The 72,089-nt window shown below is 39.1% G+C and overlaps 3 protein-coding genes across 4 annotated transcripts; 2 read left to right on the top strand and 1 right to left on the bottom strand.

Annotated features, from left to right (window-relative positions):
* The first annotated feature begins 28,169 nt into the window (after positions 1 to 28,169).
* On the top strand, positions 28,170 to 54,992 carry glyctk (glycerate kinase). Of its 2 annotated transcripts, none has more exons than XM_052140914.1 (7): positions 28,170 to 28,641; positions 29,021 to 29,116; positions 34,686 to 35,096; positions 40,109 to 40,260; positions 40,520 to 40,695; positions 42,188 to 45,236; positions 53,081 to 54,992. In XM_052140914.1, exons 3-6 carry the CDS (start codon positions 34,732 to 34,734, stop codon positions 43,073 to 43,075), a joined length of 1,581 nt encoding a protein of 526 aa, XP_051996874.1. In that variant the 5' UTR covers positions 28,170 to 28,641; positions 29,021 to 29,116; positions 34,686 to 34,731; the 3' UTR covers positions 43,076 to 45,236; positions 53,081 to 54,992. The 2 variants fall into 2 exon arrangements, with proteins under 2 accessions (XP_051996874.1, XP_051996873.1); XM_052140913.1 differs by having other exon boundaries at positions 28,921 to 29,116.
* Positions 54,993 to 55,501: 509 nt separating this feature from the next.
* Positions 55,502 to 56,110, bottom strand: LOC127654013 (T-cell leukemia translocation-altered gene protein homolog). Its single transcript, XM_052140927.1, has 2 exons — positions 55,733 to 56,110; positions 55,502 to 55,560 (listed from the first exon to the last, which is right to left on the bottom strand). Exons 1-2 carry the CDS (start codon positions 55,941 to 55,943, stop codon positions 55,502 to 55,504), a joined length of 270 nt encoding a protein of 89 aa, XP_051996887.1. The 5' UTR covers positions 55,944 to 56,110.
* An 11,776-nt stretch (positions 56,111 to 67,886) lies between these two features.
* Positions 67,887 to 71,612, top strand: si:ch73-361p23.3 (tumor necrosis factor receptor superfamily member 4). The gene is made up of 7 exons (XM_052140920.1): positions 67,887 to 68,004; positions 68,108 to 68,218; positions 68,515 to 68,646; positions 68,740 to 68,812; positions 70,087 to 70,271; positions 70,371 to 70,475; positions 70,693 to 71,612. The coding sequence occupies exons 1-7, from the start codon at positions 67,917 to 67,919 to the stop codon at positions 70,752 to 70,754; spliced, it is 756 nt and encodes a 251-aa protein (XP_051996880.1). The 5' UTR covers positions 67,887 to 67,916; the 3' UTR covers positions 70,755 to 71,612.
* Positions 71,613 to 72,089: the final 477 nt, after the last annotated feature.

Here is a 72,089-nt window from a genome sequence, read left to right as displayed (position 1 = left end):
ATAGTGAGTTCACTAACCCATGTGTCAACATATCCTCTGTTACGATGAAAGGATGAGGATGAAAGTGTGACTCAGGTGTGACTCGGCAGTGGACACTGACTCTTTGGGGTCATCTTAACAAGTGGATTTTTATTCTGTTTCACTCACACTGTGGACCATGACATCCTGCAGTGAGTGCACCTGTCTCACTCTGTCTTCTTTTGCTCTTTCAAACAGTCCATGTGTAGAAAAGATATCAAGGCCTAAATGTACGTGGGGTGTTGGGTATAATTTGATCACAAAGTAATTAGTTACTGTAAAGCAATTTTAAAAACATTTAAACTCTTCTAATCAGATTACTTTTACTGACATTTACTGAAGTACATTACTTAACATGATTATAAAATAATATTACTTGTGTAGAATACCTTTAAAACATGAATTGTGTTCATTATGAGGGAGAAACGTGAGGTACTGACTTGTGTGCGATAATCCAGACTCATCTCACAGTGAAATAGGAAACAGTAGGTTGACTTTTCTTTATCTAAAATCGATCTGTGCTCAGCGAAATTCTAAACACTGCCCCCAGTGGTCAAAGCAGTAAGTGTTGTTGGGTGTATGGGCAGTTGTGAGCATAATTCTCCAGGTGTAATTTTTTTTTTGCAGCTGTACAGGCTGTGATATAATGAAGAGGAATGCATATTTTATAAACTGTACCCCCTCCCCAACTGTATAAACCTAACCATCAGTGGAGTAAAAACTTAAAGTTATAGAGGAAAATGTAACCTCTAAATTGCGGTTGTCACTGATTATGCAAGCGTAATTACTTCCTGGTTTCAATGCGGGTTCCGAACACAGTTCTCCCACACTGCTTATGCCACGCATTTCAGTCGCACCACAAAGGGAAAGTAAGCCTGTGTGATCATGTTGGACAATCAACAAGGAAGAAGTATAGCCAATTTTTATTGAAAAAGGATATTTTAATTTAAAAGTAAAGTAATTAGTAATGGGATTACTTTTCCAGAATGTAATTATAGTAATCTGATTACCATTTTTTAGAAAAGTAATTAATATTTTTTGTAGTGAATTACTTTTGGAGTATGTGGCAGGGCGGAGGCATAATTAGCCTAATACGGGACCGGGTGTGTAGGATCACGACCCGGCCCCGCCCTCCGCCCTGCCACAGAGTAACTTACCCATCACCGATAATGTATATTGCATATATGTTTATTTATTTAGTTCATGACTGTTAGCTTTTGATACCATCTATAGACTGTGCAAATGTACTCTTAAAGGTTGACTAGATTAACTTTAAGCTGATATTCGCAGTCTGCTATATATCCTGTACTAATTACTAACCAAGAATACATGTGTGATGTAACTGTAAGCAGAAAAGAATATAGGATCATTTTAATACTTTGAATCTTTTAGGATTAGTGAGAAATGGGAATGATATAGGTTAAAATACTAATGAGAAGACAAATCTCATGGAAGTCTTCAACAAAAATATTTCAGCATTGCTTATTATCTGTTAAATGTATAATGAACTGTGTGCATTGATTTTGCACTCAAAGAGATGTATCTTAGGGTCTAATTAACGGTGTGTTTTTGTTTCCCAAACAGTGTTCATAGATTAATTAAGCATTTATTTGTACTCTATCCTGAAACATCTAATTTTAACTGAGAGGAAATAAGCATGCCGCTATTGTTGTTGTTTTATACCATATTTATGTTACCAATTTACAAATGTATTTACATTAATTTGATCTATTTATGATGAATTTGATAATTGACTACATTCATTATATATATTTTTGGTACTGGTTTGGCCATTTTGGAGTTTGACAGCTCCCGTGTCCATTCACTTTCATGATATGGTGAAGAGCAGCATGAACATTCTGTCTATCATCTCCTTATAGAACGGCCTGAGGGTCAGTAAATGGTGGCAAAATGTTAATTTTTTGAAGAACTATCCCTTCAAGCATTAAAACATATTATGATAACAATTCTTGTGGAAAGAGATAAAAAAGCTTTACAAATCTATCCATAAATAAGCAAGACATGTTGTTTTAGCATTTTATACCCATAACTGTAAATAATGTGTATTAAGTCAGAATCAAATTTATTGCCAAGTGTTATCTACAATACACTTGTTCTTTCAAATAAAAAGCAAACAAACAAGTTGCTAAGTTTGATTAGCTGTTTCTTCAATTTCCCACAGCCCTGACAGTTGAAGACAGCTCTGATGAGTGGATGCAGCCTGTAAGAGCACAGAAATGATTTGACCGTGGCAGATTCACACATCCTGCTCAGAGGGGATGGTGATGTTCCTGTGGTCTCTGTGGTACAGCTTAATTATGGGAACATCCTTATCGGGTCTCCCCAGACAATAAAACTGTCACAGTATGGAGAAAATCCATCAATCCTCACATCTCACTATCCAGACATCCCTCTTCACCACAAGTAGCTATATCTGCTCCCGCCCTCAATGCTGTATTTATGGGTTAAAGGAGAGCATCAAAGGCAGCCCCACTCCATTACACTTCTGTTGACCTAATTTTGGTGGGAATGGTGAAGCTTTAAAGTTGTCTAAAATATGATGGGAAAATGGGCTCACATAAGCACTTCATATTTCTTTTTCAACATCGCCGGCCCTCTTTTTTCCTTTACCTACTGTGTACTTGTGTCTGCATTGTAAAAAGTGGATAGTTGTCACCTAATGAATCTATTTATACCTGACCTGTTAAAATTACTTTTGTTGGTGTAACCAAATGCAGTCTGATTGATTATAATATTAAATAATGTTTTTTAATTGAATAAAAATAGTTACTGTAAATGTTACCTTATGAAGTAACTTCTTTTAGAGTGAAACAGGATGCTTAAGGAGGGAGGAAAATGTACTGATTGGATCGTGAGAAAGAGAGAATGCAGACTTGTCCATATCTGTGTTGTGCAGTGCATGCTTTAGAGAAGGAAACATTTGCAGTGTTAGAATTCAATGACATCACTGCCAGCATCTTTATGTGTGACCTTGCATCGACTTTGATTCTAGTTTCCCCTCACAGGCCTCATCTCAACCCTGCACCCCAAACACTGACTTAAGCATTAAAAGGATAGAAATATCTATAATAATTTTGGAAAAATGGTTAATCACATAATAATAATCATTTTTAAACTGTATAGGCCCTAAGATAATATTCTTAAGATGCATATGCTCTGTGATATCCACACAATGCAAATGTCAGATGTTGTGTAAGTGCAAATTAGACATTGTGTCATTTTGTAATATTATAATATCTACAAATCTTGATTTGCCAATTAAGCAGTTTGGCTCTGACAGGATGATAGATGGTGAAATAACAAATAATGCCCTGGAATTTTGCAGCTGTGACTTGTTTATTTAAATGGCATCACATTAATTGAGAAACCACAGCTGAATAAATATACAGTATAGTAAAAATATCATTGTTTTGGTACTGGCAGTGCTCAGCAGAATCTGTTCTGCATTATTTACAATCATTTTGAGAGGTCTTCCAGCACAATAACATTTTTAAATACCCATTAAGGACAAAAACTACCTTAAAAAAAGAAGTCCTCATAGAAACCACTGCTTAAAGGGAAACCGTCCCATTCTGAGTTGTTAATCATACAGTACAGTACATATTTTCTGTAATGTAACTCTGCCTGATGAGTGCCCTAGTTCCGCGGCACTAAAAACATCAGTTTTGCAAGCTATTTTGAGCTATCATAAATGATGAAATGAAAATGATGTCACCATTTACTCAAACTCATGCTGTTCCTAACTGGTACTGCTTTCTTTCTTCCATACAACACAAAATGAAATGTGAGACAGAATGACAGCCTCAGTCACGATTCTTTCATTGTATGCGAATGGTGACTGAAACTATCATACACTGCCTAATCTTTTTTGTGTTCCATGGGAAAGAAAGAAAGTCATAGTGGGTGAGTAAATGATGACAGACTTGTAATTTTTGGTTGAACTGTCTCTTTAAAAGCAAAATGTAGGGTGGTACTTTTTTAATGGGAACTGATTGAATTCTCAAATGTTCCATAACAAAAATAATAAAATGGAACAAAGCTGTTGGAGTGGAATGTTAAATAATAAGAGGGATTGGTGACGTAAACTGTAAAAGAAAGTTGGTTCAAAAATAACATGCATTGATGAATCATGCACAAAACAAAACAAAAAAACAGGAATGTGTATTTAAAAAAGTAAATATGGTCATTTTTGATTTCAAATTGACTTAATGCTTGTCTGCTCTTCTCAATCCCTCAATCCCTTTTTCCGAATTCTGGGATTCCAGGACTTTATCCTTTTCCATCTTTGAATAACTCTACAGGATTAACAGTCACAAAACTACAAAGAACTTGAAAAACGTATCTTCTTTCATAAGACTGATTTCTTAATCCATTGTATAAAGTGCTTATGAAAGATTTTTAACTGCCTCTGGGTAAGTGTTTTTACCACTGATCTGCTAGATACTGTATGTAGAGCAATGTACAGTGTGTGTGTGTGTGTGTGTGTGTGTGTGTGTGTGTGTGTGTGTGTGTGTGTGTGTGTGTGTGTGCTGGGGGTTGAGCTCAGGGTTAATCTATGTTTTCTGGCTGATTGTGCACCCCTGGGCTTGTTTCTCTCTCAGCCCAGATAGAGGTCCTTGATAACATAGTAATTCCACTACCACAGCATTGGACCCCTTTGGTGAAGATGATGTTGAATCACTTCATATACACCAGTAACTGCAGGTGAAGAAGTCCTCACTTAAAACAGCTGATCATGCTTTTCCATTAAGCCTAAAATTACCCATAGTTCACATTTTAGATGCAATGCAATGCAATGGTATGATGTTTATTTTATGTCCTTTAAAAACTCTGTTGTTTCAAGGGCTTAATGTGAATCCATTTATTTTATTTAGCCTAAACAGAAGATGAAGTTATCACAGTCAAGTTAAACCAAGAAAATATTCAGAGGTCAGTCATACAAAATTATGCATTCGTGAATTAGTCTAGATTTGTTTATTTTTTTATGGTGTTGAAGGTATATGTGACAAGGAGGAGGGTGGGGCCGGGCTGTGACTTTGCACGCCTGGAACCCAATCGGGCTAATCAGTCGAGGAGAGGTATAAGTGCAATGAGATGCGGCAGTTTGGGAGAGAGAGAGAGCTACAGGCAGCTGCCCTTTTTGCGTTTATGTTTGTGTCTTTGTGTTTAAGTTTATTAAAAACATTACTTTGATGCTTCGTCCGGTACCCACCTCTGTCTTTCCATTGAACCCTGTTACAGTTTAGTTAAATTTATGTCTGCTTGTAACTGCTGTCACAATGTATTCACAATGAAATCAAATATATCATTTGTAATTAAGTGCACACATTGTGGATACTTTTTAGTGTGAAAGAGATGCTCTTAAACATCATTATGCCTTTGTTATCTTTCTGTTTGCCTGAGACATGATTTAGATCCCATTTAATCATTAAAGGGCAGTAAAACTGTCAAGAAGTAGACAGTCTCTGAATAAAAGGTTGCATGTGATTGGTTTCAGACCACAGAGAAGTTTATAGGGCTGATTCACTATCATGTTTCTCAGGATAAGGTTAACTGCCTTTGTTAAAGGTCAGGAAAGGCTCACTTCACTTTCTAAAAAAACAAAAAAAAAATTGGGGTGGACTCACTGCTGAATCCCTCTGACAGATCCCTAAACATGAGAGATTTGAACTTCATCAAGCATCCTTTATCTTAATTACAGGTGGAAACGCAGCTTAAAAAGTCATTCCAATAATACATTTTATAAGTTTTAGAATTTATTTTCTTTTTCGTTTACCTTGAATTTGGCAGACATTTTTAGTAACATTCAAGCACAAGTTTGCATATATCAATAGGGCAGACCATTGTTACAGGTGGAAACGCAGCTTAAAAAGTCATTCCAATAATACATTTTATAAGTTTAGAATTTATTTTCTTTTTCGTTTACCTTGAATTTGGCAGACATTTTTAGTAACATTCAAGCACAAGTTTGCATATATCAATAGGGCAGACCATTGCTAGTTGCCACATGGGGAAATTGCAAGTAACCTACGGAGGAACATTTTACTTCAGTTGTGTTTCGGCCAGACTGATCTCACAGTGAAATCGGAAACAGTAGGTTGACTTTCCTTTAGCTAAAATTGGTCTGTACTTACTTAAACACAAAACACTGCCCCCACTGGCCTACGCAGTAAGTGTTGTTGGGCATATGGTATGGGCATGTGTGAGCTCCATTTTCTGGGGTATAATGTCCACAGAGGGGCGCTAAAAGCGAGTTGTGAAGCAAGTTATTATCAGCTATAAACCTAAATGTTAAGTTAGAAAGAAAAATGCAAACTCACAGTCACGCTCATTACTTATTATGCAAAGGAGATTACTTCCTTGTTTTACCACAGGATTCGAACCCGGGTGCCACGCTGCTGATGCAAAGCACTTGCGGTCATGCCAAAAGCAAAGGTAAAAACACTGGAGCTGATGCAATAATGTCTCAAAGGATATGGCACTTGAGAGTCAGTCGTCATAATGTGGCAGCTAGGTTACAGGAAATCTTGGAAACAACATGCCGACTTGGTGTGATCATGACATGTTGCACTATGATGATTTAACCTGCAGAGCCAGAGCCATGACGTGCTGTTTTCACAGATGACGGGGTCATTGCCTTACCGTATATGTGCTGAAACTTCACCTGGTGCAGAACAAACTGGAATAATATGAAACAATGTAACAGTCCCCTCTATGCAGCCTGAACTTGTTTAGAATGTTTAATCTTTGTGACAACTCTGCTGAAAACAATGTAGACGCAACGCAAAGAATGAAATTGCGCAGGTGTCTCAACATGTGTTTTTGATAATTTGAAGTTCTTTTTAACTTGACATGGTGTTGAAGATATTCCGGTCCTTTGTGAGATGCTGAAGAAAAAGTGAGATGTGGCGCAAATGTCAAAGATGTTTAAACAATGGGAAAACAGAACAGATGTGCACAAAAATACATTCCTTGTGAACGGCCCCTAACTCAACCGTTCACGCGTGTCTGTGGGTGAGAGCGCAAGCACGAAACAAATTCGGTAAGCCTGTTTATTTTTTCATTTAGTACAAACCCTGACCCAAAGTCTTACTTGAAAAATTGACCCGAACCCAGGCCAAAACCTGTTCAGAAGTTCTAGTTCAGAAGAGTTATATGTTAAAACTGAGTGTTTGTTATTGATAATTTTTTATGGAAGCATATGGATTGTGTGTTTTAAGTTTGACCACCTTTGGTGCACAAGTGACAACTGGGTATGTAAATTTTGCATTAATCACATCTTATTTAATGATTTATAGCCCAGAGTGTTTTCCAAATAAGTGTAATATGTGTTATTTGTGACAATATGAGAATTGTATTGTTTTAAACTGTTAAACGCTATAATAAACTTATAGGCGTATCCCACCCACTCAGTATAGGGAAGTCAAAAAACATCACCAAACTCCTTGAGAAAGGAGTGATCCAAGAAAGCTCTAGTGCTTATGCTTCACCTATTGTGCTAGTTAGGAAAACTGATGGCAGTCTCAGGCTTTGTGTTGATTACAGGCAGCTGAAAGCATAGACCAAGCGAGACGCGTTTCCTCTGCCGAGGATCGATTAAAGTTATTTTCTTCCATTGCTAAATCCAGTGGATATCATCAGGTTGCTGCTATTCATGAGTGAGACAGACATAACAATGCATTTACAACTCCATTTGGGATCTTTGAGTATTCCCGGATGCCCTTTGGGCTTTGCAATGGACCTTCAATGTTTCAACAACTTATGCAGGCTTCCATGGGTGATCTAATTTTTCAGATTATGCTAGTATACCTTGATGACACACTAGTGTACTCGCTCACTTTCCCTGAACACTTGCAGAGCCTGGAAGTAGTCTTTAACTGACTAGAAGAAAGAGGTCTCAAGGTTAAGCCTGAAAAGTGTCTTTTTTTTGCAGCAAAAAAGTATCTTTCTTATCTCATTAGATCTCAGCTCCAGGTAGTGGAACTGATCCAGGTAAAGTTGAAGTGGTCAAGCAATGGAAATTTCCCTATACAGTTAAGGAATCATGCTCGTTCTTAGGGTTCTGTAGTTACCACAGAAAGTTCATTGAGGGTTTTTCTAGAATTTCCACCCCCTGCATGATTTGGTGAACTTGCGTATCAAGCAGTTTGGAGCCACAAAGAGAGTTTAGTGCCAATCAGCGTTTAAGCTGCTGAAGGAGAAGTTTAATTCTGTTCCTGTGTTAGGGAATGAAGATTTCATTCTTCCTTTCACACTGGATACGGATGAAAGCAGTGAAGGCCTGGGTGCTGTCTTATACCAGCAGCAGGGTGAGTGTAGAAGAGTCATGGCTTATGCCAGTAGGAGACTTCGTAAAGCAGAAAGGAATTACATAAATTACAGTACCATGAAGCTTGAGCTACAGGCCCTCAATTGGGCTGTCTCTGAAAAAATCTGTGGTTATTTGCTGGGATCCAAGTTTGTGGTCAACATAGATAACAACCTTCTGTGTTCCAGAGGATGCAGAATATGATAACTGTATTGCCATATGCAATATAATAAACAAAGGAACAGCCTTAGAGCCTGACTTAGTGATGGCTGATGAAAAGTGCTGTCGGGCAAGACAGATTTGTGCTTTAGAGTGTATAGTAGAGGAAGGATTTATAGACAATTGGAAAAGTTTTTGGGGTAGACCTGACCTGCTAAAGAGAGACGGACTCCATCCCTCCAGGGAAGGTGCCGCTCTCCTCTCTTGTAATTTGGCTCATAGACTTAATAATGATATTAATTGACTAAATGGGGCTTAGGTCAGGAAGCAGACAAACTGGTTAATCCGAACGTCTGCTAGCTGCCTTGAGACGTCACACAGGTCACATAAACTACAACACATAGAGACTGTATCACCTAGATATCTCATAGAGACTGTGTCTGTTCAACGAACTACGAAACACAATACCCTCACAAAATAATTTAGAAAATTTTTTATTAAGGTCAAACTTGAACAAAACAAACAAATTAAAAATGAACATCATTTAAAAATAGGGCTACTAAACATTAGATCTCTTTCTACCAAAGCACTAATTGTCAATGAAATGATTACAGATCATAGATTGGATGCGCTCTGTTTGACTGAAACCTGGCTTAAACCGGATGAATATATTAGTTTAAATGAATCTACTCCCCCAAGTTATTGTTATAAACATGAGCCTCGTCTGAAGGGTCGAGGAGGAGGTGTTGCTACAATTTACAATGAAGTTTTTGGTGTTACTCAGAGGACAGGATATAAATGTAAGTTTTTGAACTAATAATGCTTAAGGTGACACCGTCAAATACAAATATAAATAAAAATTCTCTGTTGTCCTTTACCCTTGTTACAGTGTATAGATCACCTGGGCCTTATTCAGATTTCCTTAGTGAATTTGCAAATTTTTTATCAGATCTTGTAGTTACTGTAGATAGAGCCTTAATTGTTGGTGACTTCAACATTCACATAGATAATGAAAATGATACTTTGGGATTAGCATTTATCGATATTCTCAACTCTCTTGGAGTCAGACATTATGTAACAGGACCAACTCATCGCCATAATCATACGCTAGATTTAATTCTTTCATATGGAGTTGAAGTTGATAATATAGAAATTCTGCAGCAGAGCGATGACGTCTCGGATCATTACCTCGTCTCTTGCATGCTGCAATCAGCTAATGTTACTCAAGCTACACCACGCTATCGTTCAGGTAGAACTATTCTTTCGACCACTAAAGATAGCTTCACTAATACTCTTCCAGATCTATCTCATATACTCAATAAACCCCAAAGCCCAGAAGAACTTGATGAAATAACAAAAAATTTTAATGCAGTCTTCTCTAGCACCCTTGATGTTGTCGTCCCACTTCGATTAAAGAAAAAAAATTAATAAATAAGCCCTGCACCATGGTACAATTATCACACTCATGCTCTCAAGAGAGCAGCTCGGAAAATGGAGCGCATGTGGAAAAATACAAAATTAGAAGTATTTCAGGGTGCATGGAACGATAGTGTCTGTAGCTACAAACACGCACTCAAAGCTGCCAGGTCAGCATATTTTAGTAAACTCATAGAAAATAACCACAACAATCCTAGATGTTTATTCAGTACTGTGGCTAAATTGGTTAGGAATAAAGCCTCAACCGAACCAGATATTACATCACAGCTCAAGAGTAATGACTTCATGAATTTCTTCACAGATAAAATTGAAATAATCAGAAATAAAATTGGAATTATGCAATCATCTGTCATAGCACCTCAGAAAACAGTGTCGAATAAATTCCCTCATGTGCAACTTCAATCCTTCGCTATCATAGTTCATGAAGAGCTAACAAAACTTATCGAAACATCAAAAGCCACAACTTGTTTGTTAGATCCTATACCAACTAAGCTCTTAAAAGAGGTATCTCCTGTAATATCAGAACCTATTCTTAATATCATTTACTCCTCGCTATGCTTAGGACATGTCCCAAGAAACTTTAAAATGGCAATTATCAAACCGCTAATTAAGAAGCCACAACTTAATCCTGGAGAACTTGCTAATTATAGACCGATTTCAAATCTCCCATTTATGTCAAAAATACTAGAAAAAGTAGTATCCTCCCAAATATGTTCATTTCTACAGAGAAATAGTATATATGAAGAATTTCAATCAGGATTTAGGCCTCATCACAGTACAGAGACTGCACTTATCAGAGTTACAAATTACTTGCTCTTATCATCTGATCGCGGCTGCATTTCTCTTCTAGTGCTTTTAGATCTTAGTGCTGCATTCGACATGATAGATCACGACATTCTCTTGAATAGGCTAGAGAATTATGTTGGAATTTGTGGAGTGGCATTAGCATGGTTTAGGTCATATTTAGCAGACCGCTACCACTTTGTCTATGTAAATGAGGAATTGTCAAACCAAACAAAAGTAAAATATGGAGTGCCACAGGGATCAGTTTTAGGGCCTCTGCATTTCTCCATGTATATGCTTCCCCTGGGAGATCAGGAATCGTGGAATAAGTTTCCACTGCTATGCTGACGATACACAACTTTATATTTCTTCAAAACCTGATGAGATTTCACAATTCTCAAAATTAGCAGAGTGTATTAATGAAATAAAAGATTGGATGGCCAGAAATTTCCTTCTACTCAATTCTGACAAAACAGAGGTTCTAATTATTGGACCAAAAAACTGTAAAAATAAGCCACTAAAATATAATTTGACTCTAGATGGATGTACTGTTACATCATCTTCAACAGCAAAGAACTTAGGTGTTATATTTGATACCAATCTGTCCTTTGAAAATCAAATTACAAATGTTTGTAGAACAGCATTCTTCCACCTAAGAAATATTGCTAAATTAAGGCATATGCTCTCGGTTGCTGATGCCGAAAAACTAATTCATGCGTTCATGACCTCAAGACTAGATTATTGTAATGCATTACTGGGAGGATGTCCAGCAAGATCAATAAATAAACTTCAATTGGTTCAAAATGCAGCAGCCAGAGTGCTGACGAGAACCAAGAAATATGATCATATTAGCCCCATTTTATCATCGTTACATTGGCTACCTGTTAAATTCTGTATTGATTTAAAATTCTGTTAACTACGTACAAAGCTTTGAATGGTCTAGCTCCGCAGTACTTAAGTGATCTTCTACCACGCTATATTCCAACACGTTCATTAAGATCACAAAATTCTGGCCTATTAATAGTTCCTAGAATGTCAAAATCCACTAAAGGAGGAAGATCCTTTTCATATTTGGCTCCTAAACTATGGAATAGTCTCCCAAACACTGTTCGAGATGCAGACACACTCTCTCAGTTTAAGTCTAGACTAAAGACTCATCTATTTAGCCAGGCATACACCTAATTTATCCTCCAACCCACAATTAGGCTGCTTTAGTTGGGTCTGCCGGAACCAGAAACCAGAAACATTGAGCATGATCTCTAACTCTGCAATAAATTAAATGTCATCTACGCTTACATCTTTTTATTTGTTTCCCTGTCTCAACCTCGGGACTCCTATCCTGAGGTCACCAGAACCAGCTGGATCCAGCACCATTCCTGCTTCATGTTGGACTCCACTGCTACATGTCACAGAATGATGATGACTAAATGCAGCCGGTGCCAGCCAAACATCACTTCAATCTATTATGACGGACTTCAGAGGATGAAATGATGCCAACTCCAACCTGCATCACCTCGGTCTATTTATGGACTACAATCTTGAAATGAAATGCTTAGACTAACTATTGCCAACAAAAGCCTTCATCAGCCAATTAACAAGGACAATTGCATCTATGTGAACTTCTGCAATTAATCAAGATGGACTTCAAAGACTTTGGTCATTAATCTTACAGTTCAAACACAATCGATGTTTAATCACTGACCCTTAACACTTAGTTTAATAATTTTAAACCATGATTTTACCTATACATAATTAATATTTACATTACATTCATAATGTTAGCCAGAGGGGAACTGGCCCCCACAGTGAGTCTGGTTTCTTCCAAGGTTATTTTTCGCCATTAATCTACATCTTATGGAGTTTTGTGTTCCTTGCCACAGTCGCCTACAGCTTGCTCACTGGGGTTATTAATACAATTATCATTTAATTATTTTTAAACACTATAAAAATCGTATTTTATCTAAATTACACAATGATGATTAATCGACTTTATAGACATTACAGTTTTATCGTCTGTTAATGCTGATATTCTGTAAAGCTGCTTTGAAACGATGTGTGTTGTGAAAGGCGCTATACAAATAAAATTGACTTGACTTGACTTGAAGGCAGTAACCCTCATGGAAGAACGCTTACTCTGCCGGGTTATACAACAGCTGAACTGAATAATTTCAAATGAGAGATCCCACTCTCAGTTCTTTCAGAACCTTTTGGGAACATAAAGAAAAGCCCACCACTCATGTGAGATCTGGTCTATAAAAGTCTGTTCTGTCACTGATAAAGCAGTGGAAGTGTGTTAGAGAGCTGGATGGCTTGCTTTATCCCACTGTAAATGACCAAAGTGTGGTGAATGTCAACAGCTGCTCTTACCCTCATGTCTAAAAGAACAGGTCCTTGAAAGTGTTCATGACAGTATGGGACATCAGGGTATTGAGCGCACGCTAAACCTGTTGAGGCAGCAATGCATCTGGGTTGGCATGTATAATGATATGAGCAGTAGACCAAAACTGTCAAAGGTGCATTTTAATCAAGATGCCACAGCCAAGGATACATCCTCCTATGAAGCCATTTGTTGCTTCAAGGCCCTTTGAAGTAGTGGCAGTAGATTTTACTGTGCTTGAACCTGCCTCTGATGGCTGTGAGAATGTGTTAATTGTTATGTTTTCACAAAATTCACACAAGCGTTTCAAGCAAGAATCAGAGGGCTGATACCACTGCAAAGATCCTTCTGATAGAGTGGTTCACGAAATATGGTGTGCCTAAACAATTGCATTCGACGTGATTGCTGAGCTGTGTAAACTGTATGGTGTAAAGAGAACCTGCACCACACCCTATCTGCCTCAGGGTAATTCTCAGTGCGAGCGCTTAAACAAAATGCTTCATGATCTATTACGTACAGTTCCCCCTGGAAAGAAAAAGCATTGGCCAGAACACCTTCCTGAGTTGGTTTGTGCTTATAATGTAACACCATATGCAATTACAGGATACTCACCTCATTACTTGCTGTTTGGAATCAACCCTCATCTTCCAGTAGATGCACTGCTAGTTCAAGATTAAACAGAAAGCATGATTGGTTAGTGATTCACCTAGACAGATTGAAAGAAGCTCATGAGAAATCCAGGGAATACGCCAAACACAAGGCTGCTGAAACACTTTCCCCTTTGATTATCAAGGTCTATTGCCCTGTGACTGATGTGGGTCAACAGGAATTCTTGCATCACAAACCTTTGGGTAAAAACAAAATGCAGGATTCATGGGGTTCTACTGTAGAAAGGGCAGTGGCTGCCCATGCATTTTAAGTCTTGGCCTTCAGTGCGATTCATGCCATTAAGAAAACACTGCTTCACAATTAGTAAGACACCGTATGCCTATGAACATTGTACATTACATCAAAGCCAAATAATAATACCAATTTACATTTTTAAAACACATCCATATGCGTAAGCCAAAACCAAGAAAGTCTAACACCAAGAAAAAGCTCTCAAATAATATTTGTGATCTAAATGTTGCTTGCAATCATTTTTGTTTCGTAAGGGTACACGGTTACTTTTCAAAACTTAAACTGACACTGAATGCTTAAGTAGCCTAATTTACACTTAGAAAATTCCTGATGTTGCTATAAAAATGCAAAAAGCACTTACCAATTTACTTGAAGTGAAAATCAGCCCTCGTCTCCTGTTTACATCTCAGGTTTTTAAATCCATAAAGATCTCTTTCTCAATAGCGATAGCGACAGTGACAGCCGACTCATCGGCTAGATCTCGCGCTCTTCGCTTTCAAAATACTTCTTAATAAGTATTTTAAGTGATTACTATCACTTAAAGTGTGCTTTCATCACTCAAGGCCAGCTAGAAGGGCTGGACTGGGACATATCCTAAAGACCGCACCCACCAAGAACAAATAAATCAATCTGATTGGCTGATGAATCTGACAATCTGACTTTAGATGCATATTCACTGCAGTGATGAGGGATTCTGTGGAAATTCTGAAGACCTGACCGGGTGGAGCTCAGACTCGTGCGCTGCTTCGGCTGCGATTTGTGAACCAGTCGTCACGCTTTGCTTGTAATGTTCAAGGAATAAATTCTGATTAGATAAACTATTCGTTGTTTGGTCATTGTTTTTAATAAATTGGCAAAAAGGTGAATGTGAAAAGGTGAAAAATATTTATTTATTAGTCATGTTAGGCCAGCATAGAAGGCTTTGCAGGCCCTGAGAGTTCGCCACTGATAAAGGGTCATAGATGTTCACAGTACTACATCAAAATTTAGCCCCTCATGGGTGGTCCTATAAAGAGAGTCCATAGAGTTCACTTGCACCATTGTGTTAACTCTGTTCCTTAGCCAGAGGTGGCTGAAACCCATTCTCACACGACACCACAATCGAGGGGATAATCTCTTTCTGAGCAGGTTGAGGTTGTGAATTTTGACCCTGATTTTGTTGTTTTAGAAGAGTTTGCATATCCTATTCTGCAAGAGACAGAGAATGTGAACCCTGAAAACCCAGCCACTGAATCTCTTATAGATGAACCTGTACTGATTTCAGGGAACATTGAAAAACAATGTTCGGTACCAAAGAGAGTTGAGCCTAGCAATGACACAGCTCCTAGAGTGTCTGGTCCAGAGAGGGTTGAGCCTGACCTGGCATGGCACCTAGAGTGTCTGAAGCAGAGATGAAAAAGCCTGTACCAGCACCAAGAAGAACTAAAAGAGCCAATGCTGGTGTACACTCAAACGCATTTAATGAGCCAAAATCAGCATGCAATGCTGTTTCACTCAGTCCTGAAGTCTTCTCACAGATGTTAACAAGCCTGGGTAGTGTGTTCTTCAGAGAAGCTGTTAAAGAATTGAAAAATATGTGTTAAGTCATCAGGGACAATGACTTTTAGCAGGGTAGAATGTAGCCAAGTGTAGAAATTTCATGTAATTTAACTCTAGTCATAAATTGGACATGGCCCCTTTAAGAAATCTTTGTGTTGTGTATGTGTGCTGGTTAGAATGTGAAAGCATACAGTGGCAGGGCGGAGGGCGGGGCCGGGTTGTGATTATACACACCCGGTCCCTTATCAGGCTAATTAAGCCTCTGAGAGGGATAAAGGCCGATGACAGACGGTGGTGCGACGAGAGAGAGATAGTTTACGGTCCGTACACATACATTATGCAGGAGAGCTCCCGGTTTTGTCCAACGTTAAATCGTTCTTTACTGAGTATCATATCTGACACAAAATGCTCATAAATTGCAGCATGTGTTCAGAAGGGTTGTATGTGTTCAGAAGGGTTGTATGTTAACTATGTGTTCAGAAGGGTTGTATGTTAAAACTGAGTGTTTATTATGGGTTCTTTTTGAAGGATGCATATGGATTTTAAGTGTAAAATTTGACCATGTTTGGTGCACACATGTGAGAACTGGGTATGTAAATGTAGTATTAATTATATCTTATTTAACAATTTATAGAGTGTTTTCCAAATAAGTGTAATATGTGTTATATGTGAAAATATACTAATTGTATTGTTTTAAACTGTTGTACATGCCTAGGGGTGTAAAGTAACGAATTACAAATACTCACATTGCTGTAATTAACTACTTTTTCCCAAGAATTTAACTTTTTTAGGTAGTTTAAAAATTATATTTTTTACTTTTACTTTACATTTTAAGTGCTGTAACTGTACTTTTACTGTGCTATTTTCTCACCGTCTGTGTTCCCTACTTCCCTGTCCTGATTGTATTTTTATCTAACAACATGATTGGCTAGGGAGAGTCTCCTGACTCCCGTCAAATCAAATCACAAACTTGAAGGGCAGCTGTAGATCTGGCGCCAACCAGTGTTGCCAACTTAGCGACTTTGTTGCTAGATTTAGCGACTTTTCTGTTCCCTTTAGCGACTTCTTTTCTAAAAAGCACCTAGCGACAAATCTAGCAACTTTTTGGACAAATCTTTCCATATTTTCCATAGAAGAGTCACCAGTACTGCTGTGCAAGCGCGAGGTCTTGCTTTCCTGCCGCAGGCATACGTCTCTCTGTGTCTGCTCTGTACAGTGAGTGGCAGATAGAGGAGCAGCACATTCAGTTCACAGCATGGTAGCTGACACAAACGTGAAAGAGCTGCACATGTGCAAACAGAGTTGCCAAGGACCAATCAATAATCTGTATGGTTTGTTCCTCCTTTGTTTTAATTTAAATAATTTAATATGACCATTATTTTTCTTGCTTATAACTCACTGTTACACAGAAGGAGGCTGTGTGCTGTGTGAGAGAAAGAATAAGACATTCTGTCGCTTCTAACTTTCTCCCTGAGTGATAATTTTACATGTAAATATAGCTAAAATCACAGCACAGCCATTGTCTTTAACTTATGTTATAAAATCAGTATATTAGCAGTGCAGAGCAGCAGCTTGGAAACTGCTTGGAAGTGACTACTGGTTAACATGTAGTCTTAATGGGTGGCGTTTCAGTCAATATTTCATACTCGTTCCATTGCCTGACAACAGAAACTGAACAAATATGTACATGAGAACAGCTTTATTAGGAATTCGGCTGTATTAAAATACAGTATGTGAGCACAGAAAATAGGAGAGAAGCAAACAGGCTGACACAAGGCAGAATGCAAATACGACGTGATGACATCATGATTATGCTACTAAATGCATGATGTATACTAGCGACATTTTTAGCAGGCTTTAGCTACTTGTCATGGAAAGTAGTTGACAACACTGGTGCCAACTGTGGAGAATGCCTCAAGCACAGTTTACAGCTGAACATAACCGGCCGCACCTAAAAGAGCTTATCGCAGTGAAAAAGTCCAATTGCTTGACTGTGTCATGTGAGAGCTTGCTCAAGCCAGATATCTACATTAATCCTGCCTCTAATTTGAAGAAACATATCGAGGTCAATTTCATGTTTCTGCTTATTAGATTGTGTGTGTCTATAACAAAGCCTGTAATCTGTCACTGAGATTACTGTGTTAATGTGAGAGATTAATGCAATGTTATCAATAGGTCTGGGCAGTAAAATGATCTAGATGTTTATCGGAAAAAAGCGAGATGTCCTCGATCAAACTTTTGAGTAGTTTTTTTATATTTAGCCTATGTTCTACATTTAGAACAGGAGTGTTCTTTACATCAATCGTGATAGCAAGAGCACCACTGGTTGGTTGATCTAGATGAAATACAAAAGATTGACTTTTTATTTCCTGACGTCTGTAGCTGCGTGCTGTTTGATTGACAGGCGGCTAATATTTTAGCTCTATTGCGGGTTCGCGTCTAAATGATCAAATACACTTTGTAATACTGCCAATGCCCGTCTTGGTGAGGATTTAATGTAAATGTAATCGTTTATGTCTAAAGTGAACTTAAACAGTGGGACAAAAAGCGTATTTGCATTCAAATGTTGGACTTGAAGTGTACATGTAACCGAATTGAGCACTGTCTAGTAGGCTATGTCATTTAAAGGCTATTAATCAAACAACATTATCAAGGAAACAAGAAAACCACTTAATACTTTTGGCCATAACTTGAGAAGCGTAAAGTAAAAGTATTAATGTAATAAAATAAAACAGTGACATTTTTAATAATAATATTTTTTTTAATGAAATATTGACCCTTGATGTAGAGAGTGTTTTAATTGGTATAATAAATTACCAGGAAAGTAGATATGATAAAATAATCATACCAGTCACAAACTTCAGAAAATTGTGCATCAAGCATTAGAATGAGAACACAACTATTTCTTGGCTGAAAAGATCAATGTTGAACATTGTATCTCAAAAGGAGGACAATGTGGACCCCCATGTGCTTCTTAAAAAAAATATTATCTTATAATTTACTCACCCTTAGGCCATCGCTCTATGACTTTCTTTCATCTGATGAACTCAAATTAAGATTTTTAGAAGAATATTTCAGCTCTGTAGGTCCATTCAATGTAAGTGAATGGGTGCCAAAATGTTGGCGCTCCAGAAATCTTATAAAAGCGGCATAAAAGTAACACATACAACTCCAGTGGTTTAATTCATGACTTCAGAATTTATATGATTGGTGTAGGTGAGAAACAGATCAATATTTAAGTTATTTTTCTCTCTGCCAAGTAGGTGGCAATATGCATGAAGAATGTGAATCACCAAAAACACAAGAAAGTGAAAGTTAAAGTGGAGATTGACTGAGCAGGGAGGAGAATTAATTGTAAAATGGAATTAAATATTGATCTGTTTCTCACTACATCTATCATATCGCTTCTGAAGACATGTATTAAACCACTGGAGGCACATGGATTATACTTCTTTGCTAATTTGTGTGATTTGTGGAGCTTCAATATTTTAGCACCGATTCACTTTCATTGTATGGACCAAAAGAGATGAGATACTGTATTCTTCTAAAAATCTTAATTTGTGTTCTGCAGAAGCAAGTCATACACATCCAGGATGGCATGAGGGTGAGTAAATGATTAAAGAATTTTCATTTCTGGGTGAATTATTCCTTTTTAAGAGTGATGTAGCCCCTGTACCAAACAACTTTTCCCATGCCTGCTCTACCTCCTCTATTGTGTAGGACATGACGTGCCAAGTGATCCTGCTTATTTAGCTTTTTTTGCATTCCTCGCATTGTTTGAATGTTTTATGCACAACTATAAAGCTCTGTCGGCATTAAGAGAAATTTAGATCCTACACATAAACTGATTTTAATGTAATTGTTTCATACATTGAAACAATTACATTAAAATGGTTATCAGAGTATTGAAAATATCTTTTACATTTTTTCATTTCTGTTATCATGTCTCCCTTTTATTTTTTGGAATCAGATTCATGCAGTGTTTATCTTAGATAAGTAATTAAAAGATGGCATACAGTGTTCAATAAATGGGGCATAGGTTTTGCAACTCGGTACTCAATACTCACTACTCATGAGTACTTTTAAATGAGCTACTCTTTTACTCTTACTTGAGTAGTTTTTAGGACAGTTACATTTACTCTACTCACACAAAATGTTTTGGGAAGTAACAGTACTTATACTTGAGTATGATTTTTCAGTACTCTTTCCACCCAAAGCCTGGTTAGAAATGCATAAAATGCTTTGAGTGATTTAAGTAAGTGCTTGAGTGCATAAAATGCTGTGAATGTTATAAGTATGTATTAAGGTGATGTATGCTGAAGCATATGGGTAAGCTAATGCTCTCTTTGTGTTCCCCTTCATAGTCGTGTAGTCTTATTGGGACACGCCCTGAGTGTCACATGGTCTGAAGCACTTATACAATCAAGCCAATTTATTGGCTGATGGCACTTAAGCGACAACCCTAGGAAATGCGGAGGCCGCAATGGAATGTTCGGATTGCCCACATTGTAATTCAATGAACGTCAAGATGCTCCATGAAAGGCTCGCCTCCATTGGAAATTCAGTCAAGCCAGGTGCTGTTGCACACCATGTGTTTGCCAGCGCCACACGGCCGTTTGACAAGTGGGAGGCGGCGCGGAATCTGAGGAGATGGGAGTTAAGCAGCAGGCCGGTGTGCACCCGGCACCCGAAATGCAGAAAAGGACAGTGAGTTCTTTTGATGTGTGAGCGGTGCGCTCCTTGTTCCTCAATTAGAAAATTCTGAGGAATGGTGTTTGTGCACCTGCTTTTATAGCGGACAGTTTCATGCCTAAAAGGGCGGGGCTCAAACACCATAGACAATATTAGAATATTAGCGTTATTGTAGAGAGGTTTCAACTAGGTTGTGTGGAAGGACAATTCCCCATAAGTGTTAGCACGCAATGTCTCGTTCTCTTCATAACTGAGACGTTTCTGCAGCAGAAACACTGCTGGTGTAAAAGCACACACATTGTTTACAGCTAAATTGTCATGAAGCACTGCTTCAGTTCGGCTCACGAACTGCTTTGGCATGCAGTGTAAAACAGGCATTACACCCCCTTGAAGGTTGATGGGCCTTTTTATGTTTTGTCAGATTCCTGTGTTTTTTGGTTTTGTTTTGTTTTTTACAAAGAACTTAGAGCATCGACTGTCTGCGATTGTGTGCTCCTTTACAGACCCCTGACACATTGCTCCTAAGAATCCACTTTGGCACCATTACTTTTCTTCAGATGTATAGTCACACGATTTGCTTATGTTTTCCTCTTTTGTAAGTCGCTTTGGATAAAAGCATCTGCCAAATGAATAAATGTAAATGTAGTCCCATCTATGTGTAGCAGGATAGGCAGTTCCCCCCTGCAGATAGCTTCAATGGTTTGTCCCTTACCTTGCGGTTGCCTGCATATTGCTGCCACCTGGCCCACAAGTAATTAGTCTGAATTCATAGGTAATAAATCTCAGACCATTCAAGCTTGCCAGGTTGGTGGCACTCACACTTGTGTGCTCCTTTTACCTGGCCCCTTTTTGAAATTGTGCAGTCTTGTCTCATACTTGCAGTGAACAGAGGTATATGGGTGTATATCTGTGCAGGTGCTTTTGATTAGTCCAACTTGCGTTTGTAACACTAGTCTGTCTTTTGCAGCTGGAGTTGCATGTCTGTTCGTTATTTTCTTGTGTGGTTCTGGCGCTGTAAGTATGGACTTGATACAAGGCATTTGTCGTGGTGAATGAAGCTTCCAGTGCACTAACAATACAACAATAAGACAGAGATGATGATAATAATAATAAAAAAGAATAAAAATAAAAAGCTAATATAAAATATTGTGTATTTCTATATATACTTATAAGATAAAATATATACGTATCTACCAATACAAATCTGTTATATACAGAGTGCAAGGGTATGTAATGGCAGAAGAGGTAGGATATATTGGATAAATATAAATAGACTAAGCTTTGTTTGAACTGTTCATGAGATGAAAAGCCTGAGGGAAAAAACTATTCTTGTGCCTGAAGGTTCTGGTGCTCAGTGCACTGTAGTGCCGGCCAGAAGGCAACGGTTTAAAAAGCTAATGGGGTCCAGAGTGATTATTCCAGCCCGTTCCCTCACTCTGGAAGTGTACAGTTCTTGAAGGGAGGGCAGGGGGAAACCAATAATCCGCTCAGCAGTCTGAACTGTCCTTCGTAGTCTTCTGATGGCCAATTTCATAGCTGAATGAAACCAGACAGTTATTGAAGTGCAGAGGACAGACTCAATAACTGCTGAGTAGAACTGTGTCAGCAGCACCTGTGCAGGTTGAACTTCCTCAGCTGGCGAAGGAATTACAACCACTGCTGGGCCTTTTTTACAATGGAGTCAATCAGGTTATCTCACTTCAGGTCATGTGAGATGGTAGAGCCCTGGATCCTGAATGACTACACTGCTGCCACAGTGCTGTACAGAATGGTGAGTGGGGTCAGTGTTGGAGTGTTCCTCCTAAAGTCCACTATCATCTCTGCTGTTTTGAGCATTTTCACACATTTGACAGCACATCTTCTTTAATGTTGTTACATCTGTACACCAACTTTCATTGATGTGAAAGCATGTTCCACTGTTTTCCCTGTTAACTCTGCAATGTGAATCGCTCCGAACAGCTGAAAGCCCTGTAGATGTAACACGCTATCCGGAATGGCTTCCCTCAGCCAGGTTTCTGTCAAGCACAAGGCAGCAGAGTTTGAAAAGTTCTTTCCTCTGTACCAAATTATCCAAATTTTTCTTTTATCTCTGTCCATCTGTCTCTTTCATTACAAAGACACGTTGATTCTTCTGTTGAATCTATTTATTATGAACACTTTTAGCTCTCACTCCCTATGCTTCAGAGGCCTTTTGAAGGACATTAACTCCTAAAGACCACTGTTGCTGGCCTGTTTGAGAAGGGACAATTGGCAAAGACATAGTGAAAATAATCAGCAGTTTTGAGGTAATAAAGAGAGACAGAAAGTCTATTTTAAATTTGTATTTATTTATTTATTTATTTATTTTTTTGTGATTCCAAGCAAAGGCAGCAAGCTGACAGGAAGCATTACATGTTTTTGCAGTCTTTTTAGAGGCTTCATCTGTTAAATGTGGTAAAGTCAATCGACAAGAGAATAACTTGTAACAACATTAAGGGCTCAACAACATGGGTTCCCCAATGGCTCAGAGCCTATGTGAGAGGGTTTCAGGACAGTTGAGAAAACTGTCACTCGCTCCGTTGGGCTAATGCTGCATTGTTGCTATCTTGTGTTCACTGATCATGTGTTTGTTTTTTTTGCTTTGCAAACTAAAACAATTAGTTTTGTGTGATGTATTGGACATTGTTGTTGTGAATCATGGTAATTAAATGTCACCATGAAACATAATCTATTTGGCTAACATAGATGAGGTTTTCTAGTCTTGGATTTATCAGACAAATCAGTAATATTTTAACTTTATACCATTGTTTTCCAACAAAAGTGGCCAAATTCATAGCTTTCATGGAGTTATATTATAGTTGTATCTATTATTGCAAACGAAAACCTAATGAATTATTTTTTAATGGAATGACAACATTAAATGTAAAATATTAATATTATTAATATTTTTTCTTGTTTTTGTTTTATCTTTATAATGGTGAAAATGATGCATGTTTCTGTATAAATCTTAGTGCAAACATAATGACTATGTTGAGCATATGGTTTTAAAAGTGAATTGACTGCCACTGAATATGATGTATCTCTATATCACAACACAAGATACAATGTATCAAAGAGCTTTGCTTCATGCATATTCTGAATAATATATGAACGTAGATCACAGACAGGGGCCTCAGGATATATAAAGCACAAAAGTAATAAGATGGCCACTCACAAGCCAAATACAGTCATGAGTTAGAGTGATTTCTCTTTGTTTTTCTGTAATGGAATAACAAGAGCGATGGTGCAATAGAGACAATGAATGTGAAGCAGAGTATGATAAAGTATTCCAGGCTGCTAATTCTGTTTCCATCTTCTCCAGTTACTATTATTCCTTATATCGGCTTTAATGAAAAAGTGAGAAGATCTAATTGCACACAGTAAAGTCATTCATCTTAGTCACTTACTGAAAGTGTGAGTTCAGTCACCTCAGAGAGCTAAGTGTGTCCTTTGCACTGATTTCAGATACCCTCTAGTCATGCAAATGATGCTCATTATTGCTGAGTGTTTGTAAATCGCAGTCCCTTTCAGAATGCACTGGAAGACACCTGCCATCTCTTTACTGTCATATCTGTATAATTTTCTTTACAGTTCATCACATTATCATTGCTATACACTCACCCAGATAACAAATGTATGTTCTTACATGAAAATGTACATAAATAGAATGTTATTTAAAGGTTAGTACTACATTTCTGAAAATGTAAAAAAAAGCTGAAAACATCCACACTTATATGTTTTTACTGAAAATGCATACTGTATATGTTTATGTCCCTCATCCACACGAGAACACCATTTTCCTCCATCCAAAACTGAGCATTTCGAAAAATGCTCTCCATACCGTATACTTTGGAATATCATGACATAGGAAACTGAAAATGGATAAGTGTGGATGTGGCCTAAATTTGACAACAAATGTATTAGTTTTCAGAAATCTAGTTTAAAGGACATATACCCACAAAGTTTTACTGAGGCAACGTCCACAATACTCCATTTTAAGTTTTCATAATGTCATTGATTTCCAAAGTATGCGGTACTATAAAGAAAGAAAGTCTTTTTCCACATCCACACATATTTTCATTTGAAAACGCTTTGATTTTTACTATGGTTACGCCTCTTATAAGAACATAATTTTCCTCCACTGAAAACAAAACGTTTTGAAAACACTCTCCATTACTGCATGCTTTGGACAACGATGATGTTAGGAAACTAAAACTGAGTTGATGTGGCCTAAATTTGCCGACAACTTTTTTAGTTTTCAGAAATCTAATTTAAAGAATTTATACAAACAATGTTGTACAAAGGTCACGTCTACAAATAATACTGTATGTTTTTGTTTGAACTCTGTTTCCATTTTCCTAATGTTTCCTAATTTCTAAAGTCTTTGACCACATCCACACTAATACATTTTCAATAGAAAATGCTTTGATTTAGCTATATTTTAATGCCTCTCATCCACACCTTTTCCTCTAAAACTGAGCATTTCGCATTTTCAAAACGCTCTCCATTACAGCACACTTTGGAAAATGATGACGTTTGGAAACTGAATACGATTAGTGAGGACATGGCTTACATTTGCCAATGAATTGAATAATTTTCTGAAATCTAGTTTTCTAATGTAGGACATACACGAAAAAAGCCACATTGACAGTAATATTTTAACTCCATTTTCAGTCTCCTAATGTCATCGTTTTCCAAAGTATGCAGTACTAGACAGAGTTTTTGAAAGTCTTTGGCCATGTCTACACTGACATTTCATAACATTAACTCGTGAAATCGTGTTTGTTATTTAAAAAAAAACTGAACATTGCGGAAAAGCTCTTAATTACCACATATTTTGAAAAACAATGAAATCAGGAAATTGAAAACTGAGTTTTGAAAAGAAAACTGATTAGTGTGTATGTGCCATTTTTGGAGGAGGAAAACGGCATTCCAGTGTGGATGAAAATCTTAAAAATGTAAAAATCAATGCATTTTAAACAAAAGCGTAAAATCTCTTAACACTGAGAACTTTTACAGAATACGAGCAACCATAAAAATCTAACAATCATAAGGATGTTCCATTAACATTATTTTAACAACATTTGTTATTAATCTTTACATAAAAAAACGGTAAGCCAATGCTGTTGGAATGTTCCCAATTAGGTGTGCAGACTAATTAATAATGTAAGTGATCACTAATGGAAAACCTCCAAAGGCCCTGCCCACTGTAGCCAAATTTACTCCCTTTCTAAAATAATGGAGCATACGATTGCCACAAGGACAAGATACAAAAAAGATTGTACTCACAGAGGGTCACTTGTGCTGCAAAATAGAAATACCAGCCAGTAGTGTGACCTCTTCCCATCTGCTAGCTGCAGCCACCTGAGAATTACATAGCCTTCTGTACATCAATTATCCATGACAATGCAGTGCATCATTTAATTCTTTTGTATTTATTTTATTTTTTTGCATGCTTAGAGTGTAAGATAAGTTTTGGTATGTGATAAATTACCTTCTCAAATTAAACATCTTCAGCAGCCATAGAATGGGCTTGTAATTGTTGATTCCTTGTTAGGCTATCATTTCCATGCCCTGGGAATTTGTATTTTCCCTGGTTTAATCAACCATGACAACTTAGTCACAAGAGAAGCAATTAACTAGAATCTATGTGCACCCCCAAGGCATCTCTATACAGGTAAATAAAATAGGAAACCAACGTGGCACATTAGTGTGAAAGATTGTCAGATGTGCTGTGGAAAATTATAAAATTCCACAAAATAAATAAATGCATTAAAAAATTTATATAATTTCAGGAATCCAAACTCCCCATCTTTCGAAGAAATTTGCCCTTTTGAAACCATAATCGTTCACTTTTGTGATTGTGAAGAGCAATGATTAATGTGCAAAAGTGAGTGATATATATACACGTTAAGGGTCTTTCACGTGACTCGTGTCAGCGCTGCAGCTTCATTGAAGTCTATGAAGTGACGCCACATTACACCAAAGTGCTTTTCACACACACGTTTTTGCTTCACCAAGAGTCTAATTTCCTTGAGAGTACTAAGCAACAAGAAATATTTAAAACTGTCCATGAATGTCTCATAATTTATTTTAATTAAATATTACATTATCGTTTATGAATATCAGAGACAGTTATTTAACTAATTTAAATTCATGAAGAAATCGCTTAGACATAAACATAAACGAGTCCTTTTATTAATTTCTGCTATCAAAGCAACTGCACATTTATTACCTCTTCCAAATACATGTTTTCAATGTTTATTGTGCACAACTCCTGCTTTTTATGTGGCAAACTCGTGGCTTTCTGCAACTCTTGTCATGTGGAGGGCAATGCGGCACTTGATGCTGGTGTTGAACTCGGCAGTTGATGCGAGCATTGACGCCTCGACTCAACTCATGTGAAATGCACTTTACAATGACGAAAGAACATTATTGAAACTCAAAATTATTTTTGGTCTTCTCTGAAGTCATGCTCAGCTGTTTAAATAGGCTACTGCAGGAAAATGATACTGCAGATCTGCTTTATGTTTATAATTCTTATACTGAAGTCAGTAGATTTGTAGCCATGCAAGTTTTAATAAAGGAGAAGGTAAGGACATTATTGAAACTCACTATTATTAGACTATTATTGTTGTCTTTTTGGATGAAAAATAATGCTCAGACTGAAAGATTGAAGATCTGCTTTGTTCTTTTAATGCTTAAACACTATAAAGTCTCTTGGTAGATTTTGGTTATGAAGGACTCAAAATAATTCACTGACTCACTCATAGCACAGAAGACGCTAATTTGTCTCTACCTAGTGGCATTTCCAGAAGGGGTCACTGAACTATTCAGTTATTAAAATTGAACACATTTCTGAAATAGAAGCAAGCCTAACCAAAATACTCTAAATGCAAGCCTAGCTAATTCTGCACAATTGTAAACTTAAATAAACTTGAATCATTAAAACAGCTGGAATTGGTGCTTTTAGCTTATTATTTAAAAAAAAATATCCCCAGAAAAAAAAGTATGGACCAGTGATTGTCTTACCTTTTTCGCCCCTCATAATTTTGCATCCCTGTAATTTGTTGTGACATTGCAAGAACAAATCTACAAATTAGAAAAGAAGCAAATTTGTTGTTTTTTCATTGACCATTTAGAGCTCTTGCCACTTGTGACCTCACACAGTGTAGCCTACCTATGTGATTTTTATTTTATTTATTTTTTTGCATAACCGAATTTCAAACATTACAAGTAAACATGCTACTAAGATGGACAGAAAACATTGACAAGTTCTTGAAAAGGAAAAATATTGATGATGGTTAGCCTATGTGGGATAGTGGTGTGTTTGGTGAAACACTGCCCTGTACAGTGAACATGATTGTGAATTTTTTCGAAGGCTTGGGATACTACTTGCACTGAACACTTCTGCCACTTTTCTCCCCATGGGTGTGAGTAACAGATGGAGCTGGGAGACACTAATAACAATAAGGATGATGTCATCCGCAGCACGATGCTGTCACTTCCACTGTTTTGGCGTCACAAATAACAGCAAAGAAAAATTGTAAAGTGTCTACTTTTTTGTGCAGTTTATTTTCTCTCTCTCTCTCTCTCTCTCTCGTGTGTGTGTGTGTGTGTGTGTGTGTGTGTGTGTGTGTGTGTCAGTTTGATTGTTGCTTAAGTTGTCTGTTATCGAATGATGCCACCTCGAGGTGAACATTTCCACTGCTTCTTTATAGCATACCTACTTCTTGTCGGAGTACTCTCAGTGAATTCACGTTGTTATCTCTTATCTCTCCAGCTAATTGTAAGACTGATAAAATCGAGGGAACCTTAAACTGGCGATTAGACATTACACTTTTAGTTTGTAAATGTGTTCAATAAGACAAGAAACGTTCTGAGTTGGGCAGTAAGCACCCAGCATCAGGCTACAATTTTTTTTATTCCACCAGGGGGCGCTAGGGACAACGCAAACGACTGTGATTGGTTCATCTTCATCAGCGCTGAGAAAAATAACACGTACCACATGACTACAGATGTACATGCCGCTTGAGGGCCTTCAATATTATTTACATCCGCATAACAATACTGAGAAACTTTAGTAGCTGTTGAGTTGTGGACACAATGAAGAATTACAAATCGAATTAGGAGACTACTGTTTAGATTCATAATACCTGACCAATGTTTTACTCTAATTGCCATATTACCGCATAGGACAAAGTTATTAACAGTCGAGTCGAGCGATGGCGATGTCACAATTATATTTCATCTGTTAACGGCAAAACCGGATAACAATTTTTGTTTCCCTGAAACGTTCCGTTAACGTTAGTTAGTGTACGCTTGAGAAAGAAAAAATACATTGTTCCTTGGACGTTAGGAGTTGTCTTCCAAAACACGCTAACGTGAGGTAACGTTCTGATTGTGTTTGCTGAGACAGGCTTTACTGTTTTAAAGAGCTGTTCTTATGTATTCATCGGTAATGAGTCATGACAGTCGTGGGTAGATGTAATGTTTATTTTGTGTAGTATGATTGTAATAGTGGTGTGTCTGTAGACGTACAGAATACAACTCTGGTTGTCCTATCACTTTAGCTTGTTTCTCTCTCTCTCTCTCTCTCTCTCTCTCTCTATCATAATTTATATATTGTTTACATCTGTTACATTACCTTCCCCCTCTATTGTTTTAGGATTGACTCTTGGTGAATCCATAAACTTCCTTTTTAAACTGGCTAGTTGAAAACTACCCTCTGCCCTATGGTCAGCTCTAGTTAATCATTATTCACTCAGTACACAGGCTCTGGTGTAATGCTGCTGACATAGTGCCTGTGGAGCAGTTTTGTCAGTTCATAAAAGAGCTTCAGGTTTTCCAGGCACAGTGTGCAGGTAAGTTTTCATAAAATTAATGAAGGCATAATGTCATAGGGCTACCTTGTAATTATTGTTTTCAGAAATAAAAATGTGAAACCTGATACAGTTGAAGATCTAGGATTAAAATTGTTCAGTTAATACACTGACTGAAACAAATCTACTAAAATATACAAAAATATATATAATATAATATAAAATATATATATATTATATTATTATATATATATATATATATATATATATATATATATATATATATATATACACTCACCTAAAGGATTATTAGGAACACCATACTAATACTGTGTTTGACCCCTTTCAGCCTTCAGAACTGCCTTAATTCTACGTGGCATTGATTCAACAAGGTGCTGAAAGCATTCTTTAGAAATGTTGGCCCATATTGATAGGATAGCATCTTGCAGTTGATGGAGATTTGTGGGATGCACATCCAGGGCACGAAGCTCCCGTTCCACCACATCCCAAAGATGCTCTATTGGGTTGAGATCTGGTGACTGTGGGGGCCATTTTAGTACAGCGAACTCATTGTCATGTTCAAGAAACCAATTTGAAATGATTCGAGCTTTGTGACATGGTGCATTATCCTGCTGGAAGTAGCCATCAGAGGATGGGTACATGGTGGCCATAAAGGGATGGACATGGTCAGAAACAATGCTCAGGTAGGCCGTGGCATTATACGATGCCCAACTGGCACTAAGGGGCCTAAAGTGTGCCAAGAAAACATCCCCCACACCATTACACCACCACCATCAGCCTGCACAGTGGTAACAAGGCACGATGGATCCATGTTCTCATTCTGTTTACGCCAAATTCTGACTCTACCATCTGAATGTCTCAACAGAAATCGAGACTCATCAGACCAGGCAACATTTTTCCAGTCTTCAACTGTCCAATTTTGGTGAGCTCTTGCAAATTGTAGCCTCTTTTTCCTATTTGTAGTGGAGATGAGTGGTACCCAGTGGGGTCTTCTGCTGTTGTAGCCCATCCGCCTCAAGGTTGTGTGTGTTGTGGCTTCACAAATGCTTTGCTGCATACCTCGGTTGTAACGAGTGGTTATTTCAGGCAAAGTTGCTCTTGTATCAGCTTGAATTATTCGGCCCATTCTCCTCTGACCTCTAGCATCAACAAGGCATTTTCGCCCACAGGACTGCCGCATACTGGATGTTTTTCCCTTTTCACACCCCTTTTTTTAAACCCTATAAATGGTTGTGCGTGAAAATCCCAGTAACTGAGCAGATTGTGAAATACTCAGACCGGCCCGTCTGGCACCAACAACCATGCCACGCTCAAAATTGCTTAAATCACCTTTCTTTCCCATTCTGACACATTCAGTTTGGAGTTCAGGAGATTGTCTTGACCAGGACCACACCCCTAAATGCATTGAAGCAACTGCCATGTGATTGGTTGATTAGATAATTGCATTAATGAGAAATTGAACAGGTGTTCCTAATAATCCTTTAGGTGAGTGTATATATATATATATATACACAGTGAGGAAAATAAGTATTTGAACACCCTGCTATTTTGCAAGTTCTCCCACTTAGAAATCATGGAGGGGTCTGAAACTGTCATCGTAGGTGCATGTCCACTGTGAGAGACATAATCTAAAAAAAAAAATCCAGAAATCACAATGTATGATTTTTTAACTATTTATTTGTATGATACAGCTGCAAATAAGTATTTGAACACCTGAGAAAATCAATGTTAATATTTGGTACAGTAGCCTTTGTTTGCAATTACAGAGGTCAAACGTTTCCTGTAGTTTTTCACCAGGTTTGCACACACTGCAGGAGGGATTTTGGCCCACTCCTCCACACAGATCTTCTCTAGATCAGTCAGGTTTCTGGGCTGTCACTGAGAAACACGGAGTTTGAGCACCCTCCAAAGATTCCAAAGGTCTGGAGACTGGCTAGGCCACGCCAGAACCTTGATATGCTTCTTACAGAGCCACTCCTTGGTTATCCTGGCTGTGTGCTTCGGGTCATTGTCATGTTGGAAGACCCAGCCTCGACCCATCTTCAATGCTCTAACTGAGGGAAGGAGGTTGTTCCCCAAAATCTCGCAATACATGGCCCCGGTCATCCTCTCCTTAATACAGTGCAGTCAGCCCTGTCCCATGTGCAGAAAAACACCCCCAAAGCATGATGCTACCGCCCCCATGCGTCACAGTAGGGATGGTGTTCTTGGGATGGTACTCATCATTCTTCTTCCTCCAAACACGGTTAGTGGAATTATGACCAAAAAGTTCTATTTTGGTCTCATCTGACCACATGACTTTCTCCCATGACTCCTCTGGATCATCCAAATGGTCATTGGCAAACTTAAGACGGGCCTTGACATGTGCTGGTTTAAGCAGGGGAACCTTCCGTGCCATACATGATTTCAAACCATGACGTCTTAGTGTATTACCAACAGTAACCTTGGAAACGGTGGTCCCAGCTCTTTTCAGGTCATTGACCAGCTCCTCCCGTGTAGTTCTGGGCTGATTTCTCACCTTTCTTAGGATCATTGAGACCCCACGAGGTGAGATCTTGCATGGAGCCCCAGTCCGAGGGAGATTGACAGTCATGTTTAGCTTCTTCCATTTTCTAATGATTGCTCCAACAGTGGACCTTTTTTCACCAAGCTGCTTGGCAATTTCCCCGTAGCCCTTTCCAGCCTTGTGGAGGTGTACAATTTTGTCTCTAGTGTCTTTGGACAGCTCTTTGGTCCTGGCCATGTTAGTAGTTGGATTCTTACTGATTGTATGGGGTGGACAGGTGTCTTTATGCAGCTAACAACCTCAAACAGGTGCATCTAATTTAGGATAATAAATGGAGTGGAGGTGGACATTTTAAAGGCAGACTAACAGTTCTTTGAGGGTCAGAATTCTAGCTGATAGACAGGTGTTCAAATACTTATTTGCAGCTGTATCATACAAAAAAATAGTTAAAAAATCATATATTGTGATTTCTGGATTTTTTTTTTTAGATTATGTCTCTCACAGTGGACATGCACCTACAATGACAATTTCAGACCCCTCCATGATTTCCAAGTGGGAGAACTTGCAAAATAGCAGGGTGTTCAAATACTTATTTTCCTCACTGTATATATATATATATATATATATATATATATATATATATATATATATATATATATATATGGTACCTCAAAGTGTTGTTTACATGTATCCATTGATGTGAGCAACCAATGAAATGAGTTGTAGCTTTCTTATAAGCTGTTATTTATTTATATCTGATGTTGAAATGTAATGTATTTGAATAATAGTTCACCAAAAAAATATATATATTCTTTCATCATTTACTCATTCTCAGCCATCCCAGATGTGTATTACTTTCTCTCTTCTGCAGAACACCAAAAACATTTTCAGGAATATCTCTGCTCTCTGTAGGTCCATACAGTGGGTACGGAAAGTATTCAGACCCCCTTAAATTTTTCACTCTTTGTTATATTGCAGCCATTTGCTAAAATCATTTAAGTTCATTTTTTTTTTCCTCATTCTTGTACACACAGCACCCCATATTGACAGAAAAACACAGAATTGTTGACAGTTTTGCACATTTATTAAAAAAGAAAAACTGAAATATCACATGGTCCTAAGTATTTAGACCCTTTGTTCAGTATTTAGTAGAAGCACCCTTTTGATCTAATACAGCCATGAGTTTTTATATAGCCAAGTTTTTCACATCTGGATTTGGGTATCCTCTGCCATTCCGCCTTGCAGATCCTCTCCAGTTCTGTCAGGGTGGATGGTAAACGTTGGTGGACAGCCATTTTCAGGTCTCTCCAGAGATGCTCAATTGGGTTTAAGTCAGGGCTCTGGCTGGGCCACTCAAGAACAGTCACGGAGTTGTTGTGAAGCCACTCCTTCGTTATTTTAGCAGTGTGCTTAGGGTCATTGTCTTGTTGGAAGGTGAACCTTCGGCCCAGTCTGAGGTCCAGAGCACTCTGGAGAAGGTTTTCGTCCAGGATATCCCTGTACTTGGCCGCATTCATCTTTCCCTCGATTGCAACCAATCCCTGCAGCTGAAAAACACCCCCACAGCATGATGCTGCCACCACCATGCTTCACTGTTGAGACTGTATTGGACAGGTGGGGAGCATTGCCTGGTTTTCTCCACACATACCGCTTAGAATTAAGGCCAAAAAGTTCTATCTTGGTCTCATCAGACCAGAGAATCTTATTTATCACCATCTTGGAGTCCTTCAGGTGTTTTTTTAGCAAACTCCATGCGGGCTTTCATGTGTCTTGCACTGAGGAGAGGCTTCTGTCGGGCCACTCTGCCATAAAGCCCCGACTGGTGGATGGCTGCAGTGATGGTTGACTTACTACAACTTTCTCCCATCTCCCGACTGCATCTCTGGAGCTCAGCCACAGTGATCTTTGGGTTCTTCTTTACCTCTCTCACCAAGGCTCTTCTCCCCCGAAAGCTCAGTTTGGCCGGACGGCCAGCTCTAGGAAGGGTTCTGGTCGTCCCAAACGTCTTCCATTTAAGGATTATGGAGGCCACTGCGCTCTTATGAACCTTAAGGGCAGCAGAATTTTTTTGTAACCTTGGCCAGATCTGTGCCTTGCCACAATTCTGTCTCTGAGCTCTTCAGGCAGTTCCTTTGACTTCATGATTCTCATTTGCTCTGACACGCACTGTGAGCTGTAAGGTCTTATATAGACAGGTGTGTGGCTTTCCTAATCAAGTCCAATCAGTATAATCAAACACAGCTGGACTCAATTGAAGGTGTAGAACCATCTCAAGGATGATCAGAAGAAATGGACAGCACCTGAGTTAAATATATGAGTGTCACAGCAAAGGGTCTGAATACTTAGGACCATGTGATATTTCAGTTTTTCTTTTTTAATAAATGTGCAAAAATGTCAACAATTCTGTGTTTTTCTGTCAATATGGGGGTGCTGTGTGTACAATAATGAGGGAAAAAATGAACTTAAATGATTTTAGCAAATGGCTGCAATATAACAAAGAGTGAAAAATTTAAGGGGGTCTGAATACTTTCCGTACCCACTGTACAATGCAAGTGAATTGTGACCAAAAAGCACTTAACGGCAGCATAAAAGTAATCCATAAGACTCTAGTGGTTAAATCCTTATCTTCAGAAGCGATATGATGCATGGGTCAGAAACAGATACGTTTTTAAGTCCTTTATTACTATAAATCTCCACTTCCATATTCTACTTATAATCGCCACCTACTGGTCAGGGCTGGTCAAAGATGGAGAATTATAGTAAAAAAGGACTTAAATATTGATCTGTTTCTCACCCACACCTTTCATATCGCTTTTCAAGATGTGGATTTAACCACTGAAGTTGTATGGATTATTTTATGCTGCCTTTATATGTTTTTGGAGCTTTAAAGGTCTGATCACCATTCACTTGCATTTTATGGACCTACATAGCTGTGATAATCTTCTAAAAATCTTAATTTGTGTCTTGCTGAAGATAGAAAGCCATACACATCTGGGATGACATGAGGGTGAGTAAATGAAAAGAGAATTTTCATTTTGGGTGAACTATTCCTTTAATCACCCTGCTTCTAATTTCTCTCCTCAGGTGTTAAGTGGCCCTCTTCTTCTAGTGTGGACATTTTGATTGGTTTATGGCTCAGATTCTTGCTCTCACATGTTCTCTTCACCTGTGGCATCCACTACGGGTGGGGTTTGCATCATTACGCTCTCGCAGTATGTCGTCATTAGAGACGCGAGCCCGGGCTGTGTTTTCTGCGGCCGTTGAAGGTGTGCAGCCAGACAAAGTTGTCAGCAGGGGTTTGGAGCGACATGGGGACAAACTGCTTGTGGGTGGTCAGAGTTTCACTCTTAGTAATAACCTTTATTTGGTGGGCTTTGGTAAGGCTGTGCTTGGGATGGCAGCAGAAGCAGAGAGGATTGTAGGGGACCATCTGATTAAAGGGGTGGTCAGCGTGCCACATGGTATACAGAATACACTACAACGTCATGGGAAAGAGTAAGTATTTTTCACCATCTTAGAATGTGTATTTGTTTGGTTTTGGTTTTCTTTTGCTTGGGTGAATCTCACAAAACCTTTCAAGAACATGTCATCTTTGTGAAATTTCACCCTAAAATCAAAATAAGGAAATGAGAAATGATATTTCCTTTGAAAAACTATCAAGATCCTCCCCCCTTTCTCTGTAATTTAACGCAAAAAAAATTATATATACCTCTGGCGGCCAAAAGTTAGGAATAATGTACATATTTTGCTCTTATGGAAGGAAATGTACTTTTATTCACCAAAGTGGCATTCAACTGATCACAATGTATAGTCAGGACATTAATAACCTGAAAAATGACTATTCAGATTTGAAAGAAAAAAAAACAATTATATGTTCAGAACTTCTTGAACTACTTCAGAGTGTTCTCATCAAAAAAACTCCTCCACTGCAGCAATGACAGCTTTGCAGATCCTTGGCATTCTAGCTGTTAGTCTGTCCAGATACTCCGGTGACATTTCACTCCACGCTTCCTGTAGCACTTGCCATAGATGTGGCTGTCTTGTCGGGCACTTCTCACTCACCTTACAGTCTAGCTGATCCCACAAAAGCTCAATGGGGTTAAGATCCATAATACCAATTTTTTCCAATTATCTGTTGTCCAATGTGTTTCTTTGCCCACTCTAACCTTTTCTTTTTGTTTTTCTGTTCCAAAAGTGGATTGAAAAGTTATGCAATTCTTCCCATAATGCCTTCACCCCTGAGTCTTTTCTTTACTGTTGTAGATGAAACTGGTGTTGAGTGGGTAGAATTCAATGAAGCTGTCAGCTAAGGACATGTGAGGTGTTTATTTCTTAAACTAGAGATTCTGATGTACTTATCCTCTTGTTTAGTTGAACATCTGGCCTTCCACATATCTTTCTGCACTTGTTAGAGCCAGTTGTCCTTTGTTTTTGAAGACTGTAGTGTACACCTTTGTATAAAATCAAAAAAAAAAAAATTGGCAATTCCAAGCATTTGTATAGCCTTCATTCCTCAAAACAAGAATTGACTGACGAGTTTCTAGAGAAAGCTGTTTCTTTTTTTCCATTTTTGACCTAATATTGACCTTAAGTCATGCCAGTCTATTGCATACTGTGGCAACTCAAAAACAAACACAAAAACAATGTTAAGCTTCATTTAACAAACCAAATAGCTTTCAACTGTTTTTGATATAATGGCTAGTGATTTTCTAGTACCAAATTAGCAATTTAGCATGATTACTCAAGGATAAGGTGTTGGAGTGATGGCTGCTGGAAATGGGCCCTGTCTAGATTTGATCAAAAATGTTTTTGTTTTGTTTTTCAAATAGTGATGGTGCTGTTTTTTACATCAGTAATATCCTGATTATACTTTGTGATCAGTTGAATGCTACTTTGGTTAAAGTACCAATTTCCTTCCGAAACAGCAAAATCTGTTCATCTGTTCTTTTGGCCGCGCATGTGTGTGTGTTGCTGCGTGCGTGCGTGCGTGTGTGTGTGTTGCGTTGCTATACATACAGTATATATACACTACCGGTCAAAAGTTTAGGGTCACTTACTCATTCTTTATTATTTTTCACATTTAAGGATAATAGTAAAGTCATCAAAATATGGAAGAACAAAAATGAAACTATAGGAATTGTGTTTTGACTAAAATCAAAAAATTATTTAAAAACAAAACTATGTTATATTATAGCATCTTCAAAGTAGCCACCCTTTGCATAGAATTTGCAGAAACATACTCTTCACATTTTCTCAACCAGCTTCTTGAGGTTTCACCACTTTAAACAGTATTGAAGGAGTTCCCATCAGTACTGGGTACTAATTAGCTCTTTTCTTTTTTTTAAATAAAATTTTAGTGTTGTAATGAAATAACAACATAATATGTTGGCACAGTAAATATTTGTCTACAAAACTAATTTCAAACATTTAAGCAAACGCCTTCAAGTCAAAAGGTTTTTAAGATCATGAGAACCATTTCAATCAAGTGACCCAAAACTTTTGAACAGCAGTGTATGTAGATGTGTGTGTGTGTGTGTATATATGTATATATATATATACACATACACACACACACACACACACACACACACAGTATATATATATACAGTGCATTCAGAAAGTATTCAGACCCCTTCGGGGGTAATTTTATGTTGCAGCCTTAAACTAAAATGCTTTAATTTACTTTTCACTCTATACCCCATAATGACCAAGCAAAAAAACAGATTACTTGAAAATTTATTAAAAAGAGAAAACTCAAATATCACATTGACATACATATTAAGATCCTTTGCTATTTCTCTTGATCATCTTTGAGATGTTTCTACGCTTTTATTGGAATCCACCTGTGGCAAATTTAATTGTTTGGACATGATTTGGATTGGCACACACATGTCTATATAAGGTCTCACAGCTGAAAATGCATATCAGAGCTAAAACAAAGCCATGAAGTCAAAGGAACTGCCTGCAGAGATCAGAGACAGGATTGTGTCGAGGCACAGTTCTGGGGAAGGCTTAAAAATAATTGCTGAATTGAAGGTTCCCAAGAGCATAGTGGCATCCATAATTCCATAATTCAAACTGAGCAATCAAAATGGGCCTTGATTACAGAGGTGACCAAGAACCCAATGGTCACTCTGGTGGAGCTCCAGAGATTATGTGTGGAGATCGGAAAAACATGCAGAAGGACAACCATTACAGCAACACTCCACCGATCCTGTCTTTATGGCAGAGTGGCCAGACTTGGAATTAGCAAAAAAGCCCCTTAGGGACTCTCAGACTGTGAGAACTGTTTGGCCTCATTTCCTAGCGTCATGTCTGGAGGAATCCAGGCACTGCTCAACAACTGCACAAAACCATCCAACAGTGAAACGTGGTGGTAGCATCATGCTATGGTGGTGTTTTTCAGTGGCAGGGACTGAAAACCTGGTCCAGAGTACTCAGAACCTCAAACTGTGCTAATGGTTCACCTTCCAACAGGACAATGACCCATAAGCACACAGCCAAGACAACGCAAGAGTGGCTTAGGGACAACTCTGTGAATGTCCTTGAGTTGTCCAGCCCGGACTTGAACCCAAAAGAACATCTCTGGAGAGACCTGAAAATGGCTGTCCACCGATTGTCCTCATCCAACGTGAAAAATGAAGGGGTCCGAATGCATTATATATATATATATATATATATATATATATATATACACTCACCTAAAGGATTATTAGGAACACTTGTTCAATTTCTCATTAATGCAATTATCTAATCAACCAATCACATGGCAGTTGCTTCAATGCATTTAGGAGTGTGGTCCTGGTCAAGACAATCTCCTGAATTCCAAACTGAATGTCAGAATGGGAAAGAAAGGTGATTGAAGCAATTTTGAGCGTGGCATGGTTGTTGGTGCCAGACGGGCCGGTCTGAGTATTTCACAATCTGCTCAGTTACTGGGATTTTCACGCACAACTATTTCTAGGGTTTACAAAGAATGGTATGAAAAGGGAAAAACATCCAGTATGCGGCAGTCCTGTGGGCGAAAATGCCTTGTTGATGCTAGAGGTCAGAGGAGAATGGGCCGACTAATTCAAGCTGATAGAAGAGCAACTTTGCCTGAAATAACCACTCGTTACATCCGAGGTATGCAGCAAAGCATTTGTGAAGCCACAACACGCACAACCTTGAGGCAGATGGGCTACAACAGCAGAAGACCCCACCGGGTACCACTCATCTCCACTACAAATAGGAAAAAGAGGCTACAATTTGCAAGAGCTCACAAAATTGGACAGTTGAAGACTGGAAAAATGTTGCCTGGTCTGATGAGTCTCGATTTCTGTTGAGACATTCAGATGGTAGAGTCAGAATTTGGCGTAAACAGAATGAGAACATGGATCCATCATGCCTTGTTACCACTGTGCAGGCTGGTGGTGGTGGTGTAATGGTGTGGGGGATGTTTTCTTGGCACACTTTAGGCCCCTTAGTGCCAATTGGGCATCGTTTAAATGCCACGGCCTACCTGAGCATTGTTTCTGACCATGTCCATCCCTTTATGGCCACCATGTACCCATCCTCTGATGGCTACTTCCAGCAGGATATTGCACCATGTCACAAAGCTCGAATCATTTCAAATTGGTTTCTTGAACATGACAATGAGTTCACTGTACTAAAATGGCCCCCACATTCACCAGATCTCAACCCAATAGAGCATCTTTGGGATGTGGTGGAACGGGAGCTTCGTGCCCTGGATGTGCATCCCACAAATCTCCATCAACTGCAAGATGCTATCCTATCAATATGGGCCAACATTTCTAAAGAATGCTTTCAGCACCTTGTTGAATCAATGCCACGTAGAATTAAGGCAGTTCTGAAGGCGAAAGGGGGTCAAACACAGTATTAGTATGGTGTTCCTAATAATCCTTTAGGTGAGTGTATATATATATAATTATTTAAACTAGTATTTGTGCATCATGGTAGTATTTGTTGTGCAGCCTATAATATGTGTTGATTTACATAAAAAAATCATTATGTTATTATGTATATAGTATTTTTCTTGCATTACACTAATGAGAATCTAATATAATCATTGAGAATGACTTCACCATAGAGAACAATGGGAATTACAAAAATCCTCAAATGTACAACATCCAGATGCATTACAGTATTGAGGGGGAAATGTGCTTAATTGTAATGAAACTAATGTTACTATACAAACGATTCTTAATAGTCCAAAAATATGCTTCATTCTCTTTACTCAAAATAAAATTATTTATATATATATATATAAAGTTAAATACTTCTCTTTTGTTTTTTGGTGTGATTCACCCATTTATTAGCTATAATTGAAGCAGTTATTACAGAAATTACATTGATTTGAAATGTATTAAATTAAAGCTAAGCACTAAAATCACTTAGACTTAAAGTTGAACTGACTTCAGAGGACTTAGCTACTATAGGTAGAATAATTTTATTTAGCCTAGCTGTAAGGAAGTTACAGAAAAACTCTTGTTTGTATGCCTATTCAGGAAGATGCTGCTTGAGAATAACAGTAGAATTACAGTGATGGAAGGAGCAAAGCACAACTTACCAGATGCAGATGCCCAGAGGACAGCAGAGTGTATTCGAGAGCTGGCCAGTGGTCTGACTGAGAAAGACCTGCTGCTTGTGCTCATCTCTGGTAATGTGATTTGTACAGAGGTCAATTAATTAAATTCAGGCTTCACCTTTCACCATAGTGCAACGCTGTAGAAAGTTGCAACAACAACCCAAGTTTGATGCCTGAATTGTAATGCAATAATGGCAATTGCAAAGAAATGCCCATGGGGAAAACAATCAATAACATTTTTTTTAAATACATTTCTTTTGCAACATATTTATTCATAGCAATAGAAATCTTAAACATTATATCTTAATTTTTTACACACATCTATGCACAGGTGGGGGTTCAGCTTTATTACCTGCTCCGGCCCCACCCATGTCCTTGCTGGAGAAACAGGATGTGACACGGCGACTCGCAGCAGCAGGGGCCACAATTCAGGAGCTTAACACAGTGCGACGTGCTCTGTCCCTGTTGAAGGGTGGAGGACTTGCCCAATGTGCCTACCCAGCCCAGGTAACACTGATATACAACAATGAACAAAAACACCTAGAACATTTTTTAAAAGGTATGCAGTATATAGCAGATTTTAATTTAAAAAAAAAAGTGTATTCAGTAGTGCTGGGGAAAACGAAGCTTTCTGAAACTTTGAATCATTTGAACCAATTCAAAGCACTTGAATCAGGACAACTACTGTGTGCAGGGGTGACAATGCAATGGGAAGATGAGTCAAAAGCATCTTTAATGATGCAATGCTCTGGAAAATATTAGCTGCCATATATTTTTATCAGTATCTTGGAAAACATAGGTCTGAGTCTTTGAAGAATCTATCATTGTAGACCTTCATACTGTATAAGTTGGCCTTTTTTATGATAATTATTTCTAATGTTTCAAAACAGTTGGAGGTAACTAAGCGACGTGGCTTGGCTGTTTTGATACGTGCGCTTAGACACTAGTTCAAAATAAAAGATTTGTAAAGATTTCAAAGCTTTATTAATGGGGACGGGAATGATTCCTCTTAACAATTATGGTTCCTTAATGGTTCCAGTAACGATTCTAGTAAATATTTTTTTTTCTTTGTACTTTTTTTTTTAAGATTTATTTGGAAATGAGAAATGCAATTCTTAATGTATTTATTCCCTCAGCAGTCCATTGCCAAGTGATGAGATCATTTCAGGTTTCTACAGAGCATAAATAAAAAATCAGAAATAAATGTAATACAATTCTTGTAAAAGGTGGGTATGCAGACTTTTTTTGAGACATAAATACAAGCCAGTAATTGATCCAAAATACATTTGAAATAAAAATCTAAACAAACACGAAATGTGATGGCATATTTAATTTATTCTTTTATAAAATTCCACTTATTACAACAACATTTGTGTATCTTTAATTACAATTGTCATATGAAGAACCAGTCAGTAACTGCACTGATTTATTGACGTCTCAGAGGTCTGAGGAAGTAACATTACAGAACAGTTTAGACTGTGTTATGTAGTCTAATGTTATGCATCAGGCTTGTAAGACTTTAACAGTTCTCATTTGATTTCAAGTTGGAAATTCATAACATGCAATTGATTTCTTCGGAGTATATAGATTCAAAAGAGCTGTGTTATAAGAGTAATTTGCTTGGGAATCAAAATACACTTGTAGGACTGTGTGTTTTACACTGTAGAACCAGTAGAGGGCAGCGGTGCTGCAATGCGCCTCTGAAAGTATTTGAGTTGTTCCATCTGCATCGGTGGGAAATGTAAGGGAACCATTAACAGAAGTGAAAGTTATGAAGACCATACGATTCGAGTATTTTTTAAAGAATGGATCTGGTTCTGAAGAAGAACCGGCTCTTGGTACCCAACCGTATTCGTGAAGCAGTGTTTTAAATGCCCCATCACTAATATTTTGCAGTTATGTAATTTCTCTCTGCCATTACCTGCAAAAATGCAATTTAACCTAGTAATGTTGGATTTGCTTAATATTTACTCGAACTCTGACATTTATTTTCTTTAAGGTGGTCGCATTGATTCTATCAGATGTCATTGGAGATCCTCTGGATTTGATAGCCAGTGGTCCTACAGTTGGGAGTGACACACGGCCAGAGGCGGTCTGGACTATCTTGGATCATTATAACCTTTCTGACTCACTCCCTTCTTCTGTGAAAGAGGTGCTTAGTAAAACTGGCCCTAGTAGGGGTATACAGGTACATGAAAAGCCACAAGAGGTCAAAGACCATGTTTTAAATGTTGTGATTGGTTCTAACACCATTGCTCTTGAATGTGCAAGCCGCAAGGCCAGCGAATTAGGACTTCGACCTGTCATTCTATCTCCAGGGGTATGCGGTGACATTTGCTCTGTTGCCAGACTATATGGCCTGCTTTTGCGGTTTGCATGTTCCCCAGGCAAGGAACCTCCTCCAAAGCTTGCTGGACAGATCCTTCAGCTAGGGCCAGAGGTTGGGATAGAGAGCTGGGACTTGTGTCGCACCATGCAGGTGCTTGGAGAGGAGAGGAAGGAAGGTTGGGGTGCTACCTGTCTGCTGGCTGGAGGAGAGCCAACAGTGCATTTGACCGGAAAGGGCAGGGGAGGCAGGAACCAGGAGTTAGCCCTTCGGGTGGGGCTTGAGCTTAGTGGTGGAGAAGTGAAGAGTGGTGCAGTGTTTCTCAGCGGAGGAACCGATGGGCAGGATGGCCCCACTGATGCAGCTGGCGCAGTCACTGATGGGAACCTGATGGAAGAGGCCATAACTCAAGGTCTGGACATTGATGGCTTTCTAACAAATAATGATTCATTCACATTTCTCTCTAAGCTCTCTGGAGGAAGAAGATTACTCTTGCCTGGACTGACTGGCACCAATGTGATGGATGTGCATGTAATGCTGCTGCCACCACCACCCCAATGACACTGCCAGTGATTTGACTATAGATAGATGGATGGATGGCTAGATTAGTATGCCGCAAGTGCACTATTCCATTCAATTGTTAGAAGAAAATTATAATTCTAAGCAAAGCCAAATTTGTAAGATTTATCATTATAGCATATATTTTCATAACAAAGTAATTTGTACATAACAGCTAACAATATCTGCAGTCACTTTTACCATTTTAAAGTCATGAAATCAACTTAAATCAGATTCATCTGAGCATGTTATTCCAAAATAATACATTAAAAAAGTTTGGTTATGTAATCTTTAATCGAAATGTAATAACTTGCTCCACCTCTAAAGTAGAGCGATCGACTGATATTGGATTTTGCCAATACAATAATTAAGGTGGTGGAAAAGGCAGATAACTGTTTAATCAGTATATAGTTTATAAGATCGATTTATAGAATGTTAAAAAAAAGATGTATATGACAGGTATGGGCATAGATGCTACAACAGTTTAAAATGGATAAACTCCCAGATGCAGTTTATTGTGCAACCAAAATCATAATAATAACCAGAAAAAAATAAAGATTTGGTGCATAATGAGGGACATTTAACTATAAACAAGCCCGAAACACTCAAGAGACTCTTATTTTAAAGTAGAGGCTCCGTTACAATGCTCTATATTAAAGCATTTACACAGTTAAGCTTTTTATAGCCTAAATATTCACCAGATGAATGCTTGCGTGTGTGTGTGTGTATATATATATTAATATATATATATATAGCCACCGATCAGCCACAACATTAAAACCACCTGCCTAATCCTGTGTTGGTCCCACTCATGCCGCCAACACAGCGCCAACCCACATCTCAGAATAGCATTCTGAGGTGATATTCTTCTCACCACAATTCTACTTAATCAACCAGGCATTTCTGTCCACAGAACTGCCGCTCACTGGTTTTTATTTTAGTTTTTGGCACCATTCGGAGTAAATTCTAGATACTGGTGTCCGTGAAAATCCCAAGAGATCAGCAGTTACAGAAATACTCAAACCAGCCCGTCTGGCACCAACAATCATCCATGCGATTATCTAATCGGCAAATCATGTGGCAGCAGTGCATCATGCAGCTATGAGTAACATCATGCAGATATGGGTAAGGAACTTCAGCTTAATGTTCACATCAACAATCAGAACGGGGAAAAATGTGATCTCATTGATTTGGACCATGGCATGATTGTTGGTATCAGGTCAACCGAGAATGGCCAGAATGGTTTGAACTGACAAAGTCTACGGTAACAATTGTCAGGAGAAGAACAGCATCTCAGAATGCTATTCTGAGATGTGGGTTGGCGCTGTGTTGGCGGCACGAGTGGGACCTACACCAACATTTTAATGTTGTGGCTGATGGGTGTGTTTGTATGTAAATATATATATATATATACACACACAAACACACACACAGTCGAAGTCAGAAGTTTACATGTACCTTAGCCAAATACATTTAAACTCAGTTTTTCACAATTTACATTTAATTTTAGAAAACATTGCCTGTCTTAGGTCAGTTAGGATCACTACTTTATTTTAAGATTGTGAAATTTCAGAATAATAGTAGATAGAATGATATATTTCAGCTTTTATTTCTTTCATCACATTCCTAGTGGGTCAGAAGTTTACATACACTTTGTTAGAATTTGGTAGCATTGCCTTTAAATTGTTTAACTTGAGTCAAATGTTTTGGGTAGCCTTCTACAAGCTTGCTGGAATTTTGGCCCATTCCTTCAGACAGAACTGGTGTAACTGAGTCAGGTTTGTAGGCCTCCTTGCTCAAATATTATTTTCAGTTCTTCCCACAAATTATGGATTGAGGTCAGGGCTTTGTGATGGCCACTCAAATACCTTGACTTTGTTTTCCTTAAGCCATTTTGCCACAACTTTGGATGTAAACTTGGAGTCATTGTCTATTTGGAAGGCCCATTTGCAACCAAGCTCCAACTTCTTGACTGATATCTTGAGATATCAATATATCCACATCATTTTCCTTCCTCATGATGCCATCTATTTTGTGAAGTGCACCAGTCCCTCCTGTAGCAAAGCATCCCCACAACATGATGCTGCCACCTCCATGCTTCACGGTTGGGATGGTGTTCTTCGACTTGCAAGCCTCACCCTTTTTTCCTCCAAACATAACAATGGTCTGTAAAATGGCAGGCAAAACTGCTAAAAATACATAGATTTGCCCCTTGAAGGTCTCTGCGTTGTTCTGTCTTTTCTGAGCACTGAAGTAAAGCAATTATTGTTAATAATTTGCACTTTACAAATTCATCCCGTTATTAATTTTATCTGACTCCAATTTTATATTAATCTGACTCCAATTTTAAGTTGACCTCTGATTTAGATTAAAGCTCTAAATTCTTTCTGATTATTCTTTTATTTTAATCATTTAAGTTATTGATTACTCTGAATCCTCTTCTATTCATTTACCTTTTGATCAGTTTCTAATGAGATTCAAACTGATAGTCTTTAAGTGGCTTCCTCCTACATTAAAGCTTCAGTTATGATAGAAATGATTCTTCAAATGGGATTCTCCTGCTCGGTTCCTCCAGAGCGGTTTCATCTATTTTAAAGACCCAGTATTGATATAAATGATTTCAGAGGAATACAGAATAAATCAAAAAGTAACAATTTATTTGCCAGGTAGGATTTAAAACACAAGTTAAAGAAGCAAGTCAAAGAACATACCTGGCAGTTGAGAAAAGTACATGTAATTGCAAAGCATGGGAAATCTGAATGCAGATTCCTATTATTACAGTTACACACATTGAGGTGTGGGATCATCTGACTACAGAGAACCTTGAGCTCTGGGCCAGCCTTCCTTAAATATCCAGACAGAATACACATTGTGTACCAAATGGTATTATCCTTTGTTCAATGAGAATTTGGGGGTGAAAGGGTTCTTGGCTTTCTGGTGTTAAACATTCAAGGAGGGGATAGGCCTCCAGAATTATTCAGTATTTGGCATAGACCTTATAACTTTGTTGTCATTAAGTTTTATAAAGCTGGGGACAAAACACTATACCAGACGCACCGAGACATTTTAAATGATACCAAACATGTTACAAAAGTTACATTATTTGTATACATCAGATATGGTACATACAGATCTTAGGTGAGTTTGGGGTGATTCTGGGCTTAAAGGGAATGGATGAGGAGGAGGAGAGGGGAGAGAATGGGACAGATGTGGAAGGGCGACAATGAGGTGTGATTTTTCAGTCTTCGCTCAGTGGGGTGTGGTGCCTCAGGAAGCATTTGCTATTTGCCTTTGAATGCAAACACATTGGCACCCCGCCTTACAGTCCGCTCTCTGGCCAAGTGGGAAACTCAATAGTTTCTGCGTGGTCACTATTAGGCGTTCAAGGTGCCAAGTCCATTTTGTCGCTTTGTATGCATCTGCAGAATACCTAGTCCCACCAGATACATGTAGCAGGTGGATAATTGGGTTTGTCCCTGTGTGTCTGTTTGAGGTTAGCACATGTGTTCAGTTCATCGAATCCATCAAGGCTTTTTTTGGCTTGTTCAGTGGACATGTCATTCCATCATGGAGCTTCTGGTGGTACCTTCCCTTTGATGATGATCTGACTCTTAGAAGAACTCTGCCACCTCCAGTGGTGGTCTTCTGGGCCAACCTCAATTAGGTGAAGGAGTTCTCACTGGTAATGCATAAGCACCTGAACAGCATCTTAAATGACCATATAAAGACTGTACATTTATGAGTTTAGTGTCGTTAGGAGAAAAGGTTATAAGGTGTTACATGTACAAACAACATAATGGTGAGTTTCATGACAGCAAGTGCGACTGGTATATTGTTTCTCAGTACCCTTCAAGGTCATATACCCAATAATGTGATCCCATTTGATGATCTGATCATTCACTATTCCACCAATAGCGTGTACAGTAGTGGAATTTGGAAATACTTGGTCTGGATGGATTAAAGGAAAGGTGACAAAAAACCCATGGCAACCAGTACATTCATCACCAATATTCATTATTGCCATGGATATTTGGTCTGAATAAATTACAGGAAACATACCACAGAGTCAGTATAACTAGTATCTTCTCCAGTGGTATGCGTCATTTTGCATATAGTAATAATAATTATTCTATGAGTGTAGAATCACAGGTATAGATATATATATAATAATCACAGTGCTAATTCAAAATTATCCAATGTGATTGATTTGCTGGCTAAGTCAAAATCGATGATACATGTCTATATTCAAAGTGAGTTGTGGATTGATTGAAGTGTCTGCACAATTTTTTATTTAATTTGATGCAGGCAGAAATTTAGAAATTTGGGTGGCAAGTTTGTTTGCAATTTGTAATTAAATCATCGATGTGTGACTGTAGCCATGCAAATGTCCCATGCATATTACAGTATTTCAAATAAGTTGTTGGGAAGTTGTAAATAGTGCCTGTTTTATGGAAACAGGTTTGTAATGTCCTATATGTGAGAGCTATGTGTATGTGAGAGGCAGGCCAGATCTTCAGTGGATTAGTACTTTCAGAATCTAGGCCATTATTTTGTTCCATGATGTGTAGTGATAAAAGTGTGTGTTCTATGTTTAGGAGATGGGTGGAATCTGTTCTAGAACAATTTGGTGTTGCAAAATTGTGGTTCCGGGGCTAAACCGGGAGGCCATATAGCTATTTTTGTTTGTGTAGTGCTGTGAGGTGTGAAAGGCCTCTTTGAGTATTTCCACACCCATCTCCATCATGCCAAATTGTTGTCCTGTCTTGAAGCAGGGGGATCAGAAACCTTTTTGCATCTGTCCCTCACGAGATTGTAACCTGAAATAGACAGAGAAAACAGTTAATGTTGAACCTTTAATTAATTTGCATTTAGACATGTGGTTCTTTCTTTATTTTCCTCTGATGGTCAAAGCCAAACTGTTACGGACAGCGTTTAGTCTCATACTGCATGGTCTGTGTCATCAGGGGAAATAAGCATTTTGCTTTACAAAAACATATACCATTGTAATGTCTAATGCAAATTTAATTTCAGAGATCAAATTAGACTGAGCATCTTTGGTGATATTTTAGTGTAGTTTTGAAGTGTGTAGCACCTTAAGCTGCAGTTCATCTTTTTTGGTGATGTGTTTTCTGCTTAGCATTTTTTAAGGATGCTATTCACATGTTTGATCATCTATGATCTATGATCTCTGTGGTCTGTCAGGTTTGTAAGGGTTAGAATTTTGCACACACATTTTTCATTACTTGCCCAGTGAAATGGGTTCCTTGATCAGACTTCGATTTAGATGGGCGCAACCCCAAGTGGAATGATTTGGTTGGCCATCACCCGTGCCACAGTGTTTGCAGTGTTATTGCGGGTGATAATTGCTTCCAAACACTTGAGAATATATCAATGATCACCAGGCAATAACGATATCCCCTTTGGCACTGGGGAGTGTACCAATGAAATCCAACTGTAAGGATTCCCAGGGTCCCTTGGATGGGTCTGACCTGCGTAGATTAGGGCTTCCGGGTTTACCCTGATTCACTGTTTCACAAACTATGCATGTACTACACCACCTGTCGACATCAGAAGTCATTCCTGACCACCAAAATGGTGTTTGTATCAATTGCTGTGTTTTAACAGCAGATATATGGGCATATTCATGGTACAGTTTGATTATGGGTTTTTTAAGAACTTTTGGAACCACATATTTCCCATCTCTGAGTATTATGTCTTCTGCGACAGTGACTAACTGATCCTGCTGTAAGTGCAGTGCAATCTCCCCCCAAGCTGACCACAAATCTTTCTGATATTGTTTCAGGTCGATGCGGGTGATTTGGGCCGCACTCACAGCAGGGGCAGGTAGTATGTCTGGTTGCCACTCATCTCCTTTCGTGGCTGTGATTTTGGCTAATTTATCAGCAATGTTGTTGTTTTGCTCGCGTTCGTTGGGGTTCCTGTTTATGTGTGTGGCAATGATGTTGTCAACCACATAGTCAGCTACTCTGTCTGCACCCAGTAGGGGTCGAGTGTATCTTCCACAGTTGTGTGGAAGATTGCAGGGCTGTTGTGAGGGCCTTTTGGCATCTTTTCCCAAGTATACCAAGTTTGATTTACAGTAAAGGCTAATTTCCACTGGTCGTCACGCTTAACCTTGATAGACCAGAAGCCATTCTTGATGTCTAAGATTGTAAACCAAGAGGCTTTTGTTGAAATTTGTGATAATAGGGTAGAAGGATTTGCCACTATTGCAGTCGCTTTAGGCAGGACTTGATTCAGACGCTGATAGTCTATACAAAGTTGCCATTTTCCGTTTGATTTTGGTACTGGAAGACCCGGAGAGTTGGCAGATGAACTGCACTGTCGAACTACACCTCTTTTTCAAGCTGTTGGACTCTCTCACGAACAGCAGCCTCCGCCTCTGGCTTAATGTGGTATTGCTCTTGTGGGGGAGGTGGCTCCCCCTCAATGCATACTTCAAAATCAATGAGGCCACGGGCGTGTTCGTGATTGGCCCAAACATTGCTATATTTATCCATTAGCAGTTGCATGGGGTCCGTTCTGGAAATGGACATAATGCTTTCCTTGTCTCGTGAAAAAAATGTTTTCATGGCTTTATTTGTTCGCAGTTCGATTTGTTTTTCAAGGCAGCGAACAAAAAAGCCATGTTTTTTCATGATGTCCATTCCCAACACGGTTCCCTCACTGCTGTCTGGTAAATACCAAAAAGGCTCTTCTACCATTATTATGACTAAGTCGAGTTGAACTGGTTGTTTTTTGGTCGCGATCATTAGTGTGTCGCCTATGCCTCTAATTTGTATGTTTTGATTTGTTAGAGGTAAAGGAATGTTTGTGTAGGAGCATGCAGTGCCGGTATCGATAAGTATGTTGGCTAACCGGCCTCCAATGTTAGCCCTTAATTTGATACGGTTGCCGCTGTTGATAATACTCCCTATTTCATTGGAGGCCACGCATCCCTATTGTATGTTATATTTCGACAGTAATAATTCGAGTTCAGCTTGAAATTCGGTGTTTTGTTGTTTTTGTCCCTGTTGTTGTTCCTCCATTTGTCGGGGAGCACTTGTGTTGTTTTGCGTACTCAAGGTATCTAAACGTTTGAGAATTTCAGTGTCGGTTTTGGAGGGTGCTCCCTTTCTTTCACACTCAGCTTTTAACTGATAACAGTCCCGTATGTTATGACCTTTTCTTCTGCAATAATCGCATCGATGTTGGGTGTAATTAAATGTTTTCGTTTTTTCAGCACCCTTGCCCTCTGTCACCCACTGGGTTGCTGCAACATGACGCGATTTAGACTGATTGTGTCTATTTTCGATTTTAGATGCCCAGTCTACCACTGCCCTGTACGTGTTTTCAGCTGGGTCAGCACCACTCAAAAGAGCTTGTTGAACAGCGGGCCCTGCATTATTTTTTAGGAACTGAAGTAAAACTTCATGATCCCTATCTGCGGTTTCTAGGTCGGAGTATTCTTTGTACGATTCCCACAAACGCTCTGCATAACTTTCGAATGGTTCTTTATTTGATTGTTTAATGTTAACAATTTTGCTCCATTCTGCATGGCTGGGTCCTCTCAGATCTAGCAGTGTTTGTTTTAGTCTTTCGTACACTTCTGTGTTGGTTTCACGATCGCGTCTATTTATAATGCGTCCCGATTTCATTTCCTCATTCATTTTTGGTCTGAGTTCGTTCGGAATAGTTAAGAGAGCAATTTGCCATACGTCTCTGATCTCTAGATTGTAAACATTGGCCTGTAACATTAAGGTGTCCCAGTAAGGCTGGAATGGACCTCTTCTTGGCATCATGCCAATTATTTCTTTGTGTGAGCTGCATTCCTCACACGTTAAAGGACGACTGATAGTTGTGATGTCATCTTCCGCATTTGTTATTGTCTTAAGGACTGCGACTTGAACAGATTTTTTCGGAACATCGCTAGCTTTTTTCCGCGTCATAACCGGGCTGCGTTCTTTTGTCCACAGAGAGGGACTATCCCCATGGGCTCGGTTACGAGCCTCTCTTGTGTGTTTTGCGTAAGCTAATGTTACCGCATCATCGTCGTCACTATCCTGTTTTCTTTCCGCATTAAAAGGTGAATTTATGGCTGCTTCTTTTATAGCTGATATTGGGAAGCCTGCGTTATCACAACACTCTTCTAAGGCGGATGCATAATTTCGACCTGATCGAAGTTTTTGTTGGAGATCATTGATCTGTGCTTCCAACGCATCTACCCGTCTTGCCCAGCTTTGCTTTTTATACACAAATGTGTCGACTTGAGCCCTCAACTTTTTAATTCTTCCGAACGCGATTTCTCTATATCTTTAATGTTTACTATAATTTGCTCCTTTTTCGCCATGGTGTCGATGTCGTTACGGCGAAGCAAGTAAACAATAGCGACGGGGGTTTTTCGGTATTTAGATTTAGATTCTAGTCTCCGACCCTCCGTAGAGTACCATGATAAGATTTCATCATTACTCCATTTTAAATTTAGTCCTTTCTCGCGTAAACGAAAAAGGAGTTCTTTGAATTTTATGGCCAGAGCTTCCATTACCTCCTCATCTGCTCTGCCTCTATCATGTTCCTGATCCATGTTTTTGACTAATATCTTTAGCCCCACCGGATTTTTTCGGTCTCCGGTCTAACAGTGGGTATTCCGACCCGTTCTATAAATGTGTCTATATGGGATGTGTCTGTGCTTTCCCTCAAAACTTCTAATAGGCAAAAAGAATAGACTTACCAGAGCTGATGTAGACAGAGAAGTAGAAGAAGCTCAAAACTCATCCTCTGTACCAAACAGGTTGTTGCGCTGAAAAGACGTCACTCGCTCGTTGGAGATCACGGAGGCAGGTCACCACTTGTAAAATGGCAGGCAAAACTGCTAAAAATACATAGATTTGCCCCTTGAAGGTCTCTGCGTTGTTCTGTCTTTTCTGAGCACTGAAGTAAAGCAATTATTGTTAATAATTTGCACTTTACAAATTCATCCCGTTATTAATTTTATCTGACTCCAATTTTATATTAATCTGACTCCAATTTTAAGTTGACCTCTGATTTAGATTAAAGCTCTAAATTCTTTCTGATTATTCTTTTATTTTAATCATTTAAGTTATTGATTACTCTGAATCCTCTTCTATTCATTTACCTTTTGATCAGTTTCTAATGAGATTCAAACTGATAGTCTTTAAGTGGCTTCCTCCTACATTAAAGCTTCAGTTATGATAGAAATGATTCTTAAAATGGGATTCTCCTGCTCGGTTCCTCCAGAGCGGTTTCATCTATTTTAAAGACCCAGTATTGATATAAATGATTTCAGAGGAATACAGAATAAATCAAAAAGTAACAATTTATTTGCCAGGTAGGATTTAAAACACAAGTTAAAGAAGCAAGTCAAAGAACATACCTGGCAGTTGAGAAAAGTACATGTAATTGCAAAGCATGGGAAATCTGAATGCAGATTCCTATTATTACAGTTACACACATTGAGGTGTGGGATCATCTGACTACAGAGAACCTTGAGCTCTGGGCCAGCCTTCCTTAAATATCCAGACAGAATACACATTGTGTACCAAATGGTATTATCCTTTGTTCAATGAGAATTTGGGGGTGAAAGGGTTCTTGGCTTTCTGGTGTTAAACATTCAAGGAGGGGATAGGCCTCCAGAATTATTCAGTATTTGGCATAGACCTTATAACTTTGTTGTCATTAAGTTTTATAAAGCTGGGGACAAAACACTATACCAGACGCACCGAGACATTTTAAATGATACCAAACATGTTACAAAAGTTACATTATTTGTATACATCAGATATGGTACATACAGATCTTAGGTGAGTTTGGGGTGATTCTGGGCTTAAAGGGAATGGATGAGGAGGAGGAGAGGGGAGAGAATGGGACAGATGTGGAAGGGCGACAATGAGGTGTGATTTTTCAGTCTTCGCTCAGTGGGGTGTGGTGCCTCAGGAAGCATTTGCTATTTGCCTTTGAATGCAAACACATTGGCACCCCGCCTTACAGGTCATTATGGCCAAACAGTTCAATTTAATGTTAATTGTCTTTACATTAGACCAGAGGACATTTCTCCAAAAAGTAAGATCTTTGTCACTATTTGTACCTGCAAACTGTAGTCTGTCTTTTTTATGGCAGTTTTTGAGCAGTGGCTTCTTCCTTGCTGAGCAGCCTTTCAGGTTATGTCGATATAGGGCTTGGTTTTACTGTAGATATAGATACTTGTCTACCTGTTTCCTCCAGCATCTTCACAAGGTCCTTTGCTGTTGTTCTGGGATTGATTTGCACTTTTTGCACCAAACTACATTCATCTCTTGGAGACAGATTGAGTCTCCTTCCTGAGCGGTATGATGGCTGCATTGTCCCATGGTGTAGATGCTTGCATACCATTGTTTGTACAGATGAACATGGTAACTTCAGGCATTTGGAAATTGCTCCCAAGTATGAACCAGACTTGTGGAGATCCATATTTTTTTCTGTGGTCTTGGCTGATTTTCTTTTGAATGTCCCCTGATGTCTAGCAAAGAGGAACTGAATTTAAAGGTATGCCTTAAAATACATCCACAGGTACACCTCCTGAATGAAGCTAATTGTCTAATGGCTTGACATCATTTTCTGGAATTTTCCAAGCTGTTTAAAGGCAGTTAACTTTGTGTATGTAAACATCTGACCCACTGGAATTGTGATAGTCAATTAAAAGTGAAACAATCTGTCTGTTAACAATTGTTTAAAAAATAACTCATGTCAGGCACTAAGTAGATGTTCTAAATGACTTGCCAAAACTTGCTAATATTAAATCTGTGGAATGGTTAAAAAATGTGTTTTAATGACTTCAGCCTAAGTGTATGTAAGGTTCTGAATTCAACTGTGTGTGTGTGTATATATATATTTGTTTTTTTTTCCACCAGATGAGGTTTAATGAGGAATAATGTTTTTTATTATTATTCACAAGATATGCAGTTGGAAACACAATAAAAAAAAATTAAAAACAACTATGGCAACTATTGGCATATATTTTTGCAGATAACCGATAGTTCCAAAAAGCAACTATCGGCACAGATTAATTTGTAAAACCAATATATCGGTCTTCCTATACTCTGAAGCAGCTTTCATTTTTGGCTGACATCAAAGTTCCCTTATTTTTTTTAAATCCTGCCTTCCAACCCCTTGGCTCTACTATGGTATGAATGCCAACATTTCACTATATTCAATCAATTCCTGATGAATTTTCATCAAGTGCTGTCCTAAATTATTATTATTTTAATATCATGCTTTACATTTGAAATGTCACTTTACAAACACAGATGTAAGACAGGTTGCGAATGCTATTTCATTCTTAGTATTACAGAGTACTTTTGGAATCTTAAAATATCAGAGACATCCACATTACTAGATAAAATTTTCATTTATTTATTTCAAAGCAAAAAGACAGCTGTAACCTCTAGGATACCAGAAGGCACATTTATGTCTTTATCTCTATACAGACTATTATCTTACATCTCAAATCAATGATCTTACATGATTTCTACAAATAGATTCGGGACCTTTAATTTTGTCCGGCATTGATGTCGGTTTTTAATAGTCAAAGGATATTGTTTGCATATCTCTCAGGTCTTATCTACTTGCAGAATTCTATCCAAATAAAAGTGTCTCCAAAACAACCTGAAATAAAGAGTAGGAACTGCAAGATGTCAGATCATGTGCTCTCTGTGCAGTGCACAGCACAATTCTGCTGGATATATCTGAACAAAATGTGTTTGGGTCTTGAACATTGCACCACAGTCCAGCACAGGGCCAAAAGTACCAATGACTATACATGTAAGTATTTTATGGCACAGGATCTGTTTTATTTAAACATCCTGGAGGAATGCAGTTGCCGTTCTCCAACTTGTGAGTTTGTGCTTTTCTTAGTCCTGCAGCAGGTTCATCACTCTCGGTGGGTTTTCATGGCATCCCCAGCTGCACTCTCCCTAGGGCAAGCAGAAAATATAAGAATTGACAAATGGAAGAGAATGTACTTCATGCCAAATAAAGCATCAAGCAGTGACAGTAGTGTTCAGCTGTGTGACCTGCTATACTTTTAAAACTATTTCAAACAGACTAATTCTTGACAAATATGTTTTATTATCTTGTATTAATTGAGAGACTATATGAAAAACCTGTACTTTTAACAAATAATTTGTCACATTGCAGGACCATCTAAAGGTATAATTCACATTTGTTAATGCTGCTCCATAGCCCGTATGACTTACTTTCTTTAGAAAGTGTATGGTGACCGAGCCTCCATAACATTCAGCTCTTTTGTGTTCCATGGAAGAAGGGTTTGGAGTAACATAATGACAGAATTTTCCTTTTGGGGTAAACTACCCTGAAAACGTGTAATATAACAATGTATGCACTTGTTATGGAAGAAAACTAATGGCTGGCTACCTACCATCCACTCCGATGGGTTGCTGTGTCAGGGGTACCTCCATTCTGTCCTCCAGTTCCTGTAAAAATTATTATAGATAATTTTGTTTTCAATTACTGCAATTCAAAAAGGCGTAAAATTATATAAATGATATGGTTTCAACAATAGACTGATTCATATAAATGACGTCGTACTAGGCGTATTATGGTCAACTTAATCCATTTGTATCTGTTACGTCTGCGGATACCCACCCTGTCTGTAGTACATATCGTTGACAGTATTCCCGTACACTTTCCAGGCGAAGTGAATCGCGATGAGACTGAGGACGAGCCAGCTGAACAGTATTTTAAACACTGCGACTCTCATGTCGTTGGCCAGCCAGTCATCCACAAACTCGGATAGAAAGGACACCATACTGTCAACAACACGAGCCACGAATTCAAAATCCCACGATTCCTCCATGCTTAGGGTTGCTGTCTCACATGATAGGCGCAAATTTCAAACAAGAAACCCAAACGAGATTTCTGGAAATATATGTAATGTAGCCTCCATTTTTTAAGTAAACAAAGCGGAGCCACTTTCTTCCTTGCATGTGGGTGCACACAGTGGTGGTTTGAAAACATTTGTAGTATCATCAGCGCCATCTATCGGCTGGGGTAAACCATTACAAGACTGCAATTGCTATTCATCTTATTTTTCAACGCGGAAGTAAGCAGCGGCTCTTACAAAGTTCCGCTGGAATTGACCGCAGTAAATAACTAATAGGTTATAAGATCAGAATTTAGTGACATGGGCTTATAAACTATCACACCATCACAGGATGTACAGCAGAATTATGTTCCAATGTCAGACATTTATAGTAAAAGCGTAAGTTAATCAATCACGTGTTGTATTGAAGAGACGGTAATACAATCTGCTTGCTTCTTTACCGAGATCGTGACAATGCAGTCTTTTTTTGTCTCCATGTAAACCTCCATTCATATGTACAGTTGAAGTCAAAAGTTTACATACACTTTGGCTGAAGTCATTTTTTAACCACTACACATTATTAATATTAGAAAACTATAGTTTTGGCAAATTGTTTAGGACATCTTTGCGCATGACACATGTCATTGTTCCAACAATTGCTTGCAGAGAGATCGTTTCACTTTTAATTGACTATATCACAATTCCCGAGGGTCAGAAGTTTACATTCACTAAGTTAACTGTGCATTTAAGCATCTTGGAAAATTCCAGAATATGATGTCAAGCCTTTAGACAATTAGCTTTTGATAGGAGGTGTACTGAATTGGAGGTGTACCTGTGGATGTATTTTAAGGCCTACCTTCAAACTCGGAGTCTCTTTCCTTGGCATCATGGGAAAATCAAAAGAAATCAACAAAGATCTCAGAAAAAATAAATTGTGGACCTCCACGAGTCTGCTTCATCCATGGGAGCAATCTTCAAATGCCTGAATGTATCACGTTCATCTGTACAAACAATAGCACACAAGAATAAACACCATGGGACAATGCAGCCATCATACCACTTAGGAAGGAGACACATTCAGTCTCCTAGAGATGAATGTAGTTTGGAACGAAAAGTGCAAATCAATACCAGAACAACAGCACCCTGTGAAGAGGCTGGAGGAAACTCAATTTACTGTGGATATAGATACTTGTCTACCTACAAGTATCTATATCCACAGTAAAATGAGTCCTATAATGACAAAACCTGAAAGGCTGCTCAGCAAGGAAGAAGCCACTGCTCCAAACCCGTCATACAGTTTGCAAGTGCACATGGGGACAAAGTTCTTGGAGAAATGTCCTGAAACAAAATGCTTTAATTAATCCCCCTAATAATCAAAACAAGCAAGAACAACCCCCCAGTCTCCCTTAGGAACACACAGACCTCTGTGCTTCCACGTTTCCTGTGTTTGGCCACTAGTGTGCATGTAGACGTGAAGACTGCGAGTGTGTGGATTACTTTTGAATGCACATTGGGAGACTTGTAGACTTAAAGATGCTGGTGCTGGGTGTAAGTGACTGCTAATTTGGCCTGAATTTATAAGGTCAGTATCGAATTATTCATATAGTCATTTTGAAGGGCTTTTATTTTGATACGGCCTTAATGTGCCAACATGGGTGTTTAAAGCGCGCTCTGTTTCCGCTATGTGTATGCGCACATTTTCGTGAAGGACGCAGCTTACATGCATGATGGTTTTCTCTCCCTGTGAAGTCTTTGTGCATCCCACTTGAGGGTTATAAGGTAAACTAAGTTAATGTTTATCATTTTTTGTAATTGTATCGTTTTATTGTGATGTTGGTTAACGGGTTTGAGTGATACAGTGTTTGTTTATTTTGCTGTAGCTCTTACGGTGTCTACATGAGTGTTACGATTCGAATAAAAAGCTAATGGAAACATCAGTTTAAGGAGTACTTGACCATCATTCCAGTGGGGTAGCTACACTGGGTGCTACAGCTGTTTTTGCCTTTTCACTCAGCTGAAGACTGGCTGTTTTTTGTAGCAATGACTGTTATAGCCTACTTAAAATAATGAATAACTGAAAATTGTACACATTGATTTTTGTATTTTTTTTTTTTTCATTTATTAATTCACTACTGGTTGTTTTAAGTGTATTGTGCTGTAGAAAATATGTAAGTACATTTTTTAATTTTAAATAAAATGTATAATGTTTTTATTGTGTGAAAATTATTGTAAAAGTTAATTGTTTTTACTCATTTTGATTTTCAATACTTTGCACATGTAAAAAATTATTGTAAAATTGCATCATCCATAATTGCAGTAAAATATGAAATATAAGGAATTTCTTTCTACTTTGTTTCTCAATACACTGAATAAAATTAATTGAAATAAAACAGCAGTATTAAGCAAGAACAAACAAAATAAGGTGATTACTGGGCAAAAAGGATAACAAAGAGGTATATAAATATACCCATAAATAATATTTTGTTGTATATGATGTTTTTTTGTTATATATAATATATGATGCTGATATTAAATCACACACACGTTATATACTTATACTTTATACTAAAATAAATATATTCTTCACTTACTTTTTGCTATCTGATTATAATAAATAACTTATGTTGAAAAGCTTCCTTTGAAGTCATCATGGCGAAATACACCAATCGTTTGGGTAGGCGGGGTGTGGCTCTTGATTGTGATGAACTCTAGGATATACCTAGCCTGAAAGACCGCTCCAAAACAGTATTCATACTCGAGTGGATATTTGGGGCTTTTCCACTGCATGGTACAACTTACATTTACATTTATGCATTTGGCAGACGCTTTTATCCAAAGCGACTTACAGTGCAATTATTACAGGGACAATCCCCCCGGAGCAACCTGGAGTTAAGTGCCTTGCTCAAGGACACAATGGTGGTGGCCATGGGGTTAGAACCTGTGACCTTCTGATTACCAGCCCTGTGCTTTAGCCACTACGCCACCACCACTCCAGCGAAACTTAACTTTTCGCTTTTTGGGGGTTTTCCTCTGTGGATAGTACCTGATACCTTTTTAGTACCACTTTGGTCGAGGTTCCAAGCGAGCCGAGCCGATAATAAATGTGACTTCAAAATCCTGATCACTGATTGGTCAGGGAGAATCGTCACTACCAGCATCACTGGATTTCTGCCACGCAACATCAACCCGCTAGTTTTAAAGTTAGCAACAGCGATAGCAGTATCATTTGTTCACGGGACATTCGAATTGTGATAAAAAAGAAATGGCTGTGAGCAAAACCACGCTGTGATCAATAAATGAGGTGCAGACGGTCCACTCGTTAGTGATGAGTGAAATGAAAATGTCTCTGTAATGGTATGCAATGGAAAGGAGGAGGCGAGAACCAGCTTTTCAATATAAATAATAGTTTTAATGATAAACTCAAAAGACCACACAAACACACACATGACGGACCTGTCCATAAACAATCTCTCTCTCCCGCACGGCCCCCTGCAGTCAGCCCTTAACCCTCACAGAGGCATAATTAGCCTAATACGGGACCGGGTGCGTAGGATCACGACCCGGCCCCGCCCTCCGCCCCTGCCACAGTCTCTCAGGAAGTGTATCAGCTGTTGGCCACACATGGCTACCACCGGACCTACCAACAGTGTAGGGAAAAGTAAAAAATTACTTAAAAGAGACTACAGAAACATCAAGGAAAAGTGGAAGTGATTCGACCAAATGGACGCTATCTAGATCGGTGCGCAATAGGAGGGAGAGTGCCAGGCTGGAGTTCACGATCAAGGATGATACGTTAACTCTATATTCTGCTTGAAAGATTCACTTTATTTAGCTGACTAGCTTATCCCACGCTCAACACAATTTTTTAACTTTTCCCTACACTGTTGGTAGGCCCGGTGGTAGCTGTGTGCGGCCAACAGTTGATACCCTTCCTGAGAGACTTTATTGTTTCGCTCATCGCTTATGAGTGGACCATCTGCACCTCGCTTATTGACCACGGTGTGGTTTTGTGCACAGCCATTTCTTTTTTCACAATTCGAAAGTCACATGGACAAATGATACTGCTATCGCTGTTACTAACTTTAAAACTAGCAGGTTGATGTCGCGAGTCGGAAATCCAGTGGATTCTCCCTGAACAATCAGTGATCTGCAGGATTTTGATGTCACATTTAGTATCGGCTCGGCTCGCTTGGAACCTCGACCGAGGTGGTACAAAAAAGTATCAGGTACCAGGTACTATCCACAGTAGAAAACACCAAAAAAGCGTGCAGAGTTGAGTTGAGTCGAGTTGAACCGTGCAGTGGAAAAGCCGCATTGGTTTCAATTCAGGCAGTGTCTCGTTTGGAAGGCTGTATCCTCCAGAGGTCGAAATTGTTGACCACATACGTCAATACGACAAAGCTGTTTCGTTTCAGAAAAGCGAGTAGGAGACTTCGAATGCAGCCTTTGAATGCGACCTTCTTTCACAGGAATTCGTAGGATGCATAAGGTGTATCCTTGTGGGAACTCACAACCCACAATTCTTTGCTTCAATGGAAATGTCTAAAAAAAATGTGATGTTCAAACGCAAGTAATGTTAATTCCCAAGTTGAAGTACCTCATGGGTGCAGAGTATATAATATGTAAAGTATTAGATTAAAAGTACACCTGTAAAAGCTATTTTCTTTTCTCTTTACATCATTATAACTGTCCTAAAATGTACCTCATACATTCTCTTCTAAAGGGAATTTGTTCCCTTCTAACTCAAAGCGCTTGTGCTTGTTAAAGAGTGGAGTGCTTTCCATGTGGAGAATGTTCCATGTAGCAACCATGTTACATTCCGTTTCCATTTGTCCTACAAAGGCTGTCTCCTTTAAACGAGGCTTGTTATATTGCAGTCTTCAAAGGATGCGTTCTACCTAGCATGCAGCCTTCGAAACAAGACACAGCTTAAGCCTTTTTTTTTTACTAAAGAAGTTTTCGATTCTGAAATTTACAGTATGTTTTTATAGTGCTATGAAATTTTAACCCTTCTACCCACAGGTATGAGGCGGGGTCGGTTAGCACTGGGGGCGACTTGGGGATTTCAATGGGAGCTTCTCCTCTGGGAAACCCCCCACGGATCTCCCATTCCCCAGAACGCTCATTTGCCCCAGCGGGTTCACGATGTGACCGCCGGCTCATCTCAGGTTGAGTTTGCGGTCACGTTTGCAGCTCGCGAAGCGGATGAGCTTTTGATTACAGCATCGGAAAGTGGGTTGGTTCAGTCTGTCGCCATGCGCAGCTGATGGCCATGCTTGCCCGGGCGGCTGCGAGCGTTGGGATGGAGTGGAATCCTCCGCTCCCCCCTGAACCCTCGCGGCGTGGTGATCGGTCCCGGAGCTCCGAGCGCCGCTTATGGCCACGCCCCCGTACCTTTCTTCCCGGAAGTGCATGATCATCTCACGCGGTCGCAGCGGGCACCTTTTACTGCCCGGACCTGGTTCGAGGGCTCGTCCTCTCTCACTACCCTCGACGTTGAGGCTGCCAGGAGGTGCTCGGCAACTCCCCAGGTTGGTAAGGTGACCCACCTGGTGGAGCCGTCCGAGTCTCCCGTCCAGGGCCCGTGGGTTTACATCGGGCCGGGTGGAGGTTATTTATTTCCTTTTCTTACCTCACCGCATGCCCAAAGGGCCGCGGTACCCACATTCTAAGAAAAAAGCAGTCTTCTCATTTCCTGGGCCTCATAGTCGGTGTCCCCGGCCATCATTATCATGACCCCCGGGCACCATTTTTCTCTCTGGCAGGCATGGCGCCTCGGAGGCGGGCCTTCCGCCCCCGTGCGCCCAGCTGTGGCATAAATCAGATGCTATGAGGATTAAAATCTTCCTCCCCTGTCCCAGGCTGTTCTGGGAGCGGTCACAAGGAGCCAGGTAAGTGCTTTGATGTCTCTAGACACAGCACCTCTGGCTCCGCCCCATCGTGAGGCCCCACCTGCTGGTAATTCCGACGCTGTAGTTCCCTTGGTCCCTCTTGCGTGGACGTCCCGTCACGTTGATTGATCAGGACTGTCCGACTCAGCTACGCTATTAAGTTCGCCAGGCCCCCGCCCAGGTTCAACGGCGTCTGCTCCACTGCGGTGAGAGGCGAGAACGCCGCTGCCTTGCGCGCGGAGATTGCCTCCATTCTACAAAAGGATGCGATAGAGCCTGTCCCTCCAGCCGAGTTGAACGAGGGGTTTTACAGCCCCTACTTCATCGTACCTAAAAAAGGCGGCGGGTTGCGGCCAATCCTAGTCCTGCGAGTTCTGAACCGGGCTCTGTACAGACTCCCACCGAGATGCTCACGCAAAAACGCATTTTAGCAAGCGTCTGGCATCAGTATTGGTTCTCGGCGGTAAACCTGAAGGACGCATACTTCATGTCTGATTCTTGCTCGACACAGACCTTTTCTCCGGTTTGCCTTCAAGGGTCAGGCATATCAGTACAAAGTCCCCCCTTCAGCCTGTCCTTGTCCCTCACGCCTTTACGAAAGTCGTAAAGGCTGCCCTTGCCCCGCTAAGGGAAGTGTGCATCTGCATCCTCTCGATGACTGGCTAATCCTAGCTCACTCGTGGGACATGTTTTGTGCAAACATGGACCTGGTGCTCAGGCACCTCAGTCGCTTGGGGCTTCGGGTCAACTGGGAAAAGAGCAAGCTCACCCCGGTTCAGAGCATCTCTTTTCTCGGTATGGAGTAGACTCTGTCTCAATGATGGCACGCCTCACAAACGAGCGTGCGCAGTCAGTGCTGAACTGTCTGCATGTCTTCAGACAGAACACGCTGGTCCACTGAAATCCTTTCAGAGGCTCCTGGGGCATATGGCATCCTCAGCGATGGTCACGAAGCTGCTTGGGTTGATGCATATGAGACCACATCAGCACTGGCTACAGCTTCGAGTCGAGAGACAAGCATGGCACCATGGCACACACCGTGTCCTTGTCACACAGGCTTGCTGCCGTTTTCTTAGCCCCTGGTCAGACCTAGCATTTCTACAGGCAGGAGTTCCCCTAGGCCAGGTCCCCAGGCACGTCGTGGTTATGACAGATGCCTCCCAACGGGGCTGGGGCACCGTATGCAACGGGCATTCAGTAGTCTGCCCTTTTACTGGCCCGCGACTGTGTTGGCACGTTAACTGCCTCGAGTTGCTGGCAGTACTACTTGCCCTGAGGCTATTGCCTTTGATCCAGGCAAGCATGTGTTGATCCGGACGGACAATACAGCGATGACTGCATACATCAGCAGCCAAGGCAACCTACTCTCTGGTCGAATGTCACAACTCGCCCGTCGTCTCCTCATTTGGAGTCCGCAGCGGCTCAAGTCACTGCGAGTCACACACATCCCGGGCCACCTCAACAGCATAGTGGATGCGCTGTCGTGACAGGTTACGCTCAGGAGAGAGTGGAGACTCCACCCTCAGGTGGTCCAACTGATCTGGCGAATTCCCCTGAGGAAAGACCTTCTTCCTCAGAGATGGGGCGCCATCTGGCACCCGCGACCGGACCTCTGAAATCTCCATGTCTGGCCCTTGGACGGGATGCGGAAGACTTAATTGGCCTACCACCTGTGGTGGTAGACATGATCACTCAGGCCAGGGCCCCCTCAACGAGCTCCCATCGAGCCCCTTGAGTCAGCAGAGCTAAAGGAGCTCTTTCTGAAGACCACCCTCCTGACGTCGCTCACCTCCATCAAGAGGGTAGGGGACCTGCAGGCGTTCTCTGTCAGCGAACTGTGCCTAGAGTTCAGTCCGGCTTACTCTCACGTCATCCTGAGACCCCGACCGGGCTACGTGGCCAATTTTCCCACGACCCCTTTCAGGTATCAGGTGGTGAACCTGCAAGCACTGCCCCAGGAGGTGACAGACCCAGCCTTAGTGTTGCTGTGTCCGTTGCACGCTCTTCGCATCTACTTGGTTCGCACGCAGAGTTTTAGAAGCTCCGAGCAGCTCTTTGTCTGCTTCGGTGGACAGCAGAAGGGAAGTGCTGTCTCCAAACAGAGGATCGCCCACTGGGTCATCGATGCCATCACTATGGCATACCATGCCCAGCACGTGCCACCCCCTGCTGGCCTATGAGCCCATTCTACCAGGGGTGTTGCGGATTCTTGGGCATTGTCCCACAGCGCCTCTCTAGCAGACATATGTAGAGCCGCGGGCTGGACAACACCCAACACCTTTACAAGGTTCTATAACCTCAGGGTTGAGCCAGTTTCACCCCGTGTGTTATCAGGTGACACAAACAGGTAAGTTCTGGTCAGCTGTCTGGGTGTATCACTTGTGCATGCGCCTTTCCCCTCCCTTGAGGCGAAGACGTGCGCTCTTTCCCCAGTTGCGTTCGCAAGAAGTGTGAACCCTAGTTGTTCTTCCTCCATAGCCTAGCGGCCATCGTGTCTTTGGAGAGGCTCACTGCCGCCCCAGTACGGGCGTCACCAGGCCCCCGTACTGAGGTAAGTGGTCCACATGTGTCGCAAAATGGTTTCCCTGCCGGTAAACAGCGTCTTCCTTGGGCAGAGGGCCCCCTGTCCTTTGTCGCCGTGTTTGTAGTAACTCCTCCCCCCTTGGGTAGGATCTACCATGACGCCACTCCACACCATGTGCTCCACTCCTAACCGGTAAAGACAGTGTGTTGTATTCCACCTAAATCCCCCGGGTGTGGTCTGTGTGGTGTCCTCCTCTTTGGAGGTACACCCCACAGCTTGGACCATATATTTGGCCCCCAGCCGAACGATTTTGTTCCTTTTGGGGAGAACAATAGAGAGAAGGTGTTGTGGCAAAAATTATTTACCAACCATTATCACTGCGTAAGAGATACTCGGACTCAAACAGTCTTTTAAATTTAATTTATTCTTGCAAGAAGACCCAGTCATTACACAGCAACCCGTCTGTGTCATGAGAGAGTGTTTTTTATCAGGCAGGGCTGCCTTTCTTATACATTTCTCCCCCCCGAGGTCAACTGGCAGAAGCAGATCTTCCTCCCCCCTTCTCTCCCTTTGATACAGGGACTAGGCTACTAGGCCTGATTTACTATTAACCAGCCCAAACGTACCCCCCTGTACTACATGACCTCTGACCTGAAGAGGGCAGAGGTCCCCACTCAGCCTGGACCGAGGTGTCTCTGTTCTGCTTTTCAGTCGTAAATACTGTCCCTTGTTCAAACATAAATTTCCCAATGTCTTCTCCATTTCCAGATCAGAAGACCAGGTGGCATTCCTGTGCAATGACTGAGTCTTGACCACTGAGTATCAAAATTTCTACAACAGAAGGTCACGGCTGGGCAGTCCTTATACTCCTGAGCAGTTAGCCGTTCCCCTAGGTGCAGGGGACCTCTTCATGCCTGCCAGTGCGTTGAGGGTAGTTATGCGACGGCTTGCTGCGCTGGCTACAAGGCACACAGAGGTCTGCCCATCTCGCACCGCCAGTCTGCGTAACTTGGTTCAGCTCTTGTGGCGTTTTCCATTGGGACCCCTAGTGTCAACTCATCGACACAACGTCGAAAGATAGGAAATGTCTCGGTTACTTACGTAACCTCCATTCCCTGATGGAGGGAATGAGACGTTGTGTCCCTCCTGCCACAACACTGAACCAACCGCTGAAATGGCCGGGTCTTTGGCTCGGCTCCTCAGTGCGATACCTGATATGTGTGTTTGCAACATCACTCCTTTTATACCCATATGTCCAGGGGAGTAGCATGCAAATTTCCATTGGCATTTTCTCAAGATCAGAGATGTCTGGGCTCCGCAGGAGCGACCCCTAGAGTCAACTCATCGACACAACGTCTCGTTCCCTCCATCAGGGAATGGAGGTTACATCAGTGACCGAGACGTTTGAGCTTTTTTAAAGAAAAAGAGGGACAAGTCCAAAATAATTTTTTAGGTAATCAACATTATGCCACAAATGCTGTCAATTGAGCTTAACTTGTATGCAACCTGACATATTCCTTTAATATATGTACACTCTATGGAGCATTTAAACATATTAAGCATTTAAACCTTTTTAGAATAAAGACGCAACCAGTTTATTACCTCAATCGGTTATGTGGAAATAAATGTGGTCAATGGTAAAACACAGACAGACCAGTACCACATCACTTCAGGGATAGGCCTATATGAATATTTTGTTTGGTCATCAGTTTTACCCCAAAATAATAATCAATTAGAGATTATAGCAAAGTATAAATGTGTTTGTTATGTGTCTATTATTATGATTATCCATTATGTTTTAATAGACTTTTGTTAATTCCACCAGCAATTGATATTAATCTGAAATTACTTCTGAGTGGTACGTCTCAGTCTTCTGTGCTCAGCTGGTGTGATATCTCTGTAATATCAAAAGAAAACGCTTTAAGTACTCTGATTTTTCCATAAACCACCATAGAAACTAAATATCACATTACAGACAGGTCATTTGTTGACACACAATAAATAAATATCTAAGTGATATACTGTACCCTTAAGAAGAAGTCCAACATTATCAGAGTTTCTGGGCACTTCAAGAATCAACTATTACATGGATATATTAACCTAGCAATACGATTAAAATATAATGACAGTATTTCCATAGTGCACCAGGCTACTGAATTCATAGCAACCCCTTAGAAGAACTTTGGCAGAAATAAATAAAAGCAGCTAGTCTATTAGGCTCTTTTTTTTTTTTAGCTGCAAGCATTAATTAAAAAAAAAAAAAACTATATCACTGAACAGAAGTAGGGCAAGAGTTAGTAACTATTCCAACCACTGTGTCATTCCCCGCCATCACCTTTATTTTAATTTTCTATTTTTATCTTCAAGGCTGAGTAAGCTGCCTAATAAAGAGCACATTACTTCCATTCTTTGATCATTTTGTTTTCGATGTTAGGTTAAGTAAGGGAAAATACCGAATTAATCAAAGGAAATACCTTTCACATTACTTTTTTTTACATTGTATCTCTCTATACTTTCTAAGTCCCTACATATTTATAAGAATTTTTAAATCCGCTTTCTCAAATGGGATCACAGATGTCTCTGTGTTTGAAGCCCGGAACAGGCTTAAGATAAAATCTACACTTTGTCACAGTAAATGGAAGCAGTGCACTATTTTCTGCAAAAAGAAAAAAGAAAGATGCAGTTCATTGCAGTTCTATTAACAGATGTTTCCTTTAGACAGTTTACTGGAACATATGTAAACAATTTGTTTATTTTTGTCTGTACTAAATTATTTCAATTAATCCATACTTTCTCAATTGATTAGAAAGCGTACAATGTAACAGAAACACTGATCAACCACATTGTTTAATCTATTTCCCCCCCGTTAACAGTAGACTAATCATTGAACAGAAACTTCAGCCACTATACACTCATTCATGATGTGTCAAACCAACCTGTTTTCAATACTGTAACATAAGAGTTAGTTTTTCCTATGCAAAACATCTCTGAGTCGAGTACTGTCACACTTTACACTTTTAATTAGGTTTATCATGAATTAAATTTAATACATGCCAATGTGAACTGTGATGTTTTGTCTTCTAAAATGTAGATAAAAGATCCTATGAAAATGGTAACAGGGAGTTATTTGGACATTATTTCAAATTGCGAGACAATTTAAGAAAGAACAAATCAAAATTCACCAGCAAGTGTGATTGGATTTGGTATATTAAAATAGTAATTTGACGACTAACTTAAATGAACAAATAATAAAGTGTTTACATAATTAACATATGTGCTGCACTAATTATGAGAAACAGTTCCTATTTTCTTAAATGGATAACTAAGTATATGAATTACAGATCTAAAATGGTAGTTAAGAACACACTGATACAGCAGTTTTCTACTCTCTTAAAAGTAAAGATCCTTTTTTTTTTTTTACGGTTGATGTCGGTGTAATGGAAACTCCAAAGGAGGAGGAAGTTCTTGTTTTTTTTTAAGTGAGGTTTCAGTCTATTTCCTTTCATTTGAGGGTAACACACAGTTACAGCACTATCCTACAGTATTGCTGTCATGTTCTGGCTCATGAAAGTCCTCTCAGCTCTCTTATGTTTGCTGTTACCTCTCCTAAATGCAAGCGTGCCAACAGTTTGTCAACCAGGTATGTATGATAGACTACTTATGGCTAAAGACCTGGTTTGTGATCACATAATGAGAGACTGGCTCACAAACCACCACATATAATGAATGTCTATTCCTTACAGGTCAGTTCCGCAATTACAATACAAATAAATGTGAGCCCTGTCCAGTCAATCAATACCGTTCTAAAAGTGGAACAGACATTTCCTGTGATATCTGCAGCACATGTAAAAAAGGTAAGTGCTTTAAAACTAATTGACTAATTTGACTAATTAGTATAAACATAAATTTTTAGGGAATTTATGTTTATACTAATTAGTCATAATAAAGCAAGGATTTATATTAGATCAAAAGAGCATTCTTTTCAGACAATTAGGTTAATCAAAACTAGGATATGTAATGCTATAAGATGAGCCAATCAGAAATTGACTTGCAAAAGAAAAAGAAGCCAAAGAAATCATTTGCAGGAAAAAAATCAAAACTTCATTAAAGTCAGTGTGCCATTATTTATGTTTTAAACATTTTCTAACAGGTAGTGAGATCATCAGAATGTGCACAAAAACAGAAGACACTCTCTGCAGCTGTAAGAGTGGTTTTATGCCCAAGGATGTGCTAAAGCAAGAGATTTGCTTTTGTGACAAGGGTTATGGACTGAATGATGAAGGTTAAATACAAATGTATTACATTCTACTGTACCTTTTTAATGCTGAATCAGATCAAACAGATACAAATTCATCTTAAATTATTTCTCTTTTAGGAGACAAATGCGAGAACTGTAGCAATGGATATTTCACAGATAAAATTGACTCGATTTGTCGAAAATGGAAAGAGTAAGTTGGTTTTACCCATTTAGAATGTTAAACAAAATGTATTCATAAATTGATCATCATGTATATCATGTATAAATTGATCATCATGATTTTGAGAGTCAGTCTCCAACTGACCACCACTAATTTGCAATCAGCGCCCCCTTGTGCATCACATCTGAATCAGCAATGAAATATAAAGGACTTTGCAGAAATGGTAGACTACTGTGTATGTGAATGCCAACTTTAAAGGAATCTTCCAGGTTTAATACAAGTTAAGATCAATCCACAGCAATTGTGGCATAATATGGATTACCACAAAAATGTATTTTGACTCGTCCCTCATTTATTTCAAATACAGCGAAAATTGCTTTCAGTAAGGCTCTTACAATGGAAGTGAATGGGGTATGATGATAAACTTTAAAATACACACTGTTTTAAGAGTATAGCAACAAAACTTTATACGTGTTAGCATGATTTTAGATTGATAAAATCAGGGATTTACTGTACCAGTGTTACGGCAGTTACTAGATTAGAGTGTTTACCGGCATTATGTTGTCATGACAACAAAGTTGTAAATGAACTTCACACAGATGAGATTAGTAATCAATTTTAGAACTTAAATATTATGTTAACATGTGTAATGTTTATGTCTTGTGGCTATACTTATACTTGAGTGTGCATTTTAGTTTTGGGCTGACCCCATTCACTTCCATTATTAGTGCTTTAAAGTAAGCACGTTTTTTGCTTTTAAAAAACAAAAAGGCATAACGAGACAAAATTGTTTTTTGTCACATTATGCCACAATTACTGTTGATTGAATTTAATTTGTATCTAATCCGTAACATTTCTTTCAAATTAAAAATATATGATGTATTATCATAATATTATATGACAATAGTAGTTTAATATTCTATGTTTAATAATAATAATAATAATAATAATAATATATATATATATTATTATGTATTATATATATATATATATATATATATATATATATATATATATATATATATATATATATATATATAATAAAAAATTCTAGTAATTCAGGTTGCAAAAATCAACATCAGTGAATGAAATTGAGGCTGAGACCTGGCCACAAAACTGACATCAGAGCCCCCATTTAAAGCCTGTGTCAGTCTGAATGCAAGGAAAAAAAAATTTTACTTTTTAGTTTGGTTTAAATTTGGTTCCTTTTAAAATTACTCAAGTGTATAAACACAGCAAAACCAATAATTATTTTGCTCTGTGAATGTCTTGTGAATAGAATTCCATTAATTTTGCATCTCCAGATGTAAAAGTGGCTTTAAGGTTCCAGGCAGCAGAACCTCTGATGCTGTCTGCAAAAATACATCGGAGGGGTTGACAGAAGCTCCCACAGCCACTTCCAAATCCTCTTTTCAGATGACCATCATATCTTCTACTACCTCTTCAACCACTACAACTTCCCTTCCCAAGAACAGACAGAATATCTTGTGTACTTTCTCTTTACTGATTCCAGTTTTATTAGTACGTATTACTTAATTTGTCTCACTCAAAGTACTAATCAATATTTCCTGTATGAAATTAATTGTAGTTCCGGTCTTGATATGCGTTGGTATTCTACTGCTGACTGGACTCCTGTGCATGTGGAAAGTTACCCACTGCATTCATAACAACAAGAAAGAGGCTACTCGACAAGGTATACCCTAGGGTAGTTTACCCAAAAATTACAACAATATCGTCATTTACTCATGTACTACCTCATGACGTTCCAAACATGTATAGCCTACTAAATAATGACAGAATTTTAATTTTTGGGTGAACAATATCTTTAATAGATTATTTGCATATTGTTGTTTTTTTATGTGTGTCTGAGTGGCTCCTCTCAATTCATCCTTCTTGCCCTTTTTTTCTAGAAAGTGTATGCAAAAAGCCTGTTGAAGAGTCTGGGGAGAAGTCCCTCTCCTTGCTTGTCTAACAAAGTCTTTAACAATCTACAACAGTCTACAATGTTTGGTTTTGTGCAGTATTTTGGGTAGCACTTTACATCATTGTTCCCTTTGTTAAGGGTTAATGGGTTTATGAATGACATATAATTCATTTAAAAATCCATTATAGACCATCGATATGCAGTTATAACAACATGCATAAAAAGGGTGCCTTTCATGCAATACCTGCCAAATATTGAGCCCTTTTACCTCACTTGGTATAAATGCTTAGTGGTATTAGTAATAGTAGTCGTTATATAACTGACATTTCTGGCCAACTTAAAGACAGTAAATGCGCATTGTAATTGTGATTTTACCTTACATTGTAGGAGAAGGCTTTTGGATTTCTGATTTTCTTTCTAATTATTTTTATTATTGTTGGTTATATTTTCAACAAGTTTCAGTGAATGTTATGTTGAATATGTTTTTAATGTAAATACAGTCAATGAGAAATGTAGCTTACATTAGTGCTTGATTCATTTCCATTTGAATTCAGATGACTCGTAAAATGATTGTCACGAATTGATTTCAATTCATTACTTGGAAGTCAACGTAGTAGTCTGCTGATTAGTTAATCTGAATCGTTAACTTGACATTTATCAAGTTGGCGCTGCAGTCGATAGATGTAGGTAGAACGATGAATGCTGTGACCTTATAGTCATTTCCACTGTGCCACAGTTGTTTTCCACAGACATGTCCTGTGGTGACTTTACCTGAGAGAAATACTGTATGACTAATTATTGTTACAAGTTTCCCATATTTAGGTGGGCTAAGGACAACTTCTGAGAATCTTTCCTTTTGTTTGCTTGTTTGTTTTTATTGCCTAATTATGAGGGTAACATTTTGTTTCTGTGAAATGAAAATAAATTAATTGTGAATATCACATATTTCTCGCCAATGATTTGTCATTTTTTGTTTGTTAGCTTTTCTTTTTTTGGTCTTTCTTGCTTAATTCTTTGTAATTATCGAGTTTGTTGTCATTCTATTCGATGTGTCAAACCACAGCACAATTGTGATTGTGATACAGTATTATTTTTTATTGTAGAACTTAATAACTCACGCTTCAGACAAAAATTGTCCAGTTAGTTTGAGCATTTCTTCTCCGCCAGCGAAAAAGTTCCAACAGAAACCTGAGCCCCAAGCACAACTCCACTCTCTACACTACTCATACTCTGGTTTTAAACTAAGGGTATTCTGTTCTTAAACGAATAAGTGTTTTTGAACAAATCTTTTAAGTGAACGAATCGCACTCATTCACTTCTGATGTTTTGGTGGCAAGCGACTCTGTGCTTTTTAATGAATCAAATTAGTGAATTATTGAGTGA

The sequence above is a fragment of the Xyrauchen texanus genome, chromosome 13, assembly GCF_025860055.1.
Source record: "Xyrauchen texanus isolate HMW12.3.18 chromosome 13, RBS_HiC_50CHRs, whole genome shotgun sequence".
Lineage (NCBI taxonomy): Eukaryota > Metazoa > Chordata > Actinopteri > Cypriniformes > Catostomidae > Xyrauchen > Xyrauchen texanus.
This window is presented reverse-complemented; position numbering and strand designations above follow the sequence as displayed.

Bases quoted from the DNA above. Each gene is read 5' to 3' on its own strand.
- LOC127654013 (XM_052140927.1), bottom strand. From the start codon at position 55,943: ATGGAGGAATCGTGGGATTTTGAATTCGTGGCTCGTGTTGTTGACAGT. The intron at 55,561-55,732 runs GTGGGTATCCGC...TAATTTTTACAG, and splicing joins CGATATGTACTACAGACAGG to GAACTGGAGGACAGAATGGA.
- si:ch73-361p23.3 (XM_052140920.1), top strand. From the start codon at position 67,917: ATGTTCTGGCTCATGAAAGTCCTCTCAGCTCTCTTATGTTTGCTGTTA. The intron at 68,219-68,514 runs GTAAGTGCTTTA...ATTTTCTAACAG, and splicing joins CTGCAGCACATGTAAAAAAG to GTAGTGAGATCATCAGAATG. The intron at 68,647-68,739 runs GTTAAATACAAA...TTTCTCTTTTAG, and splicing joins TTATGGACTGAATGATGAAG to GAGACAAATGCGAGAACTGT.
- glyctk (XM_052140914.1), top strand. From the start codon at position 34,732: ATGGCTCAGATTCTTGCTCTCACATGTTCTCTTCACCTGTGGCATCCA. The intron at 40,261-40,519 runs GTAATGTGATTT...ATCTATGCACAG, and splicing joins GCTGCTTGTGCTCATCTCTG to GTGGGGGTTCAGCTTTATTA. The intron at 40,696-42,187 runs GTAACACTGATA...ATTTTCTTTAAG, and splicing joins AATGTGCCTACCCAGCCCAG to GTGGTCGCATTGATTCTATC.